This window comes from Linepithema humile, chromosome 6 (assembly GCF_040581485.1).
Source record: "Linepithema humile isolate Giens D197 chromosome 6, Lhum_UNIL_v1.0, whole genome shotgun sequence".
Taxonomy (NCBI): Eukaryota; Metazoa; Arthropoda; class Insecta; order Hymenoptera; family Formicidae; genus Linepithema; species Linepithema humile.
In genome coordinates this window covers 14,600,049-14,672,137 of record NC_090133.1, presented here as the reverse complement: position 1 = coordinate 14,672,137, position 72,089 = coordinate 14,600,049, and the positions used below count along the sequence as shown (strand labels likewise).

At 32.6% G+C, this 72,089-nt stretch overlaps 2 protein-coding genes and 1 pseudogene across 4 annotated transcripts; 2 read left to right on the top strand and 1 right to left on the bottom strand.

The window, feature by feature from the left end:
• Window positions 1-18,431: 18,431 nt before the first annotated feature.
• LOC105678742 (uncharacterized) lies at window positions 18,432-25,814 on the top strand. Its single transcript, XM_067358070.1, has 6 exons — window positions 18,432-18,814; window positions 19,041-19,229; window positions 20,279-20,644; window positions 23,293-23,608; window positions 23,792-23,918; window positions 23,993-25,814. Exons 1-6 carry the CDS (start codon window positions 18,668-18,670, stop codon window positions 24,000-24,002), a joined length of 1,155 nt encoding a protein of 384 aa, XP_067214171.1. The 5' UTR covers window positions 18,432-18,667; the 3' UTR covers window positions 24,003-25,814.
• A 21,085-nt stretch (window positions 25,815-46,899) lies between these two features.
• On the top strand, window positions 46,900-49,788 carry LOC137000880 (uncharacterized; annotated as a pseudogene).
• Window positions 49,789-50,331: 543 nt separating this feature from the next.
• On the bottom strand, window positions 50,332-60,011 carry LOC137000881 (uncharacterized). 3 transcript variants are annotated; one of them, XR_010891054.1, is made up of 4 exons: window positions 57,984-58,100; window positions 55,267-57,829; window positions 50,593-55,204; window positions 50,332-50,530 (listed from the first exon to the last, which is right to left on the bottom strand). XR_010891054.1 is itself a non-coding variant. In XM_067358464.1 (3 exons), exons 1-2 carry the CDS (start codon window positions 59,191-59,193, stop codon window positions 57,858-57,860), a joined length of 831 nt encoding a protein of 276 aa, XP_067214565.1. In that variant the 5' UTR covers window positions 59,194-60,011; the 3' UTR covers window positions 50,526-55,204; window positions 55,267-57,857. The 3 variants fall into 3 exon arrangements, 1 of the variants encoding a protein (XP_067214565.1); XR_010891053.1 differs by having other exon boundaries at window positions 50,526-55,204; XM_067358464.1 differs by adding an exon at window positions 59,056-60,011 and having other exon boundaries at window positions 50,526-55,204; window positions 55,267-58,550.
• Between the last annotated feature and the right edge of the window lie 12,078 nt (window positions 60,012-72,089).

The window sequence follows — 72,089 nt, the reverse complement described above, 5'->3', positions numbered from 1 at the left end:
GTTTTACAGGTATGTAAAATCTTTCGAGTCGATAGACATAAATGTCACAGCAAACATGGCTAAACGAATAAGGCGAGTGGCAAGAACATAGCATATGTTAAATTTACACTTTGTTACAATATTGCAAAATAACTTCATTTTTCTATTGACAATAGCAAATCTGAATTATTTCAAAAATTGTTAATTTTAACATATGCGAATATTATTAATAAATATAAACTATTATTTTTTAAGCAAAAAAAAGATTATTTGATAATTTACACTGTTAGAAACAAATGCGGAAAAAAGAAAAGAAAGTTACGAGAAGCAAGTCTCGAACACGGGATTTTTCATATTCCAGCCACTTGCCTTAGAAACACTTTTTTCTTAGCATTTATCGTCTGTTTCGTCGGCTCGGTGGAAGGGAGACGTGCGTTCTCTTCCATTGGTCGACCGGGTCGAGCTCACACGGATAGGGTGACGTCATCGGTTCTCGGTTGTATTGGTGTGATGCTGCCGCTCGTTTCTGGCAGCACTGATACTGGGTAGTGATACTGATGTACTGGGGTGGGGGATGGAGCTCGACACGTTGGGCTCTACCACGGTGTAAGAATATAAGGTGGTTTCACGACCATTGTATTCTATCAAAAAATCTGTGATCAAGATGTCATAGTTAAGGCATGTCACACAAGATGTCGCGTTGGTGCAAGATCCCAAGTAAAAAAGAATAGAAGATATGGATAGATGTGGATAGAAAAGGATAGATGATGAATCTCTAAAGCACATCTATATATAATTATAGTCCGAAATAATACAAATTTTTTTAAATAAAACTTTTAACATTGTGTATAAAATTATATATTACTGACAAAATATTTTTTTATTTTTTTATAACAAATTATTCTTAGTTAAATTTACAGAAAAAATAATTAATAATGTATTCCAGTCTTTATAGAAAATTAAGTTTTTTTAAGAAAATGAATATTTATAATTAAGTTCCGCAGGACAATAAAATTTTAATAAAATTTCTATATATGTATATATATATATATATATATTTCAAGTCCCTCAACACGTAGCCACCTAGCGGTTCAATGTGGAATAATGACAGGAAAATCACAAAAATTTGTTGCCGTGCAACCACCTTATATTCTTACACCGTGGGCTCTACACTCTACAGTCGTAACGCGGGAAAGAACGATTTTTCTGACAGATCGATAACAATGACTTTCAATAAAGACACGCGTGTGTAGCAATGGCAATTATTTTGTTATATTAGATATATCATATCATTGAAAATATTAATTTCAAATACATAATACATAAACCTAATATAATCATAAATTCATAGTTTTCTATAGCTATCAGAAAAGTCGTTAGTTCCCGCGTTGTGACTGTACGGACTGCATAGACCACAGTGCCCGCAGCGGCCAGTTGCTATATGTGCAAAGCTGATCAGCTGATCATGGTTGAACTGGCAGTGGCATGCAAGTATAGCGTACAGAGCAAAAGTATCAACTGAAAGATTCTTACTCAATTTTTTATTAAATATCCATACGCATAAAAAATGTCAAACGATATTCGTGATTATGATGAACCAGTGGCGAAAAAGAAATTATATCATTCTCACCCTTGGAAGATTGATGGAAACCTTTCGGTACGTATATACACAGTTTCATTTATAATGACATTCTCTTAATGCACTTATTGTAACTTTGGTCCTTTATATTTATTTTATATTAAAATATGTGAGTACGATTGGCAGGAAATTTTCATATATATATACCAAGTTCCAAAAAAGACACTCCAATATGTTTATATTTTAATAATAATCTAAATTTTTAATATATTACCAACATGAAAAGTAACTGATATATTGTTCAAGGTGCAAATTCAAAATAAACATACATAAAATATACATAAAATGTATAAATAAAACTGATCATAATTTGATTCTAGAAAGTAAGTGATATATTATTCTTAGTGCACATACAAAATTTTTAAAAATTTAATTAAAATAACAAAATATTTATTAAAAAATACAAAAACACTTGGCGCTGCCAACGGGCTTCACTCATCCCCCCCCCCTAGCGCAATCCCTTTACGCCATTTCCCCCTTCCCCCCCCCGTCAAGAGGCTCCACCACCCCTTCACCTCTTTACATCTTTACACCTATAGTATTATGAAACAACAAAAATGAGTAATAATGTAATAATAGCATAATTAATTGACATCATGTAATTAATTGACATTTTTTAAGTTAACATGTTGTTCGGTGTCGCAGCGCCAAGTGTTTTTGTATTTTTTAATAAATATTTTGTTATTTTAATTAAATTTTTAAAAATTTTGTATGTGCACTAAGAATAATATATCACTTACTTTCTAGAATCAAATTATAATCAGTTTTATTTATACATTTTATGTATATTTTATGTATGTTTATTTTGAATTTGCACCTTGAACAATATATCAGTTACTTATCATGTTGGTAATATATTAAAAATTTAGATTATTATTAAAATATAAACATATTGGAGTGTCTTTTTTGGAACTTGGCCTGATCTTATCATTTATGAATTTTTGTGCTATATCACCTACTTTTTTACATTTTGTGCACAGAATTCTATCCCAGATTTTTCTAATTGACCGCCTAGGGCAAGTCTGAATTCAACGCTATTGCAGCCGTAAACGCTATAATTGCGAAAATAATTTTTGTTTGGGGCCCAAAAATAATTTTTCTAATTTGGCACCTAGGACAAGTCTAAACTCAGCGCTATGGCAGCCGATGTTTTAGTTCAGCGCCTACGGCAGCTTTTATGAAGCGCCAGAGCAGTCGATTAATTGTTATAATTTTCCGGATCTAAAAAATTTACGTAAATTTACTACAAAGAAATTCCGACACTTACATTCGAGGAAAGTGTCATTAAATGCAGTTATTTCCAAAATCACTTAATCTGCTCCAAGAACAATATGTACGCCCCTTGTGCTCCTTTGGGCCAGTTTTTCTTAATGACTTTCATGTCATTAGAGCAATACCATTCTGATTTTTTTTCTGCTCTCAACATACACGTGTAGTGACCACGATTCATTTCTTCGCCTTCGTAAAATATAGCGCTTATTACCTTGTACTTTTTTTTATCTATCGTGATATTATTCGTCGGTACGGCGTTAATTCGATTGTTGATAATTTTTTTGCAAACACCGTTCACAAAAGTGTATAAATTGAGCTGTATCACTAAGATGGATAAAGTCGATTCGATTACGGTTTTCTTTTTCAGAACGGAACCTTTACATGCGTTACAACTGCCGTCTATCGTTTCCCATTTGGAAAATTCCGAATCAATCAAAGTTTGTAGCGTGACACCTCTTTTCCTTTTTAATGTCGATTGTATAGGTAATATTAGCAAACAACTTTTTTCCAACGTAGTTACCGTGTAATTACATTTGGCATTTGAGCAACATGTTACGTGCTTCAATTCGTGTTCCAATATATCATTGATTTCAGAATACGTCGACATTAGAGCCATGAAAAATTGCGAAGCATCTTGTTGTATTCGTTCTTCGAAGCATTCTCCGACAGATCTTCTAACCGCTTGAACGTTGCAATATTTACGTTCAGTATACGCGCATATAGCATTAGTTAATGCGTTCGATGCTTTATATTTTAGTATTTGTTGCCTGATACGCACGCAATGAAATACACACTGCAATATTACATTAGCGTAACACGAAACATTATCGTCTTTAAAAAGGCCGTATATTTTCCACGTAATTACACTTTTTGATTCCTCGCAATCATGATTCTGTACATTATCAATGATATTAGGTATGGTCCATCGACGATCGTAAACTTTTATAGCCTTTTTCTTGGATAAATCGATTTGTGGCAGCTGAGATTTGAACAAAGATCTTAGTCGATTATATTCCGAAATGGCACCTGAGTGTGCTTGAACTGATGCCGGATTGAAGTTTATCAAATGTAGGCCTTCCAATGTACTCACTCGAGACAAACCTACATAGGCTTGACCATCACTGAATACAGTCGTTTCCAGATCCATCATTGCATTTTTACACGTAACGCCTTGACTTTTGTGTATAGTTATTCCATAACTGAGGGACAATGGAAATTGTTTGCGATGTACCACTATTTTGTGAAATATCTCGAATTTAATGTCTACTCTCGTTATTGCGAATTCTTTGTTATCCAAAGTAACTAATGTGACGGAATAAATATTTCCATCAGCAGCACGATTAACCGCAACTACATTGCCTATTGTTCCGTTGACAAGTCCCAGAGTTACGTCAATGTTTCGTCGAATCATCACTTTAGCACCAATTTTAATCATTATTACTCTTTCAATGCCTGCCGTTTCTGAAACTTTGTCATCTTTATTTTCCAAGGTTTTTTGCACTTTTTTTCTCATTGCTGGAGCACAGTCGACATCATCTTCTGCTATTAGTAGAATTTCCTCGCCGTCGATTTTATTAAGCATTGCCGTGTTCAAAACCTTGCACAAATAACACGTAGGTAATAAACATATTGTATCGGTCGGTAATTGATTCATATAAGTGTAAAGTTCATTCAATCTTTCGTCGCAACTATTTTCTTTGAAAATGATTTTTCTTGATTCAAGTACATTGATGTCAGAATCCGTTATGAGACCTATTCGTATTCTAGAAAGTATATCGCGATATCTGTTGTCGCCTCTTTGTCGCATATTTATCAAGAGTTCGTCGTAATCAAACAATCTCCACAAGTCAAATCCACCCATGGTACCTAAATACTTCTGAACATCTGATCGAGACATTTTAACGAACGGAGGATGTCCTTTTACAGGAGGAAGCTGCAACAAGTCTCCAAACAAGAGAATGTGTTTTCTACCAAAGAAACCATTATTTGTATCTGTCGTATCAAAAATTTCACATAATCGTAGATTGATAAACATAAGTGTCACATTCGAAATCATGGATACTTCATCGATTATGAATAGTTCGACATTCTTCAATTTGTCTCTCAAAATTTTCAAGATTACGTCTGACAGTTGCACGTACTTAGGCGTAGATTCATGAGTGACGGGTAGCTGAAACATTCTATGGATTGTCAGGCCATCGATATTGAATGCTGCAATACCCGTGGGAGCAGATATCGCAGTCGTTTTTTTCAAATTTATTTTGATCCAATGTTTGATCGTTTCAATAAGAAAACTTTTTCCTGTACCACCCTCACCGCTTACGTACAATCGTAGAATATGATTTTTATTTTGTAAAACTCGGCATACCCTGTCGAAGACTCTTTTCTGATCTTTGTTCAATTGCGACATCATTTGCGATAAATTAATCGGGGCGTCAATCTTACCAAAATCTTCCAGATTTTTCATCGCGTCGTCAGCTTGTACTGGATTGCAATCCAGTTCATCGTCATCAGATTTGTCTCCGTCTGCTATTTTTAGATCATTTTCACGCTTCTTGATCAATTCAGTAACATCCTCAAAAGCTTTCTGTATTTCTTCGAGCCTTTCGTGATATTTCATTGCCTTCGTCAATCCAGTCTCTGAATTCTTAAAGGCATCCGTGTAAGTTTCGTACGCACCTTTGAGTTTACTCGAATCTCTCCATGGTTTGAACAGAAGAAGCAGCGAGTAAAAGTACTTTTCGGGTTCAGTTTTTACATTGAATCGGTAATGGTTTATTAAACTACACTTTTTTCGTTTCTTTACAAATAAACGCGATACCAGTTCGTAATATTCGACCTCGTCACTTTTTGGCATCTGTTTTACAATGTCCCAGAATCTAGTAAAATCGTACAAATTCAATGATTCTAGTTCTTTAGGTCTGTTTGGATAATGATCATCGATGAGCGACGGACAATAGATATTCGTAGAATTTTTATCGAGAGCTGTAATTTCATTGAATGTTTTAACTTTTCTGTTTCTCACTTCATTGACGTCGATCCATTTGATAATGGTATCACAATCCGTACCATACAAGGGATGCCCTAATAGTATATCCGCAGCTTCTAAAGCACCGCATTCTCTGTTATTCAAACGACGCATCGCAAAATTCCACAATTTCGATGCCAAAGGCTTATTGGAATCTATCATTTCAAAGTCTATGTTACATTTTTCTGACTTTGTCGTGTATTTTGTTAAATACGAGTTTAAAAACTCTGATTTTTCTCCAACAAATTGTATGTCCATATTTCCCTCCCAAGCCAATTTGATAGCCGGATTATAATCATTAATAAACCTCTCCGACTTCTTGCGAGGAAGATCGTACAACCTGCTTCTACTGCGTAAATTTTTTCTACCCACTATTGAAGTGACAACGTCTCTTAAAACAAAATTTGTCGTAACTGATCGCGGAAAATCAAACCGACACTTTCTGTAAATATTTGTTTCGGTTTTCTTTGTACGCATGCAATACGAGTTATGTTTATGATTCTGATCACTTGTAACCGTTTCGTACAACGTTGGCGAAACGTTTTTATCTGGAATTTCGCACGTCACGTATTTTTGAATAAACGAAACAACTTCTTCATCCGGCGATTTTCCTAGCACAGGAGCATCTCTTATCCAAATCAAGCAATGCATGTGCTGGATACCTCTAGTTTGATATTCTAATCGCCAGAAGTAGTGGATTACTTCCCCTATTGGGTTATCAACTGAACGAATAAAATCAATCATGGCTTTAAATTTTATGCACATGAATCTAGACGTGCTAACAGGGTCGTATGCGATTAATTCGTTAATGCTTAACTTCTCTTTATCGGGATTCATGTCTCGTAAATATTCACCCAAATCGGACCATTTCCATTCACTAGGACTCAAAGTCAAAAACCACGTTGCTGGGCCGTAATGCAGAGTCATGCATTTCACATTATTGGATGGTTGTCGCCAAAATTGATCCGTATTTCTCAGTTTTCCGAAAATACTCATTAAATTCGATTCCAATTGTTCGTCTTTCAATTCGTTCAAGTATCTATCAGCAGTATATCTCTCTCGTGCGTTAGCAACCATCATCGTATAATATATACCGTTTTTCAATTGTCGGTTGTTAGTATCATGAAGAAGGAAAAACAAGTACTGCGGATTCAATCTGAATCTTTTGTGTTTTGACATCAATCGCGTTCTGATGAATAAATATTCCGGTAATGCAAAATTTCTATCTTCTCGTTGTCCATTGATACCCTCTGGATATAAATCGGGGAAACACATGACATCCAGATATTTATAACGATTATCCATTGGAACATCTTCGATTTTTAACATTTGATAAAGTTTGAGTGCAGATTCGTTATCAATCCTTTTCACGCGCATTGGGTATATCGTATACTGATCATTAATACCCGAGTCTTTGGTAATTTGCGTCAGGAAAGCCTTACGTTTCAAAACGATTTGATCATTATCTTTAATCTGCAGTACGGTGTCCTCAACCACCTCATCTATTTCGTCATTATTGCTCTCCTCGCCCCCATCATCGACGATCTGATATTCTGTTTCTTGCAACTTCTCATTTAATAAATCATCAGATGACGCTGGAAGACGAATTTCCGAATAGTGCGGATTATTTTCTTTTAACCATTGCAAAGCCTTAAACACTTTATTAATATCCACCAAATTTTCCCAAACAACTTTTGATTTTTTAGGCATACCTCGAACGAGAATGTGCAACTCGTGTTTCAAATTTATAGGATTTTCCGGAGGACATATCTTATCCAATGTTTCTTGTAAAGGAAGTGGCAAATTAAATGTTCTACCTTTTACTTTACGGATCATTTGTCTGTGCGGCAAATGTTTGTTCGAAACAGCGCCCATTGTTTGCACTACTTGGAAGCTGCTCATTCTCTTGATTAACATTTTTTCGTAATCATTGAAATCCGACAAAACATCCGGTAATGGTTTTACGGCAAGATTATTCAAAACGCAAGTAGAAGGCAACATGCCTTTCCGAAATTTGCCCAAACAAAACTTACAAATTAATCCAGTATCGCTATTGTGTTCTGTTACGTAAGTCATCAAGTTTTTCCAAAAAGGTCCCTTTACTGGTTTTTTCAGCTTTTTTAGCTCAGAAACGTCACTATTCACACATAGTTTTTCGCAAGAGACACAAGGGAAACGTGGTGTATCCAACAATCTTTTTTTCATAACTGTAAACGCTTCGTAATTTTGCGACAAAATTTTTTCCTCGTCCAAACTAACGGTCAAATTGTTTTTGTAAAATCTTGCTTTAACCTTTGCATCATTGGAAATTTCCAGCAATTTATCCATATTGACAAATCTCAAAGCTGAAAACAAATGATAAAATTTTTTATAATTGCCTATCAATTTGTAGACATTTATTCGAATATTTCTCACGAGAGGAAAATGAGGCGATAAAGTGCTTATCGTTGCAATGTATGATTCGCAAATATTTGGATTCGCATAACAGTCCAGAGGATGTCCCAATCTGCTACTCATATGTGAAACAGAACAATTTTTGAGCCGCGCCATGAATTTAGCATTTATTATCTTCTTTATAGTAGCTCCTTCAAACTCTTCCAACAATTTCACATACTTTTCCAAGGAAATATCACTTATGCGGCATCGTTTCTCGTCACAGTGCCATATTTTTGACTTTTTATCATTGTTATCCATTAACGGTAAAACATTTATCACTCCATGAGAAGAGGATTGTCCTATTATAAGTGGTTGCTCAAACTTTTTCCTTTGCTCGTAAGCAGTTTCAAAAAAGTATGCTTCGGAAGACAAAGTATGTTTGGATGAGCCACAAAGAGCTCTAATTCGATCGCTTTTTGGATATTTCAAAGTCTTACATTCATTGAATCGCAATAGTGCGGTTTCAGCAGCATTTTTCAAATACAAAAACACTTTTCTTGCTGCATTGACGTACGATTTTTTTGCTATCATGCACCACTTGAATATATATTCGGCTTCCAATCGAGCACATATCGCCGGTTTATTAATTTTCCTCGATATCCGTCGAATATAGAACTCTGACCATTTTGGAAAGTTAAAACACTTTTGCCAAGATTGGACAGTACTGAATTTTTCTTTTACTCTCTCGATCGTCTTTGATCTTTGTACGATAGACTTGTTACCACGTTTTGCATAATACTTTTTGTTGTACAGTTTTTTTGAGTCAGAATGTTTGTGTTTAAATTTTCTTCGGCGATCTCTTTTACGTGCAGCATTTTTAAAATAATTTTTTCTTTTGATTTGCCGATTGTACAGCAATTGGTGTGAGTAATTATGGCGTTTTTGAGCTCGTTTATTTTCTAAATCTTTTTGGTACTCGTCGCGTTTTCTTTTACATTGTTCCTCAGGATTTTTTTTGTACTGATTACGCACTCTCTGACGTTGTGTTTCGGGATCTTGTATGTACTGATCACACATTATCTGGCGTTTCGGTTTGGGGTTTTTTTTTATATACCTCACACATTTTATAACATTTTATTTTAGGGTCCTGTTTATATTTATTGCGCTTTTGAGTGCATAAAAAATCAGCGTTTTTGGCATATTGTTGTTTGTGAGAAAAAGCATCTTTCTCGAGTCGTTTTGAACGCTGTTCTTCAGTTTCCTTGCTACGTGCAAGCCTTTTTCTCAGTGCATCCGCCTCTCGTATTTTCAATGTCTCCAACGGTAATAACATTAATGGAGCAGTTGAATTACAGAGGTACGGAAAATGAGTGATTGTTTGTCCTGCAAACATTGCAGACAAATGAGGTCTTAGCAAAGATCGATCGTACGTCACAGTACAAGGATTTATGCCAAACAGAATCGATGTAGCAAACGCAATCGCCATAGGACCACAATTACAACCGTCGACTTGCGACTGGACTGTAGGAAAGACTATCGGATTGTTTTGAAAATCATGAAAAGGAAATAATCTCTCCACAAAAATTCGAATTTCTTCATTCAAATTTTGCTTATTAGCATTACGACTGCCTTCATGAGAATCATATATAATAACAGACTTTGCGTCGTAATGACAAGTAACCCAATGTCCGCCCGCGAAATTACTGTGCAGTATTTGCAAATACTTCTTTTTTAGATTTTCGAGTGGAACAATCTGATCAGGAAATATCGTCAACCATACAGGTCGAGGTGCATATTCAGAATTTCTTTCGAGTAACGCATGGAAACTATCTATCATCGTTTCTGTCAACCATTCTTCGGAAATCAAAATGTCTTTTTCCTTATTGCCATAATAGAACTTGTGACACTGATGATGCATTTTGAGCTGGCGCTCGGGGCAGCCTTATACAGATATATGGCGCTTAGGGCAGTCTTTTAGTCATGCAAGTGTCACAATCATTTTAAACGAATAATTAAAGTTACAGAATTCTATATCAGATTTTTTAATTGGGCGCCTAGGACAAGCCAGCCAGGGCCAAAACTCAGCGCTATTGCAGCCGATATTTTAATTCAGCGCTTACGGCAGCCGTTATACAGCGCCAGAGCAGCCGATTATTTTTTCTAATTTTTTTCTGGATCTAAAAAATAAAAAAAGTGTATTAATACGTAAAACGAACAAGTTATAAATTTTAGATTAATAATTGTAAACTTTGTACAAGTTTTTTTGCAATAAGCAAGCGAACAGTTTAAAATAATTTTAATAAACATATGCAGAGATTTAAAATTATTATACTAAATAAAATATTGCAGAAAATTTGCTTATAAAGAAGTGAAGCTACATTTATCTTCTGTATAGTATTTCTGAATAGTTGAAAATCAAGTAATCACATTAACATTTAAAAATAGTATTTATTTATTATCACTAAATCATCAATGCAATCTCCTAAAAATTTTTGCTGTTTTCTATTCTATATAAATAAATCCTGTTTATAAACCTTGCTTATAAAAAAAAAATTATTCCATAAATTCTACACTTATATTAAATATCTCGAAAATAAAACATTTTATAGGAAAATGTGTTAGATAAAAGATGTTTGGTTCGAAAAAGGAGAAAAGATGGACATATTAATTTGGATGAAAGCGCTTCAGAGATTTGAAAGTCAATCTAGTTTTTTTAAATGGAACTCTATCTTAATTTTTTTATAAATCGATTCCTCGCAATATCCGGTGTTAAAAGTTATATAGGTAGAATGGCCACAAATTAAATAGTTTATGAGATATTTTATACGTTGACATAATTTTACTAAAACAATAAAATATCTCGTAAAATAGTCATTTTTCCATTACCTTATCTGCATACTTGTATGCACAAAATAATGAAAAGAATCAATTAGTGTAAAGAAATAAATAGTTTAAAAAAAAAATATGTACCTGCTTGTTGCAAATTCATGCTTTTTCTTAAAAACAACTATGTGTTTCCTTTACACCAATTTGTTCCTCTCATTATTTTGTGCTTATAAATATTCAGGTAGAAATATTATGTCAAATGAAAATAAACATGATAAACATATAATATATCTTGAAAACTATTCCATTTTTGACCATCCTACCCTTATAACTTTTAACAGCGTATATTGCAAGGAATCTATTTATATAAAAAAATTAGAGCACTTCCATTTAAAAAAACGAGGTTTACCTTCAAATCGTCGAAGCGCCTTCACTCATAGTCAAACTAATATCCTTTTCCTTGCTTCCTCTTCAAAGCGAACAAGTTTTTTCTAAAACATTTTCCTATAAATAAAAAAATGTTTTATTTTCGAGATATTTAACAGTTTTTGAACTTTTGGGACACACTGTATATACAACCTACAGGGTGCGGCATTTAAATTGAAACGTCTAAATGCCACCCTAATTTTTTTAAATAAATCGATTCCTCGCGATATTCGATGTAAAAAATTATAACGATAGAATCTCGTTAAATATTCATTTTTCGATTATCTTATCTCAATACTTTTATGCACAAAATGATGAAAGGAATCAATGTTTAAAAAAAAATATGTTACTGCTTGTTGCAAATTATCATACTTTTTCTTAAAAATAACTGTGTTTTTTATATACCAATTGATTCCTCTCATTATTTTGTGCAGAAGAGTATATAGATAAGATAATTGAAAAATGATTATATTACGAAATATTTCATACTTTATGTAAAATTATGTCAAATTAAAGTACAAAAATTCTCCTAAACTATTCAATTTTTGGCCATCCTACCATTACAACTTCTTACGTCGAATATGGTAAAGAATCGATTTATAAAAAAATTAGAAGAGTTCCATTTAAGAAAACTTGATTGATCTTCAAATCTTTGAAGCATCTCCACCCAAGGTGTAACTAATATCTCTATCTCTTTTTCTTTTATGAAGCAAACAACTTTTGTTTAAAACATTTCTTTTCATTTTTATTTTTTATACATGATTCTGAAAGGTTTCCTCAAACTTCAACAGCGTATTCTAGCGGTCCTGATGAAAACAATTCCTATAAACATATGTCCTGCAATGTTTCCTTTTCAAGATACAATCATTTTTTAATTTTTAATGAAATTTTTAATTTTATTGGAAAGTGCAGTATTAAATACAAAAAACAATCAAAGTAAATGTTCGAAATGTTCGCCAGCCGCAATTCAGCGCCCAAGAACAGTATTATCGAGAAAAAAAAGTATCTCGAAAAGAAAGCGTTGTAGGACACGTTCATAAGAACTTTTTTCATCCTTATGACCGCTAGAATACGCCTTTGAAGTTTGAGAAGACCTTTTAGAAACACCTTGTATATTTTGGAGTCTGAATTAAAATGCCGCACCTTATATATGTATATATATTAATAACAAATAAAATTTTATTAACTAAACAACTGCAATAATTGTTCAATAATAAATTCAACAAATCAATAATAGAAATATGTTCCAAGAAATATGTTCCAAGAAATATGTAAGAAAGCAGTAGACCGTTATATTACAACGATCTCGTTTGTCTAATGCAGTGCTCGAAATTGGTTGAACATTTGAGCCGATTTCCGCGGTAAACGCCTCCTTTCCTTTCCTTACCGCGCGCGCCGCAGCCGCTAGGACCAGCACCGCCGAGCGTTAGGAGCGGCACTATCTAATTATGAGTGGGTTTTTCTCCCTATTTATTAAAATTTTAAAAAATGTATTAAAATTTATTAAAAATAAATTTTTTATTTTTAAATTTAATAAGTGGAAATATTTCAATAGATTTCTACGTCACTCATGAGGTACTAATGCTGACGCGTTTTTTTTTAAGTGGTTTCTATCTACATTATTGCATCAATTGTTCATTCTCATAAAAGGCCAAGAAAATCTAATTAAGAAAATCTCTTTTATATATTTTTTTTAAATTAAGAATTTGTTATTTTTATCTTTAGTGGAATAAGCCTACGGGCGAAACCACTTAAAAAAAAAAAGCGTCAGCATTAGTACCTCATAGGTGACATGGAAATCTATTGAAATATTTCCACTTAATAAATTTAAAAATAAAAAATTAATTTTTAATAAATTTTAATACATTTTTTTTAATTTTAATAAATAGGGAGAAGAACCCACTCATAATCAGATAGTGCTGCTCCTAACGCTCGGCGGCGCTGGCCCTAGCGGCTGCGGCGCGCGCGGTAAGAAGAGGAAAGGAGGCGTATACCGCGGAAATCGGCTCAAATGTTCAACTAATTCCGAGCACTGGTCTAATGCATAATATATTACATGGTAACGTAAGCGCGAGAAAATCATATCTACTCAATAAATACCTGTGATAGCTAAGAAAGCATATGTATACAATAATTATACAAGATAATACATAAATAGAATAAATGGAAATGTTAATAATAGTAATTATTTCTTACCTGATTTTAAACTCCAGAAAGTATAGATAATATATAAGTAAGCTTCAGAAAGTCTGTACTATTACAGTATTTGCGTAAAAATCTTCAAAGTAAAATAAAGCCACAGATTTATTTTATTTTATAGCTCAGGCTTCTTCTATGTAACTCCCACAGAACAAATTCTAATGGATAGAAAAACAGAATATCAAAAATTGTTGCACATGTGTCTGTATATCTATAAGTAAATCTAACTTTATTTATTGGTCAAGCAACGGTTTGCTGAATTTTTAAAGAAATATGTTTTCATCAATGATAAATAAATCGCAGAACTAATTTATTTCCTAAGACAATTGAATTGACTCGACGAACTGTATTTATGTAAGAAGGCAATAGACCATTATATTACAACGATTTCGTTTGTCTAATGTATAATATTAAATGGAAACGTAAGCGCAAGAAAATCATATCGACAAATACCTGTAAAAGTTAGGAAAGCATATACAATAATTACAAGATAATACATAAAATAAATGGAAATGTAATGTAACAATAATAACTATGCATTACTTACTTATGTAGCCACTTCTTTATACCAAACACTACTTAAGCAGTTAACCTGGTACACTCTGTCGTCAATATTTACACTCACTGATCAATGAAGTACTGAACATTGATATCCCGAATTCATAGTCGCGACATATAGATCTACTTATATCGATAATCTCGATGATAACTAAATCCATAATGTACATTTACACGAACTTACTGCAGACTACATTACCGGCTGTCGAAGTGACGACAATATTATTGTGAAAGTTTTAAATCTGTACTAATTATTGATTCAATGATCTTCAATGATCTCTGCCCTGTGGGGACCTATGGCGGACCGCTTCGACATTTGTGAACGCATGAGGGTGGAGGACGATGTAAGTAACTCCTTTAATATTGTTAATATTTTATTAACATATAAAATTAATACAATAAAATTGCAGATACTAATGATGAACGAAGAATCTCTCCTCAACGGCGATGTCGACGTCGACGTCGATTTAATCGCCGCCCGTTCCGTCGCCGCCCGTTCCGTTGCCGCCCGTTCCGTTGCCGTCCGGGACGTGGCTGCTGATTCCGTCGCCGCCCGTTCCGTTGCCGTCCGAGACGTGGCCAGTGTTGGGAGATTTGTACACTTTGGCTTCCACGGTTCCCACCAACACAATCAAGAACTGCTTACGTCACGTGTCCGTGTGCGCTCGGCTTGTAGAGCGAGTGGACATAAGTCTTGCGTTTTCTTTCAAGTCTAGCAAACTGGTTTTGAGATAACGTCGCGACTTTTTTCTCCTGCTAAGATTTGGCAGCGTTGGCAGCATACGAATATGATTTTCATATTAATGTATAAAATAAAAATAAACTAATAAAAATTATATATTGTTAGTAAATTTTATTATTATAATAAAAAATTATATGTATCACAATATATTAACAAAATAAGTAACATTTTTACAATTTTAGTAAAAAAACATTTTTCCTGTTAAAACATTAACATGAGTTAATTGCGACAAAAATAAGCTTAGGAATATTTAATATTTTATATATGTTATTAATTTATTTATATATTCTAATTTTAAGTATGAGTATGAGGTTTACAACTACAATTACATATAATTAATATAAATACAATTAATATAAATGTTTGCTTGAGCATTTATCAACATTAATAAAATGAAGAAATAAATAAATGCAAATTATTATAAAAAAATTAAAAAATAAATAAATTAATTAAATAAAAATTAAAAAAAAAAGAAATAAATAAGTATATGTAAATTATCAAGAAATAAAAGATTAAAAACAATAAATTAAATATTAATAATTAAAAAAAAAACATAATATATTATCACTCAAAAAAATATTTCGCTGATGTAGTTAGATTTCTAGATATCGCAACAAGAATGTATCGCTATTTTTCGTATCTGTGAAAACATTGTTTGTCACATATAGAATTTATAACAGTAATGTTCTAGCAATAGCTTCTGAAAAATTTAGGTACCATTGCTAAATGTTATTCATTGCATGATCTAACACGTGATTGATCTTATATAGATAGGCGCTTTAGAGAAACTTTCTTTTTAAAGTTCACAAACAATACAGATATATATTCTGTTTCTGTCATCTAAACTGATTAAGTAATTACATATGCAATATCACAACAGTTGCTAATCATTTATCTGTTTTAGTTAATTTTTTACACCTAGAAAATTTTAGCTATTATTGCAAGATCATTTTTTTGAGTGATATTAATGTTGATGGCTCAACAATGTCAACATTTTCGTTTTCGTGTACTGTAAAAGTACTTGTCACCTTTTTAATACTATTTTTGTATAAATTGTCGGATTTCATCAAAGATAAATGCTGAGTATTTATCTTCATGTTAAAAATTTTTTCTTTTCTTGCTTTTAATGCGGTTTTTAATACGCAAAGGGCATTTACGCTTTCCAAAGACAGTTTATTTCGTTTTTTTGTTTTTATGTCCGATAGAAGAGAAAAAGTTCTTTCTGAATCCGCATTAGAATTAGGAAGTGATCTAACAGCATTCAAAAGAGATTTAAGATTTCTATATTTATTAATATTAATAGGATACTGACGTTGTAAAATTTGTTTTCACATATCATCAAAACTTAAATATGAAAGATTGTTCTTTTCTTGTATTGTGAAATCTAAATGTAATATGAACCATTCTTTTCTTAATGCATTTGTGTCAAAACCGCCGAGAGTTTGAGCAATAAAAGAAACATCGTGGAATGATGTTTCTCTGTCCGAGTCAAATAAAGCTGTTTTGCTTCGAAAACTTTCAATTTTAATAAAAATTTGTCATTGATTGGTAATCTTTTACAAATCTCTTCGGCAGTAATTACATAAAATTGCAAACAATTTTCGCGAATATTTTTAACTACGTCTGTATGTCCTTCCTTTACCAATTTGTTGAGATATTCTTCGCATTCATATCCCAAATTAATTTCAGCTAGAGATTTTTGATTCTCTTTTTGAGAAAATTGTATGTTGTCACATACTTTTTTTAATAATTCCGGTTTTAAAAAATGTTTACAGACTGTAGTTAAAAACTCTACTGATTTTGGTTGCAATAAATGTATCCTCGTTTCCATTCCTTGGAAATATGCATTAAAAGAATTAAAAAAATATAAAATATGATTTAAAAATAAACAATATGCTTTAAGATCATGATTTTGCATCATATATAATAAATCTTTTCCAGATTTCGACTTCTCGTTTAAAGCCATTTCTGTAAAAAAAAGCTTGATGGTATCCCAAGACTCAACAACTCTTTCAACACAAATGTGATAAGAAAACCATCGTGTATTACACAACTTTAAAATTTTGCGATTTGTTTCCTTCATACTTTCACTAAAATCATCATATATAGCAATCCGTTTTGGATTATTATTGATGTAATTAGTGGTTTTCTTTAAAAATTCTTCGCAATAACTCGGAATTTTGGCGCACGCAGCATGCAAAATTAGTGCTGCAGCATGGCATGGGCATACAAATGTTAATAAATTCTTGCATTTTTTTTCTAATTTTGTTTTAAAAGATTCATGCTTGCCTGTCATGACGGACGCATTGTCACATGACAAAGCTACAATATTTAAAAATGGAATTTGAAACCTATACATTTCTCTTTGAAATGCTTGAAATAATTCCTCTGCATTGCTGCTTTGTGCATTAATATTTATTAATTTTACCAATTGCGACCGAATTTCTAAAGAGTCAGGATCAACAAATCTAACAAAAAATGTTATCCACTTCTTATTGAAAATATCAGATGTTTCGTTAATAAAAATTGAAAATTTTGTATTTTGTATGCTGTTGACCACACGCTGTGTTTCGATAGGACATAATACATTCGTAATAATATTTGTACATTTCTTCCGACTCATACTCATGTTTTGTAATACGTTAGCATCTTTTCCTACTTGTTGAAAAAATGTGAGAAGTTCTTTTGCCGTTTCATGCGAAATGTTTCTTTCGGCGATAAACGCAGCATATCGTATTTCTGCTGCTTTCTTTCGTTCATCAAACGACAAAACTTCATCTTCTGTGATATTCGATTCGTTTCTTTCTGAATTATTATTTTCAGCTAATTTTTTGTGTGAATTGCATATTGCGTGACGATAAATTTGCGATAAACCACCAATAATAGTTTTTTTACAAAAGAAACATGAAAATGAATATACATCGTGTGACACTTCGCGTAGCCATGGCATACAAAAATCGATGTCTAACCATTGTTGTCGAAATTTTCTTTTTTTCGATTTATTTGGTTTCAACAACAATGGATCTTCTGTCTCTTTATGATATTTAGATTGTGCATGTCTTATAACATGCGACAAATAACATGTAAAATTCTTATTGCACACACGACAATGAAAAAGACTTTCGTCATTATCTACTTTGCTTATCCAATATTTAAATCGCTCATCGTTAAGCCAAGCTTCTAAAGCTGGGTATACACTTAGCGAACGAACACCGAACGAACAGCGAACGCGAACGTTCGTTATTATCATTCATCAGATGTATACGCCGAAACAAATGCGAACAGAACATTCGATTCGCATTCAGCTGGGTATACACTTAGCGAACGAACATCGAACGAACAGCGAACGCGAACGTTCGTTATTATCATTCATCAGATGTATACGCCGAAACAAATGCGAACAGAACATTCGATTCGCATTCGGATCCGTTCCCTCATGAGGCGGTACATCAAAGAAAATTCGTGCGCGATATGGACGCGCACGGGTGCTGTCGCTGCTGTTCACTACTGTTCGCTGTTCGTGTCGTTGTCGCTGTCATTCATAACCTTACTATCAATATCACATCATAACTGAGTAAGAATTATCAAGATTTTATTATTAGTTTTTATAATCGTCGTAACAATGGAATGGATTGAAGAAAAAATAATAAAATTAATTACAAGTTATAAAGATTTCGAACTCTTGTGGAATCCGAAACACAAATATTACCACAACAAATTAAAAAAGAATACAGCGTGGGAAGAAATAGCAAAAGAATTTAATTGTCAGGTAAATGGACTTTACAATAGTACGCGCACGCGTGTGTGTGTGTATGTGTGTGTGTGTGTGTGTGTGCGTGTGTGTGTGTGTGTCAGAGAGAGAGAGAGAGAGTGTGTGTGAATCTTATGAAATCTTAGGAAAAAATATTAATTATTTTTATTTTAATTTATTAAATCTATGTGTAATCTATAATCAAAACTTTTTATTCTAATACATCGTACATATTATTTGATAGGTACCAGAAATAAAGAAAAAAATAGATTCCTTACTATCTTCCTTCAGAAGAGAAAGAATGAAGTGTATAACAAAATCTGGATGTGGTAGAGATGAAGTTTATAAATCTACATGGTTTGCTTTCAACCATATGACATTTCTTTTAGATAAATTCCAACCACGGACAACATATAATACAAATACTTTTTCTGTAAGTACATATATATGTATATATATAAAATATTAAAGATTAAGTAGTAATGACATAAAATATTAATTTTTAACTTAACTTAGTTTTACACACGCTAATTTATATTTGAAACATAAACTTAAACTTATAAATTTTTTTCCCAAGTTAAATTTACTTTCATAAAAGAAGAAAATTGTAATTTCAATGTACTTAGATTTAATTATATTTATCTTGCCATGGAACACTTCCTATATCTGTTTTAAAATAATTTGCAAATTCTTCTCTAATTGTATGACAATTTTGTGGAGATCTTCTAGCTATTCTAGATAATGGAAGAAATGATGATAGTTCTTTATCATTTCTCCATGTTCCTTCTGTTACTTGCCCTTGTACAATAGTATCAAATGCTCCAGGTGGCGTATAAATATTTCGAGAAGATTTACTTTTGCGAAGGAAATTATGTAAATAGATGCAACACAATACTACAACAGTTGCTTTTTCTGGTTCTATGAGCATAGGTTTGCGAAGAACTCTAAATATAGCTGACATTATGCCAAATGTGTTTTCAATAATACGTCGTGTTCTGCATAATCTATAATTAAAGATTCTCTCTTTGCTTCCTGTTTTTTGTATACCAGGGAAAGGCTTCATAATATTATTTGTTAGAGGGAATGCATCGTCAGCTACAAAAATATAAGGTACTTTCATAGTTCTTCCAGGAAGTGATTCTTCGGCAGGAATTTGCATCTTATTTTGTTGTAATTTTTTACAAAAAGAAGTGTTTCTGAAAACACCTCCATCTGAAATCCTTCCCTGACAGCCAACATCAGCGTATACAAAACAATAATCAGCATCTGCAACTCCCATTAAAACGATACTAAAAGTAGATTTGTAATTATAATAATCACTTCCACTATTTATTGGAGCTTGCAAAACACAATGTTTTCCGTCGATTGTTCCTAAGCAATGTGGAAAATTCCAATTTTCTTCGAATTTTTGTGCAATACCTAACCATTGTTCCGCTGTAGTAGGCATCTGAAAAAAATATAATTTGGAATTATTTGTTATAGGAAAATGAATCATCAGTAAATGAATTAATAGAAACTCAGAGTGATGAGAGTAACACAGAATCTGGAGAGATATTAATTTCTGAAGACATATCAAATGAGAACAATAAAAATGTTGCAAATAAAACTATTTCCTCTAATATATCACGATCAAGAAAAAGATCTTTTTCTCTTGAAGAAACACGGGTATCTGAAGCATATAACATTTTAAAAAGTACTGTAGAAACAAACAGGCAAAAGGATAATAGTGACATTTTTGGTGATTACATTGCAAGAAAACATCGTAAATACAACGTTAAAACACAAAGTTATGTGGAACATCAAATCAGTAATATTTTATTTCAAGCCGATATGGAAACATACAAACCTGTACATTTAAAAACACAATCTACTACAATTTCTCATGATAATATATTAACATCTTCCTCTTCATCTTCGTTGTCACCATCACCACAAATGTTATCAGAAATGCAATCATCAATTGCCTTGCCTATCAACACTTTTAACAATAATGAAACGTATGTTATTAGTGACGTAACTAATATTCAAGATATTCTAAAAAATTAATAACTAAATAATTAATTGTGTTATTATTACTAATTGTAAGTAAGTAATATTACTAAGTAATAGTTATCACTATCACACACATACAAACGCGTGCACGCACGCGTTTAGTTGTCAGAAATGTTTTTTGACTGTCAAAAATTTTGTCAACTATTCAGTTCATTTTCAGATTACATGAATCCGTATATATTTTTAATAACTTAGTAATAATAACATAATATATAAATATAAAATATTAAGTATTAATGTTCAAGATTTTCTTCTACTGTGGTATAAAATTTACGAATTAATGTTACATAAGAAACTTTAAGTTCATTAATTTTATACGTGTTCTATATTTTCAACTATAATACAAAGTGGAAATGTTAATGTTGATAATGAAAAACTTTATTTTTAATTTTAAGTTTATTCATTTTATGATTGTGTTCTATTTTCTACTGTGATATAAAAAGTAGAAATGTAAGTGTTGATAACGAAAAACTTTATTTTTAATTTTAAGTTTATTCATTTTATGATTGTGTTCTATTTTCTACTGTGATATAAAAAGTAGAAATGTAAGTGTTGATAACGAAAAACTTTATTTTTAATTTTAAGTTTATTCATTCTATGATTGTGTTCTATTTTCTACTGTGATATAAAAAGTAGAAATATATTGACAATGGAAAACTTTATTTTTACTTTTAAGTTTATTCATTTTGTGATTCTGTTTTCTGTTTTCTACTGTGAATAAAATAACTATATATATATTACAATTATATTAAAGTAATGAATATATTTTATTCTTACCTGAATCATTTCTTGTAACGCTTCTATTAAAGCAACACATACTTCAGGCACAATTCTTGAAATTAATTGCTTAGATATTTTGAAAAGATACATCAAACTTGTATAAGAATCTCCTGTTGCAAGAAAACGAAGAGTAATAGCTAATCTTTCTTGGGTAGGAATTGATGGACGGAACACTGTATCTTGTTTAGAAATTTTAGGTCCAATTTTATTTAATAATAGTTCAAAATCTTCTGCAGACATTCTGCAGAAATTTTGAAATTGTCCCATATAGTTTACTTTTAAATCGCTTAGTAAGTTGCTTCCTCTATATTGTAAACGACTGTGATATAATTGTGTCATCCACCACCTTCTTTTCTTTTTTTTTTTAAGTCTTTCCAAATTATGTGCCATTATGATATAACATGCACTTGCTATAATTGCGTCGTCAGACATTGATTTGAAATGACAAGGATTATATTATTTGAATAACCTATACTGACAATAATTAGGTTACAAAATCTCTCATTACCATATAGCGAACACCTAATTTGGCCGAACACTGACATTTGTTGCGAATGAGAAAAAGGACGAATGACTTCAGAACACGAACGCGAATGTCCGAACATTCGCGTTCGCTGTTCGTTCGGCGTTCGTTCGCTAAGTGTATACCCAGCTTAAGAAACTTTGTTTTGGTTTCTTTCTTAATGGTTCACACATTTCCTGCGCAATGAAAAATAGACAAAAACGAAAAATTAAAGAAGAGAAAGAAGATAAAGAATAAAAGAAATGCAAATAGAAAATTTATAGAAATCGAAACACTTACTTGGATATTTTCAATACAGCGACTAGAACTAGAGATAATGACAGTAACAGTGAATGAATTGTCAATAAGAACTCAGAGCATTGTGCTGTGATAATATATGGATTATTATTGATATGTTGACCGCAGAGTGCGAGAGAGTGCGAGTAAGTAAACGTTACCCGTGAGATAGACGAAGAAGGAAGAAATGTGTTAACAGAGTTTTTCGGCAGACGGCTAAGAATTAAAAAAATTTGACAAACAATAGACATGAATAATAAATGTTAAATTTTGCGGCGATCACGAACGAAACACAACTGAAATTGATACGGCGATCTTATTTTATTATTTTAACTTTAAACTATTAATAAATTTGTATATTTAATTGTAATTATAATTTGTTTCTATATTCTATTAACTGATTAATTAATTTATTACTTGATTTATTTCTTCATTTTATTAATGTTAACAAATGCTCAAGCAAACATTTATATTAATTGTATTTATATTAATTATATGTAATTGTAGTTGTAAACCTCATACTCATACTTAAAATTAGAATATATAAATAAATTAATAACATATATAAAATATTAAATATTTCTAAGCTTATTTTTGTCGCAATTAACTCATGTTAATGTTTTAACAGGAAAAATGTTTTTTTACTAAAATTGTAAAAATGTTACTTATTTTGTTAATATATTGTGATACATATAATTTTTTATTATAATAATAAAATTTATTAACAATATATAATTTTTATTAGTTTATTTTTATTTTATACATTAATATGAAAATCATATTCGTATGCTGCCAACGCTGCCAAATCTTAGCAGGAGAAAAAAGTCGCAACGTTATCTCAAAACCAGTTTGCTAGACTTGAAAGAAAACGCAAGACTTATGTCCACTCGCTCTACAAGCCGAGCGCACACGGACACGTGACGTAAGCAGTTCTTGGTTGTGTTGGTGGGAACCGTGGAAGCCAAAGTGTACAAATCTCCCAACACTGGACGTGGCTGCTGGTTCCGTCGCCGCCGGTCCCGTCGCCGCCGGTCCTGTCGCCGCCCGTTCCGTTGCCGTTCGGGACGTGGCCGCCGGTTTCGTGGCCGCCGGTTTCGTCGCCGCCGGTCCCGTTGCCGCTGATTCTGTCGCCGCTGGTTCCGTCGCCGCTGGTTCAATATCATCGAAACAAAACAGACAAGGTAACATAATTTTAATCCATTAAAGATTGTACCATATATTAGTACTTACATAGTGTATAATTATTAGTACTTACGTACTGCATATTTTCCTACACACTATTTTTTAGTACTTACGTAGAATATATTTTTCTTTGTACTATTATAAAAACACATATGTAATTAAATTAATTTTAATAATTACAGATTATAGACCGAGAGGTAGAGCCGCAGGAGCTCGCCGACAGCAGGAAAGATTTATGCAATTTTTATATCAGCTATCCATGGCACCACATCACTGGGACAGACACAGGGGAAGAGGCAGAGGAAGAAGGTAAGAAAGCATTAAAAAATTTCTAAAAATTACAAGTTATAGTTACATGTATAGTTATTACATTTATTTTACAGAAACAATTAGGTATTATTAAATCATGGTGTTCAAGCGGCTCGTCGCATCGCTCAAGAAAAAGTTTTTTTTAGTTATTTTCTAATATTACCAATAAAACATCTGTTTCACAGAATGTAAGTGTGATGTGACAAAATACTTGTGTTAGAATGCGAAATAATTTAGTTACTATGTAATTAGGTTAATATTAATGCACAAAATTAATTATGTGACAAAATTGAGATTATTTTTCAATTATTTTTGCACATTTTGGATGTAACATTTATATTAAGTCAGTTGTATATTAACTAAATTATCTTACATTCCAACACAAGTATTTTGTATCACACTTACATTCTGTGAAACAGATGTTTTTATTTCGAATATTTAAACTAAACTATTTTTGGTTGTAACATGTCTTCGGTTTGACTGCCCCATTGATATAAAGCCGTGGATAGCTGATATAAAATATCTTTGGTTTGATATTACAGTTTTGTTAAAATTTTTACAAAATATACGAAATAAAACTATAATATCAAATCAAAGACATGTTAAACATAAAATAATTTAGTTAAAACATTCGAAACGACACTTATTATGTTTCATTTAGCGTAATTGTGATATCAAACGCAATACTTATGTTTTATTTCAAATATTCAAATTAAACTATTTTTAGTTGTAACATGTCTTTGATTTAATTGCCCCATTCATATGAAGTTATGGATAGCTGATATAAAATATCTTTGGCTTCATATCACGGTTATGTTAAAATTTTTACAAAATATGCGAAAAAAACTATGATATGATATCAAAAACATGTTAAACATAAAATAATATAGTTAGAACATTCAAATGACACTAATTATGTTTCATCTAGCGTAATTGTGATATCAAACGCAATACTTATGTTATTAGTTATTTTTTAATATTATCAATGAAACATCTGTTTCACATGACTTAAATGCTATATAAAACACAAGACGTGTTATAATGTAAAATAGTTTAGTTAATATGTAATTAAGTTAATATAAAAATGTACAGAAATGTACAAAATTAATTATGTGACAAAATTTAAATTATTTTTCTACATTTTGAATGTAACATTTATATTAACTTAATAACATATTAATTAAATTATTTAAATTATAAGTTTTGCGACTGGATCGATGTCAACGTCAATGAGATGTTCTTCGTTCATTAATACTAATAAAATTCTATTATATGGCAGTTTATTTGTTAATAAAATATTAACAAGATTAAAGGATATAATTTTTTTTTTCATACTTTTTAGAAGTTTTTTTTAATACTTTTCGAGTTATTTTATATCTTAATCTGACATATTTTGATATAAAATTTAAATTAAAATATTTCTAAAAATATTAAGTTCTGGATAATCTTACCGTAATACTTTTATGATTAGAATAATGAGAATCAAGTGGTATAAAGAAAACGCATAATTGTTAAAAAAGTACATTGTAAATTGCATACTTTTTCTTCAAATAATGGGTTTTTTACACGTATTGATTTGTTTTATTATTCTGTGCATAAAAATATTACGGTAAAATTATCGATAACTAAATATTTTAAAAGATTTTAGATTTTATATCAAAATATGTCATATTTCTCTCTCTCTTTCTCTCTTTCGTGTTTGCGAAATTTTCGTAGTGCAACTTGGGGAAGTCAAATTTGTCGAACCTTGACACCTGGTGCAAGGAATTCCCGTAGCGCAACTCGGGGAAGTCGAATTCGTCGACTCTTTGCACCTAGTGCGAAAAATTCCTGTAGCGCAACTCACAAAAGTCAAATTCGTCGACCCTTGATACCTGGTGCGAGGAATTTTCGTAGCGCAACTCGGGGAAATTGAATTCGACGACCTTTGGCACCAAGTGCGAAAAATTCTCGTAGCGCAACTCGCAAAAGTCGAATTCGTCGAACCTTGACACCTGGTGCAAGGAATTCCCGTAGCGCAACTCGGGGAAGTCGAATTCGTCGACCCTTTGCACCTAGTGCGAAAAATTTCTGTAGCGCAACTCGTGAAAGTCGAATTCGTCGACCCTTGACACCTGGTGCAAGGAATTCCCGTAGCGCAACTCGGGGAAATCGAAATCGTCGACTCTTGGCACCTGGTGCGAGAAATTCCCGTAAATTTTAATGATAATGATAATACTCTGGGCCCCGTAAATTCTTCATCCGCCCCTGCGGACAGAGGAGAAGAATAAGGAGACGACGTTTCTTAATTTTTGCATTACCAACATCACTTTTTGACTGCTTGTATCTCTGAAACGGCTGGACCAATTTAAATTTTTTTTGCTCAAATTAGTCGTGGCAATGCCGCCTTTAAGGATATACTATGTGTTTTTATAAAATTTTTTATATTTTAGTTGCTACAAACCCCCGAAAAGTCGACTTTGTGCGCGCAGGATAAGAGACTTAGTAGTGTCATTTTCTGAACTTTGCCAGAGATTCTTTTCCTGACTTAGTAGTGTCGTTTTTTGAACTTGGCCGGAGACACTACCGCGTCTCCTGATATATGGGGCATTCTTTCTCAACTTTACACCCATGCTGCCCATTTTCTATTTGATCTAAAAATTTTTTTAAAAATCTTAAAATTTACAGAAAAATGTAAGCTTTCCAATGGCGCGTGGCAAAATTATCAAATTCAATTGGATTATACTTAAAATTTCAGAAAACCGAAAAAAAATAATAAAAACGGTAATTATTCAAGTGTAGCGATTATTCATTCGACGTTTTTCTCTTCCAATTAACACTTTCGAGTACTCTGTTTATTTGTGCATTGTCACATGAGTCTAAACTAAAATGGCGGATCCAATATGGCCGCCAAAAATTTAAAAAATTTAAGAAATTAACTGATTTTTATAAAACTTGGTATCAAGGGGTTTTTCGGGTTACTGTATACGAGTCTAAAGTTATCTTTCAAAAATACAAAATGGCGGATCCAATATGGCCACCAAAACATTTTGAAAATTTTTAGAAATTAACGAATTTTTATAATACTTGGTATCAGGGACTTTTTCGGGTTGCTAATAACAAATCTGAAGTCGCATTTTAAAAATTCAAAATGGCGGATCTAATATGGCAACTAAGAATTTGAAAAATTTTTAAAAGTAAGGGAGTTTTATAAAATTTGAACAGAGAGTTTTACGGCCAGCTAAATACAAATCTTAAGTCGGATTTCGAAAACTGAAAATGTCAGATCTAATACGAAGATCAAAAATATTGAAAATTTAGGAAATTGACAGATTTTTATAAAACTTGATACTAGAAATACCTCTGATTCTGATGTCGCCTGAGTTCTTACCCCCTACTTTTTGAAATCTTGATATGAAAAAGTCGAACTATTATCAGCATTGAAATATCTCTTAATCACCATTTCTTTGTTGATTGGGACGAAACAGCATGGGTGTAAAGTTGAGAAAGAATGCCCCATTAGTATACTGTCATATAATGACAAAGAGCACCAAAAGACAAAAAAATTTTTGAAAAAACGATTTGATGTAGCTCCACCAGTTCCAGAGATTCTGAGAAATCACTGTTTCGTCCCAATCAACAAGAAAATAGTGATTAAGAGATATTCCAATGCTGGTAACAGTTCGACTTTTTCATATCAAGATTTCAAAAAGTAGGGGGTAAGAACTCAGGCGACATCAGAATCAGAGGTATCTCTAGTATCAAGTTTTATAAAAATCTGTCAATTTTCTAAATTTTCAATATTTTTGGTCTTCATATTAGATCTGACATTTTCAGTTTTCAAAATCCGACTTAAGATTTGTATTTAGCTGGCCGTAAAACTCTGTGTTCAAATTTTATAAAACTCCCTTACTTTTAAAAATTTTTCAAATTTTTAGTTGCCATATTAGATCCGCCATTTTAAATTTTCGAAATACGACTTCAGATTCGTTATTAGCAACCCGAAAAAGTCCCTGATACCAAGTATTATAAAAATTCGTTAATTTCTAAAAATTTTTAAAATGTTTTGGTGGCCATATTGGATCCGCCATTTTGTATTTTCAAAAGATAACTTTAGACTCGTATACAGTAACCCGAAAAACCCCTTGATACCAAGTTTTATAAAAATCAGTTAATTTCTTAAATTTTTTAAATTTTTGGCGGCCATATTGAATCCGCCATTTTAGTTTAGACTCATGTGACAGTGCACAAATAAACAGAGTACTCGAAAGTGTTAATTGGAAGAGAAAAACGTCGAATGAATAATCGCTACACTTGAATAATTACCGTTTTTATTATTTTTTTTCGGTTTTCTGAAATTTTAAGTATGATCCAATTGAATTTGATAATTTTGCCACGCGCCATTGGAAAGCTTACATTTTTCTGTAAAATTTAAAATTTTTAAAAAAATTTTTAGATCAAATAGAAAATGGGCATGGGTGTAAAGTTGAGAAAGAATGCCCCATATATATATATATATATATATATATATATATAATTGTGCTATAAATATATACATAGCACAAAAATTAATATAAAATATATAAATAAAAATTGTAGTAGTGGAGTTCTACTAGCCAACATCTCTCAAACATAACCTTATTTATGGTATATAATATATAGTGATGCGATATCTACTACCGGGCTCGCGGCTCTCGAGCCCCAACACAAGTAAGAAGCGCTTACGTCACGCGTCTGTGTGCGCTCGGCCGTTCGGCTATAGAGAGAGAGCGGACGTCTCTGTCTTGCTACCATCGAGCCGACGTAAACACATTGCGGACGGCAAATGCTCAGAAACAAGCGCTTTTAATCGAGTAAGGCGAGTGCCTAGCGGATTCGAAGTCCCGTATTCGAGACTTGATTTTCGCAACTTTTTTTTCTTTTTTCCACATTTGTTTCTAACAGTGTAAGTTAGTTAATAATGTTTTTTTGGCTAAAAAATATTATTTCGTATATTAATAATATATTTGCATATGTTAAACTAATAACTAATTATTTTAAAAAGAATACTAATTTGCTATTATAAATAGAAAAATGAAGTCATTTTACAACATACATATTGCAACAAAGTGCAATTTAACATGTGCAATTATTGTTAATAAATATAAAATAATATTTTTTAGCCAAAAGCATTATCTAATGATTCACTTGATGGTACAGTGCTAGAAACAAATATCGAAAAAGAAAAAAATGTTACAAAAGCAGTTTTCAAATACAAGATTTTCAATATTCCTGCCACTCGCCTTAATCGATTAGCCACGCTTGCTTCTTAACATTTATCTCTATCGAAAGATTACACACCTGGAAAATGTTTAACTATTTATTTTAAATTACTGCATATTAGCAAAAGTTACTGTACTGTGGAGATTAGTGGAGAAACGGTAACATACAATGCAGTCAAATACATCTTACAAATGCAGTCAAATAGATCGAAGATTTTCTGCACTCTTGTTAGCATGTTAAAGTATGTGTAGCGTATTATTAGTTCATTAGTAATTTTAAGTGTTATTAATAGTGGTCTTCCACACCACCTTTGAGGTTCCACTAACTAGGCGCGTTCGATTTTTTTTAAGTGGACCGTCGCCTGGAGCCCTATCGTACCACTTTTTTAAAATTGAAATTCAAGATAAAAGTAATTATTATTGTTTTGATGTTGATGGACCATCATCTGCAATATGTAACGTTATATTTTTTTTTATTTTCCCAGGACTACTGGCGTACAGTGTCTTTGCCGACATCAAAGACAAATGCCTCTCATTAATGTCCATATTTAGCACTGTTTCCTTACGCGATTTTAATGCTGATTTTAAAACACAAAGAGCGTTAACATTGGTGACCGAAAGTTTGTTGCGTTTTTTGGTTTTTAAATCAGATAAAACTGAAAACATCCTTTCAGGATCTGCATTAGAATTAGGCAGTGTTTGAATAGCATTCACCAAAGATTTCATATTAGGATATTTTATAGTGTTGTTACTTCGTAAAATTTTTTTCCACATATCATCAAAATTTAAATTAGAAAAATTTATTTTGTCTGTCTCAGTAAAATCTTCATGTAATTTCAACCATTCTTCCCGCAAACCGTTTTCGTCAAATCCGCCTATAGTTTTGGCAATAAAAGAAACATCGTTAAATGATATTTCTCTATCATTATCTGATAAAGCTACATTTGCTTCTAAAACTGTCAATGTGGACAAAAATTTGTCATTAATTGGTAATCTTTTACTAATTTCTTCAGCAGCGGTGACGTAAAATTGTAAACAATTTTCTCGTACATTTGTAATTATGTTACATTTGTAATCGTACATCGTGTCTGTAGATCCTTCTTTTATTAATTCATCGAGATATTCCTCGGATTCGGATCCCAAATTTATTTCTTGTAAAGATTTTTGATTCTCTTTTTCAGAAAATTTAATATTAGTACATACGGTTTTCAATAATTCTGGCTTCAAAAAGTATTTGCATATTGTTGTTAAAAATTTTACTGACTTTGGTTGCAATAAATAAATTCTTGTTTCTGTTGCTTGGAAAAATGCATTAAATGAATTAAAATAATCTAAAATATGCTCTAAAAATAAAAAATATGCTTTTACATCATAACTTCCCATGACAGACATTAAATCTTTTGCAGACTTTGATTTGTCTGCCAACGCCATATCAGTGAGAAAAAGCTTGATAGCATCCCAAGATTCAAGAATTCTTTCAATACATGAATGGCGAGAAAGCCATCGCGTATGAGACAATTTTAAAATGTTGTGACTTGTTTCCAAAAAGCAATCACTAAAGTCTCTATAAATAGCTGAACGCTTAGGACTACTATTAATATAATTTGAAATTTTTTTCAAAAATTCTTCGCAATACTCTGGTATTTTTGCACATGCAGAATGTGCAATCAATGCAGCAGAATGGCATGGACACGCAAATGTTAGTAAATGTTTACAAGCTTCTTCTAATTTTCTTTTAAATGACGTATATTTTCCTACCATAACAGGCGCATTGTCACATGATAAAGCAATAATATTTGTAAATGGAATCTGTAATCTCCACATCTCATTTTGAAATGCATGAAATATTTTGTCCGCACTGCTACTTTTCGCGTCGATATTAATTAATTTTACTAATTGCGTGCGAATATCTAATGTTTCAGAATCAACAAATCGAACAAGAAACGTCATCCACTTTTCATTAGAAATATCAGACGTTTCGTCTATAAAAATAGAAAATTTGGTATTTCGAATGCTTTCAACCACACGATCTGTTTCTATTGGGCATAGTACATTTGAAATAATGTTTGTACATTTCTTTCGGCTCATACTCATTTTTTGTAATACGTCCGAATCCTTTCCTATCTCTTGGAAAAAATTGAGAATATCTTTCGCAGTTTGGAAAGGAATATTTCTATCTGCGATCAACGCTGCATATCGAATTTCTGCCAATTTCCTTCGCTCTTTAAGTGAAATCGATTCCTCTATCATATCGACATCTTCGTCTGTTTCTTGTTGTTTGTTTTGTTCCACGTGTTTTTTAGAAAATGCGTGACGATATACGTTAGATAAATCTCCAATAAATGATTTGTTGCAAAATGTGCAAAAAAATGCACGCTTGTCATTTGACACTTCGCGTAACTATGGCTTAAATAATGCTATATCCAACCATTCTTTTTGAAATTTAATGTCATATTTTGAAATTTTGGTTCTTGGACTTATATCGTCATCTGATATATTTTGTTTTATCTTGTCCTTATGACTCGCAGAATTTGCATGTCTTGCAACATGCGATGAATAGCAAGACATTTCTTTATTGCATATAATACAATAAAAAAGACTTTCGTCCGATGATACTTTACGAATCCAAGGTTTGAAACAATCATCTTGAAGCCAAGATTCCGAAAAACTTCGTTTACGTGTATTTTTTGCCTTGTCACTCATTTTTATAGTAAAAAATAGAAGTTAGAGAATAATATAGAATAATTTGAAATGCACGATCGCAGTCGGAATCCCTGCAATACGAGTTAACTGTCTGAACACGAAAATATTACAAATGCATATAAAATATAAAATATAAATAAAATATTTACTTGCAAGTATAAAGTAACAGGACTTTAAGACTCCAGTTTCGTTTGCCAATGCGCCAATAATTAAAAAACTATATAATAATAAAACATTTAAAAAAATATAATAAAAGAAAAAAGAAATATAATTTATATCTCACTAGTTACGGCTATAGTATCTTCTTCAAACAGCAACACGCAGCGAAACAATGTCTCGTAAAATATTAAATTATAATTATTATAATAATTATAGCACTGGGAAAATAAATATACGTATTCAACAAAGATTTTCAAAGATTTTTACTGGACTGTAACCGACGGTAACAACCAAGAAAGTGAGCATTGTGTTTTGATATTAGGAATTATATTTTATAGATGTATACAGAATTGACCGTGAGACGTGCGAGGGAATAAACGCAAAATCTTGAAACAGACGAAGACGGAAGAAGTGTGTTAAGATAGCTGTTTTCGTATTCAGCTGTTGTTGTATTCAGCTGTTTTAATAGAAAAATAAAATATATACAGAAATTGTTGAAAATTAAATTACATATAACACTAAACTTTCATACATTTATTTTCAATAATTTCTTTATACATTTTATTTCTCTATATGTACTTTATACTACTTTATAACAATCTTCAAACCATAAAAGAATTTTTTAATAGACGGTCAAGAATTTAGAGAAATTTACTTTTATTTTAACTTTAATTATTTATTTTATTTTTATATTTATTTCTTTTATTTTTGCACAAGATATGGTCCATCAACATCAAGACAATAAAAATTACTTTTACCTTAAATTATAATTTTAAAAAAGTGGTACGATAGGGCTCCAGGCAACGATTCACTTAAAAAAAATCGAACGCGCCTAGTTAGTGGAACCTCAAAGGTGGTGTGGAAGACCACTATTAATAACACTTAAAATTACTAATGAACTAATAATACGCTACACATACTTTAACATGCTAACAAGAGTGCAGAAAATCTTCGATCTATTTGACTGCATTTGTAAGATGTATTTGACTGCATTGTATGTTGCCGTTTCTCCACTAATCTCCACAGTACAGTAACTTTTGCTAATATGCAGTAATTTAAAATAAATAGTTAAACATTTTCCAGGTGTGTAATCTTTCGATAGAGATAAATGTTAAGAAGCAAGCGTGGCTAATCGATTAAGGCGAGTGGCAGGAATATTGAAAATCTTGTATTTGAAAACTGCTTTTGTAACATTTTTTTCTTTTTCGATATTTGTTTCTAGCACTGTACCATCAAGTGAATCATTAGATAATGCTTTTGGCTAAAAAATATTATTTTATATTTATTAACAATAATTGCACATGTTAAATTGCACTTTGTTGCAATATGTATGTTGTAAAATGACTTCATTTTTCTATTTATAATAGCAAATTAGTATTCTTTTTAAAATAATTAGTTATTAGTTTAACATATGCAAATATATTATTAATATACGAAATAATATTTTTTAGCCAAAAAAACATTATTAACTAACTTACACTGTTAGAAACAAATGTGGAAAAAAGAAAAAAAAATTGCGAAAATCAAGTCTCGAATACGGGACTTCGAATCCGCTAGGCACTCGCCTTACTCGATTAAAAGCGCTTGTTTCTGAGCATTTGCCGTCCGCAATGTGTTTACGTCGGCTCGATGGTAGCAAGACAGAGACGTCCGCTCTCTCTCTATAGCCGAACGGCCGAGCGCTGTTACGTGCCGCAACTTATAGTTTCTTATATTACTCTTTTTATTCGAACCTTTGAACCTTTTTTATCTTTACTCCTTCTTGATCCTAAACACATGACCCTTCGATGACTGCAATAAACATAAACGCTGTCCCTATGCCTAACGCATATTTTCCTTTTGACAAAACCGCTTCCTTCCAATAAACATTCCGCCGCTACGATTTTCCTACAGCACCTTAAACGAAGATCATTCTCGCCAGTTCAGTTCTCGATCAAAGCTCAAACCAGCAACACCGAATAAAGACTTTTTCCACAAACGTGTCCCGACTTATTCTAAATAATCTATTACGTAGCTATACGCTCGTAACAAATTGGTGGCAGCGGTGGGATTGTTTGTGTGTAAAAGTGCGGAAATTTTTACTATAATTGAGCTGATTGCTGTTAATTAATATTAAGTGAAAGAAAGTTAGAGACCCGGAATTCGAGAAAACTTCGTAGCCAAGCAAGACTATCAAGTAGAAGAACCGAGGTCAATCATAACTTGGTGCTATCCTGACGAAATTAACGGGAGCACATTTCGATCAACCTGCTGAGATCCTGTCTGTTAGCCGATAAAACCACGACATGTAGTTTACAACCTACCCCGAGGAAAAAGGCATCAGGACGCTCCTGGACGAGCACAGCAGCTAACGAAGGAAAAGGACAGCAACAACGAGACTCCGTGGACGGCCAGCACGAAAAAAGGTCAACCCTCATCATCATCTCATCTACGTCATCATCATCAATTCATCTATATCTACCAGCGGCGTGAAACCATCTCGTCATAGATATGCTGCGCATCGTACTTCTGTAAGTCTATGAATTTTGTAAACTTTAGAGACACTAAAGCGCATTATAATACAGACAGTTCGGAAAGTAGTTCGTCGATTAGTTATATTAGCGATAATAATTCTAAACATAATCACGTAATCTCAAATCTAGAAACAATCAATATGAACGATCGAACAGAAACGGTAGAGTCAGCGCAAGGCGTAGATCATTTTGGCACAAATCTAGAAAGTCGAAGATCCTCGACGAGTAACAGTAGCTATTTTCCCGTCCGTAATAGTTTATCGCTCATACCTGTTTTTAATGGGAAAAATATTCCAGTGACGCAATTTACAGCAGATTGTAAAGGAGTTAATGACTTAGTCGAGCCAGACGATAGGTTATTTTTCTTTAGATCGGTCTTACAAGTTAAATTAACGGGAGATGCCGCGTTAGTGAGAACAATCTATACAATAAATAATCTCGATGATTTATGCAAAGCATTAGAAAAGGAATTTGGAAATTCCAAAAGTTTTGACCATTGGGAAGTGGAAATTAATAAACTTCAGCAAAAAAGAAATGAATCCATTAAAGATTATGCTACTAGAACCAGAAAATTAAACTCTGAAATGATCCTTGCAATTTCTAATTACCCTGATCCAACAGCAAGAGCAGGACTAAGAATCTTTGCAATGAATAAATTAATTACTCATTTCTTAGGCGGATTACACAATCAAACGGCACAACTTCTTTTATCACAAAAATTTAACACGTTAGAAGACGCAATAGAAAGTGCAACTAGGTACATTACAACATCTAATTATCATTCAGAAAGATTTAGACAAAATAGATTCAACGATACATCGAGAATAACTTGTAATTACTGCAGGAAAATAGGACACACAGAAAACAAATGTAGGAAAAAACGTTACGATTCACAAAATGCCTCTCGTGAAAATCAAAATTCTTGGCAAAATAACCAATATAATAACGTCAGACGCGAGCAAAATTTTTCGCGGAATAATAACCCAAACGGAAGCAGATTTAACAGTAACCAAAATTTTTCTAACACTAACTATCAATCCAACCGGTTTAACCAACTCAATCAATATAATCAAGCGAATTATCAACATAATAATAATTTATCTAACAACCTACCTAATAATTCAACTAATAATTCACATTTAAACTACCATGGCCAAGCGAAAAGCGCGCAACGTCAAGGCCAAATATCGAGTCGCGCACATCCGATTCAATCACTAGAACAAGAGCAAGAACATATACAATCAGAACAACCTCAAGAAATCTTATATCAATCCCATTCGAAGAGCTTAGAAATTCAGGAGACAGATTCTTGTTAGATACAGGCGCTGATATTAACATCATTAAAGCTAACGCATTAGAGCGCGATACACTTGTGTATGTCGATGAAAAAGTAGAAATTCAAGGCATAACCGAAGAAAAGCAACAAACTCTCGGAACTGCATACTTACATTCAAATACGGGAGTTCACGAATTTCATGTAGTGTCCAGTAAATTCCCTTTGAAGGAACAAGGAATTATAGGTTCTACATATCTGCGTCAAGAAAACGCGAAAATTGACTTCAAAACGCGAACGGTAACAATTAGTAATAATCAAAGATACCCATTAGAATTTAGTAATCGAATAACGTTACCGAGTAGAAGTATTTGCCCTGTGATGTTACAAACGAAACATTATAACATTGATAATGCATTCATAGATCACAAAGAGTTAGAACGTGGTGTTTTTCTAATGAATAGCATAGTAAAAGTGAATCACGCGGGAGAAACGTATACATACGTGACAAACACGACTGAAAAAGAAGTAGAACTAGAGTTACCTGAGATCGATGTAGAGCCAGTGGATATTACCACGAGCCCGAGGGACAGCCCTACATATAAGATAGACTCGGTAATCTCAAATAATGTAACAAAAAGATTAAAATTATTAAAACAGAATTTAAGATTAGATCATTTAAATGAAGAAGAAAAACAGTCAATACAACCTATAATCGAAAATTTTAATGATATGTTCTATTTACCGGGAGATCAATTAAAAGGTACTAATAGAATTACACACTCTATAAATACGACAGATAACATCCCTATAAACGTAAAACAATATAGATATCCACCGATCCATAAAAACGAAATTAAAAATCAGGTAAATAAATTATTAGATCAGGATATTATTCAACCGTCTGTTTCACCGTATAACTTACCGTTATGGGTAGTGCCGAAAAAACCCGACGTCGATGGCAACAAACGATGGCGGTTAGTAATAGATTTCCGTAAACTAAATGAAAAAACAATCGGAGATGCATACCCTTTACCTAACATATCAGATATCTTAGATCAATTAGGCAAAGCCAGGTATTTTTCGTGTTTCGATTTAGCCTCAGGCTTTCATCAAATTCCCATGGATCCGCAAGACACCGTAAAAACAGCTTTTAACATGCCTAATGGTCATTTCGAGTATAAAAAAATGCCATTCGGTTTAAAGAACGCCCCCGCGACGTTTCAACGCCTGATGGATAACGTTTTAACCGGACTACAAGGAAATGTTTGCTTTGTTTATTTAGACGATATCGTTATATACGCACAAACTTTAGAAGAACATAAACAAAAATTACACCAAATTTTCGAACGAATCAAAGAAGCTGGTCTTAGCTTACAGCCAGACAAGTGTGAATTTTTCAAGCGCGAATTAACATATTTAGGCCATATAATATCAGATAAGGGAGTTAAACCTAACCCAGAAAAAATAAAAGCAATCGAGCAATATCCAGTTCCTAAAAATCATAAATAAGTAAAACAATTTTTAGGACTTGTAGGGTACTATCGTAGGTTTATTAAAAATTTCAGCAAAATTACAGAACCATTTACTTCGCTCCTCAGAAAAAATGTACCATTTAAATGGGAAATGAGGCAACAAATTAATTATGAAAAACTAAAACAGTTACTATCGAGAGAACCTATTTTACAATATCCAGATTTTGATAAAGAATTTTTATTAACTACTGATGCAAGCGATGAAGGAATCGGTGCAATCTTATCACAAGGTGAAATAGGCAGCGATCTTCTCATTGGTTACGCTTCACGAATATTAAATAAAGCAGAAAAAAATTACGACACAACGGAAAAAGAACTTTTAGCTATTGTCTGGGCAGTGAAACATTTTCGACCTTACTTGTACGGTAAACCATTTAAAATTATCACGGATCACAAGCCGTTAACTTGGCTCTTTAATGTTAAAGATCCATCATCCCGACTAATGCGCTGGCGATTAAAATTAGAAGAATATAATTATAAAGTCGTATACAAAGAAGGAAAACTAAATACAAATGCAGATGCACTCTCTAGAAATCCGCAAATAATGACCTTTCAGATACAAGCTTCAGGTAGTAGCGATGCGAATTTGAGCTATAGCTTATTTTTACAACACGCACTAAATGATTCATTGTGGGAAACAGATAATATAATCCCTCAAATTTCAGGTAGCATAAAAGGTCTTTTAGTGAAAGAAATAAACTCTTCTCCTAAAATTAAAATTTCTCTTTCTAAAAACGGTAATAAAGCAGAAGACATAACGCTCGCACCGGGAAATATTAAAATTAAGAAAAAGAAGCATCTAACTGAAATAAATCTCGTTACACGCGAAAATAAAAATACCCCAATAAATATGGAAGATATTTTTAATTGCTTAATTAAATTAAAAGAATATGTAATTGCACATAACCAAACGATAATTTCGATAGCACCTATAGGAGACGCTAACAATAAAATAAAAATAACTCAAATGATAAAATATATATTTAAAGATACACCAATTAAAGTATATCTATTAGAATCGTTAACACAAGAAATTGTTGATCCAATAATAAAACAAAATATTTTAAAAGAACTACATAATTCAGCGATCGGAGGTCACAAAGGCGTAACAAAAACTTTAAAACGAATACAACAATACTTCTCATGGGATGGTATGAAACAAGACGTAAAAAATTATATAAAAGCTTGCCATGATTGTCAAAAACGAAAATTAGTTAGAGTAAAAACAAGAGCACCCATGTTAATTACTGACACTCCAAGTGAGGCATTTGAAAAGGTAGCGATCGACATTGTGGGTCCCTTGCCGGAAACAGAGGAAGGACATAAATACATCTTAACCACACAGGATCAATTAACGAAATTCTGCACGGCTTATCCATTGCTAGACACAAACAGTACGACTATAGCTGATAAAATCGTCAATAAATATATTTATACCTATGGTTCACCTAAAGAATTGTTGTCCGATCAAGGTAGTAACATTTCAGGAGAGTTAATGAAAGGAATTGCAAAGATCTTTAAAATCAAACAGGTAAAAACAAGCGTTTACCACCCTCAGTCAAATGGAGCATTAGAGCGCTCACATCACGTATTAGCTGAATACCTTAAACCATATATTAATCAAAATCAAAATAATTGGGATTCATTTCTAGATGCCGCTATGTTCTCTTATAATACCGCTTATCACGAAGGAACAAAAATATCTCCGTACGAACTAGTATTTGGACGAAAACCGCGACTTCCTTCCGTACTTGTAGAACCGAGACAAGGAATCACTCACGAGGAATTTCTCGCAGATTTAACGAATAGATTGAATTACTTAAGAAAAAACGCTAAGAATAATTTACAAAAGGCTAAAGAGTCAGCAAAAGAATATTACGATAAGAAAATGAAACCATTAGTTTTAGATCCGGGAGAATACGTTTATGTATTACACGAAACGGTCAGAACAGGCAGTAAAAAAAAAAAAAAAAAATTGTCTGATCAATACAACGGACCTATTGTACCAGATTTCGACCGTCTATACTTGCGAATCGGAACTACTGAAATCCGCTAGATTAGAAAACATATTGAAAGAATGCGATATCCGTGTAATGAAAATTCATAATACTGTCTGGTATCAATTACAATCTGCGAACTCGTGGCTTTATACTGCGCCGCGGGAGGAGACCCTTTACATTTTATGTAAAGACGACAAGCTGCGTCAAACACAACTACTTTTAACTGGTTTAGTTAAACTATCCCCGGAATGTGATGCCATTTCGGATAATGTATTATTACATACCCAAACTATAAGCATAATCGATACCATTGACAAAGATTTTATTCCTAACGTTAATCTTAGTACAAACAAATTATGTGAAGATATCAAAGAAAGTAATGTTAATATTTCAGAGCTTCAATTGTTAAACATTGGTAAAACACCTCACTTAGATATTAATTTGTTAAAAACAGCTAGTTCTAGTTTGGACGAATTATATAAAGAAGCAAATGAGATAGGCAAACATCACCGAACTAAAACCTTATATGAAAAGACCTTGAGTTGGTTTTATTATATATTATATACTACGATAGGATTAGTTATTATCTATATAACGGTAAAATGTTCATTGATTAGTAAGTTCGTTCATATTTTTAAATTATGTTGTATACCTAAGGAAGGCTGCGTTCAGTATTTTAACAACTGTTTTAATAATAATATAACCACTCGTAGTGCTCATCCGACAGCTACGCAACGCGAAGTTACCTTTATATCGGTACCGACCGACAGCGAAGAATCCCTTCGTATCGAAAGAGAGGGACATGGAACAAATAACGAGATCCGACGTTCTCGCTCTCGTAATAATCGATTGTCAAGACTTGAACGCGTGTAAGACAAAACACAACTATTGTATCGTCTTAAGGAAATTTAACATTGCGAATTAATGACATAGTATAAGAACCTATATATGTGTATGTTAGAGTATAAGACTACGTTATACCTCATTGTTAGAACATCGTTGAATATTAATTTTTCTGATTATTGTAATACTAGATTAAGTTACTGCGTTAATTTAGAAATAAGATCTTAAATGTATTTTTCTACTTCGAGAAAGATCTTCATTCCTAAGGGGGGAGATGTTACGTGCCGCAACTTATAGTTTTTTATATTACTCTTTTTATTCGAACCTTTGAACCTTTTTTATCTTTACTCCTTCTTGATCCTAAACACATGACCCTTCGATGACTGCAATAAACATAAACGCTGTCCCTATGCCTAACGCATATTTTCCTTTTGACAAAACCGCTTCCTTCCAATAAACATTCCGCCGCTACGATTTTCCTACAGCACCTTAAACGAAGATCATTCTCGCCAGTTCAGTTCTCGATCAAAGCTCAAACCAGCAACACCGAATAAAGACTTTTTCCACAAACATGTCCCGACTTATTCTAAATAATCTATTACGTAGCTATACGCTCGTAACAGCGCACACAGACGCGTGACGTAAGCGCTTCTTACTTGTGTTGGGGCTCGAGAGCCGCGAGCCCGGTAGTAGATATCGCATCACTGCGTTCGAGAAGCCAGTATATACAGTGATGGAAGAAAGTTCCGTAATGGTCAAATATCTTGGAAAATATTGATTATGGAAGAAAATGTTCAATACAAAAGTTTTAGTATATCAAATGGTCTATTATATGGTTATATTGAAATGATCTTCATGTGACCTTGAAAGACACCGCAAAGGTCAACTTTGAAATCTTAAATAGAATCTCCTATTTTCTATTACATATTCTTAAAGCTGGTGTTAAGACGTTTCCGAAACAATATAATAAAATTATTTTTTATTAAGTACTTTTCGAGTTATGAGGCTTGAAGGTTACAGCATTTTGACATAAAATACAAAATATCTTGTAAAACATTCAATTTTCAGAAATCTTTCAGAAGAAAAAATATGTAATTTGCAACATGCAGCTGCATATTTTTTTTTAAAAGCAACAATGTGTTTTCTTTATATCAATTGATTCGTCTCATTATTTTATGCATAAAAGTATTAAGGTAAGATTCCTGAAAATTGAATGTTTTACAAGATATTTTGTATTTTATGTCAAAATGCTGTAACTTTCAAGCCTCATAACTCGAAAAGTATTTAATAAAAAATAACTTCATTATAGTGTTTCGGAAACGTCTTGACACCAGCTTTAAGAATATGTAATAGAAAATAGGAGTTTCCATTTAAGATTTCAAAGTTGACCTTTGCGGTGTCCTTCAAGGTCACATGAAGGTCATTTCAATATAACCATATAATAGACCACTTAATATATTAAAACTTTTGTATTAAACATTTTCTTCCATAATCATTAATTTCCAAGATATTTGACCGTTACGGAACTTTCTCCCATCACTGTATAAGATTACCGCTTTTTGATTACCTAACCTTTCTCGAATCGACAACTCGAATCAAATTCTAGTGTTGTAGATCGGTGAACATTGAGATTAACGCAGACAGTGAAGTGTGAGTTTTGTGCTATGATTCTCCCTTAAAAAACGGAAAAAGGCGCATAAGCGATAATATAAGGCGTCAGGAACTATTAAATTGACAGATAATTATTAAAATCTAAAATTATTATATCATATGCAGGTCATCTTTCTATATATATCATAAATAAGGTTATGTTTGAGAGATGTTGGTTAGTAGAACACCGCTACTACAATTTTTATTTATATATTTTATATTAATTTTTGTGCTATATATATATTTATAGCACAATTATATATATATATATATATATATATATATACATATATATATATATATGTATATAATTTTTACAAATAAGTTAGTTTTACGTATGTAATATTATGTATATGTATAGTATAGTGAAAATAGGATTCAATATTATTGTTTTAAATTATATTGCAGGAAGAGTTTGCTTATTTACAGTAAAAAAAAGACTATAGATACTAATATTTAAGTCATCATTAATTATTGCGTAAACAAGGTAACATAATATTCTTAACTTATGGCATAAACAAGGTAACATAATACATGCATCTTTAAGAATAACTAGTTCTTTGAAAAATGACAAGAATTATGTATATGTAGGAAATATTAATGTTTGTTTTGTTAATAAATTTAGTGAATGTAAGTTTAGTGAATATATACTACGTATATATATATATATATATATATATATATATATATACCCACACATACAAATACATAAACAAACACTTAAACACATAGATATTTACAATAATAAATCTATACATAATGCATATACATATAATACATACATTAGATTTAGTTATTAAATTATAAAAATTAGATTAACTTTCCATCTAATTCATTAAACATCTGGTTTAAAAAAATTAAAAATATATTGAGAGGTATATGTTTATATTTATGTTATATAAATGTTTATACGTATTTGTAGGTACAGTTCAATTAAAATACCCGCAAGCTACTGAGCACGAAATTTCGGAACCAATTAAATCATGACTTCGTCATGCAATTAAAAAAATAAAAAAACTGAATGCTGCACAATAAAATATTTAATACTTTTTTTTATATTTTGTTCATGTGTATAAATTATACATAATATTAGCAATTTTATGTATAAAATATTATGTATGTAATATTATTCATATTAAGTTATAATATTTAGTAATATCAAGTTTATTAATTTATATCTAACACTGTGACTAGTGCAATTTTGAAATGTACAAGACGTATCTTTAGTTTTCGTTTTTATATATACAAATTTTATTTTTATTGTGACTATTTTTACATTATATAATAAATAAAAAATTTAAAAAAAAATTACATATTTTATAATAAAATGTGCTTCAAATGTACTATTATTTATATTACTTATACGTACTTTACCTTTTTTGAAATGTGTCTATTCTTAAAATAATGTAATATATTAGAAGCTTTTATTTTTAGAAATTTTGCTAATAATCTTTCCTTTATGCTCATAAAGATACTTACATGTCAAATGTCTATATAAAATATTTGAAAAAAATATGTATTTTGAAAAAATGTTTCAAAAATTCTTTAGTTTTAAAGGAGTAATAAAAAATAGTAATAAAACAATATCTTGATAGTGGTGTCATTAAAGCGAGATTGTCGTAAATTTTTAAAATATAAATAATAATTAATATGAAACTTTTCGAGAGAGAAAGAGAGTGACGTTACTTATTAAGATTACTGTTTTATTGTTTCCTTAACTTAAAACTAAACAATTTCTGTTTAAATCTTTAAAAAAATATATTTTTTAAAGGCATTTTAAATAAACATTTAAAATAGATATTTTTCTGGGTGGTATTTATAGTCCAATTTTATATTTAGAATTGTCTTATGATTTCATTCAACTAATGAAATAATGTTGCGCAACCATTTTGTTGATTGAATGAGGTTTTAAAATGATTTCGAATATAAGATCGGATTATTAACACCATCCTATATTCAATAATTTTATTTGGATTTTATCTGGATAAAAAAAAATATCCAGGGGACATTGTTGGGATCTAATTTAATCATATGTAGGATATCCCAGGGATATCCCAGGGATTTATTTTTGGATGTCCTACGGATATCTGAAAAGCGGACATTCGGATATCCCACGGATGCCCTACGGATATCCTATGGCTTTGTACAGACATCCCAGGGATATCTGAAAATCCTTTACATTACATCCCACGGACATCCGTAGGATGAAATTTTGCTATGTGGGTCTAGTATCGTCATATAATAGAAATAAATATTTTCTCTATATATATAATACTTGTACTTGGATCTTAACAAATAGACGGATTAAAATTATATTTGTATGTTATATGTGTGTCTACGCATGCACACAAAATTAAATTTGTTCTCTGTTCAAATTAAGCAAAAAAAATGTCTTACTAAAAAATATTTATGTAAGAAATCTTTTGCTAAATTTGAAAAAAACAGCAATTTTAATGTACGTATATTTTTTGTACTAGAAATATATTCAGGAAAACCTACGAATAACTATTTATTATCGATCTGTATCGTTTGGATCATTTTGATCAAAATGGGATGTCCTGCGGAGATCGTTGATAAGATATCCACAGGACATGCTACACGGGATATCCTCAGGTAATCCTACGGATAACGTTTTACTCTGGATCAAACTGGGATCATTTCGATCAAATTGGGATATCCTGGGGAGATCTTTGCTATGTGGGTATACTTGCGGCTATATACTTATAACGTTGCGTCTTGTTATATCCGATGAAATTCCGTTAGAATAAGTTAAATATTAACATTCTATAAACAATAATTAATTTAAGACACGGAAAACAGAACTTTTCCGAGATCAAACTTATACACCGTTGTAGATCTGAAAACGAGCAATGTTAATATCCGAACAAAACAATGTGAATAATTATTTGTAAGCGAGGAAATACGTTATAAAATAATGAATCGGAACATGAAATAGATTGACGAATGCATCGACAAACACAAATGTGATGACTCACCAACACCTGCAAGATCAAGCATCCGAGATGAGACGAAGGAAATTTCCACTCTGAGCTGAAGGTCTAGCGATGTTCTATGAAATCACGTATATGGCTCAACACAGAAAAGAGCCAACTGATGCAACTCGCCGACAAAGGAAAATCATCGCCGATCACGTATCGAACTGCGAAAAACAAAGAAGAACCTTGACACGCGCCACATCATCTTTAGCCCCGCCTATTTCGCCTATAAAAAGGGCACCGGACAGCTCCAAAGCGCAGTGCGTCAAATTAAATTCAGCAAGAAGCAGTGCGCCAAATCAAATTCAGGAAGAACAACGTCCAGTGTCGGGGTAAGTCAAGAAGCCATATTTGCCAAATAAGAACATAGAAAATTTCGCGAGCAATGCGAAATAAGAACGGTTTGAGAACATAGAAAAATAACGCAGCAATGCGTCAAGGAAAATTCAACAGGAAGTCAGCAGTACGTGAAATAAAAATTCGAGAAGAAATACAACATCAAGCGTCGCAGCGCGAGAAATCAAGAAGCCACATTCAAACTGAATTTTAAATTTGATTTAACCTCATCTTGCCACAACGAACTATACCAACCGATCGCTACCTCAGAAATTAATACGAAATTTACGGAAATCTGAATTCCCTATGCCTACGTTGAGAGATTGGCAGAAAAGAATATCACATTGCATCAGTCAACAATTCACGAGACCGTCACGGAAATTTGAAGACACAACGCAACTTGAAGGAAACACGTCAGAGCGGGAACCTCTCCTTTCAACCAACGGCTCATCATCGGAAGCAATGAGTCAACCGACGACCGATCAACGAGAACATCGCACTCCAGAAAAGCGAGCGAATCCAACGGAAATAAACCGAAAATCTGTAAGTCCGAAATTTATTATTGTAAATCAGAACATTAATGAATAAATGCAAATTAATTGAAACATAACTGAGAAAAATGGTTTTATTATATTAACAAAATTCTTCTGGTTGACCATATTTTAGTCAAACGAAACAGAATTTCTGGTTATCGTCACAAAATTTTACACCTTATATCAACACCGTTTGGTTAACTTTACTATAAGGATTTGAATAAGTGTTTTCTTGTTGGATCTACAAAACTTCTTGTTATATTTACATAAATCGCAGCGCTCTGCAACAGTTTCGTCATCACTCACTAAACGGTTGATCAACTGTTCGCCGCATTCATTTGTTACACTGCTACTGCGCCCTCGCTACTCGCGGCGTGAATCGCGCGCATTAGATCTTTCGCGAAGCAATGGCGCTAAGCAGTCGGAACAGTCTCAACTGAGCTCGCTAAAGTTTTACGTCGCGTCGTGGAATCCATTACGGAATATTAGTTAGGCCGATGGCAGAGAACGAGAAGTAAGCACTTATGTCTGTCGTAGACGTCTGTCATGGACGTATGATAAGGCAGAGAAAACAGGGCTGATCAACTCCCGTGTATTTTGTATTAACCGTGTTTGCAGCGTCGCCTATCTTACCACAGAACCTACAAGGAACTAAAAATTAATATGGCGCCCAACCCGTCCGATTCAAAATTCACATACAGGCATATGTACACCGTCTGTCCGGAAAGTTCCGGGACTATCGTTTAAAAAAATAGAAAAAATAGAGTTTTTATTTTTTATTACTTTAAATGTTCTACATAATTTCCTCCAATATCAATACAACGTTTAGAACGTTCGTACAACCATTGGAAACTGTTCGAAAATGCTTTTTTTGAAATTTTCCTCAATTTACGCGTCGCATTGGCCTGAATATCCTCAATATTATCATAGCATTTTCCTTTCATGTGCAACTTGAGTTGTGGAAAGAGGAAAAAGTCGCACGGAGCTAGATCAGGTGAATATGGAGGATGCTGGAGTACGGGAACTTGTTTTTGTGTCAAAAACTGAGTTACAATTCCAGCCGTGTAGGCGGGCGCGTTGTCGTGCAGCAGGAAAAAATTTTTGTCGGTCTATCGTTCTGATCGAACTCGTCGGATCCTATTGCAAAGCCGTTCCAGTACACCCAAGTAGAAACGGGAAGTCACAGTGATGCCCGGGGAAACAAATTCCTTGTGAATAATGCCTTGAGCGTCGAAAAATATGATGAGCATGATTTTTGTCTTCGATTTTGTCATTCGCACTTTCGTCGATCTCGACTCACCAACGCTCAACCATTCAGCACTTTGCCGTTTCGTAGTAGGCTCATATTGAAAGCACCATGACTAGTCACCTGTGATTATTTTTTGGAGAAAAGAATTGTCTTCATCTGTCATTTCAATCAAGTTGCGATCACACGCTATTCTTTTTGTTCAGGAGTCAAACTGTGCGGAACGAATTTTGCGCACACCTTTCTCTTTATTAAGAGGATACTCTACTCTAAAAATTTCAAAAAATCGAAAAAAAAATTTTTTTTTTCTCAAAGTATATGTTATGAAAAATATGTCTGTAAAGGGATTTGCTTAAATTCATAAAATTGACGAAGTTGTAGCGGTTTAAAGGGAGCGGCTTACAGCGCGCAGTGCCGAGCGCAGCGGGAGACGAGCAATAGCTTTCTCGACAGGTCTCGTAGGATTTTAGTTTGAAAGAGGGGCCTGACGGTTTCTTCCTGATCTTTCTGAGAAAACATCTGCTCTCTCGGATCAATATTCAGAGAGTTTAGTATAGCTTTGATCGTTGAGTAGAGCGGACACAAGGACGCAACAAAAATATTTAGTGTGAGGTTAGAATTATTTGTTACTATTCTCTAACTCTTTACAATATAGTTGTCGTTAAAAATTACAGAATAGGCCTATTAATGCGAAAATGGATAAAAAAGGAAGCAGAATAAAACGTGTTCATGCGGAGCGTCACACAAAACGACAGTTTAAAGGAAATAGATACACCGTTGAGCAGGATACGAGTTTTACTTCTACGTCGGCTGAGAAACTTTAAAATAGAAGAGATATGGACGTTGCTATTTCGAAAGAATTTGGCTACTGCATTTTGAATTTCTTCTCAGTTTTCTCTGCAATTGCTTCCAGTGTAATTTGCAAAATTTGCAAAAAAGATATAAAGTTTTATCAGACCGCTAATCGTGGCTTAGGATTCAAAATTGTAATGCAGTGCAAGTGCGGTGAACAATTAATTAATTCGTGTCCACTTATTGACAAGGCATTCGAAATCAATCGTCGAATTGTATTTATTATGCGACTCTTGGGAATTGGCAGAGAAGGAATAAATTTATTTTGTGGTTTGATGGACTTTAGTCAGGGGCTGGCTCTCAAAACGTACTATGCCTGTCTTGAAAATATACATCTTGCGGTTTCGTCAGTTTACGATTCTATAATAAAAAGTGCAGTTGAAGAGGAAAAAACAAAAAATGCCAAAGCCGGAAATCCTGAAAACAATTTAACCGTTTCAGGAGATGGAACGTGGAAGAAAAGAGGATTTTCTTCTTTGTTCGGTGTCATTACGCTTATAGGAAAATATAGCAAGAAAGTGCTTGATACTGTTGTAAAATCTAGTTTTTGCCAAGCTTGTAATATGTGGAAGAACAAAAAGAATGATGCAATTCATGAATTTGATAAATGGTACAAAAGTCATGAAGAAAACTGCACCATAAATCACATCGGTAGTGCAGGTAAAATGGAGATCGACGCTGTTACGGAAATGTTTTTAAGGTCTACGGAGAAGCACGGTGTTAAATATGCCACGTATATTGGAGAAGGGGATAGTAAAACCTTCAAAGGTATTTTAGATGTTAATCCATATGGTGAAGAACTTATCGTCAGAAAAAAAGAGTGCGTCGGTCATGTTGAAAAAAGGATGGGCACAAGACTTCGGAACATAAAAAAAGCGAACAAAGGTATTGGCGGAAAGGGCGCTGGAAAATTAACTGACAAAGTTATCGGCGAGCTTACGAAATACTATGGTTTAGCCATTCGTAGACACCCTCACTCTGTTGCTGAAATGAAGAAGGCAATATAGGCTACATATTATCATAAAAGCTCGACGGATGAAAAGCCGCAACATATGTACTGTCCTTCTGGTTCAGACAGTTGGTGTAAGTGGCGTAAAGCCGAAGCCAATAACACACTTCAAAACTTCAGTCATGATCAAGCATCTCTTAATGATACAGTTTTAAAAGTAATTAAACCTATTTACGAAACTTTATCATCTGATGATTTATTAGAAAGATGTTTAGGAGCAGCAACACAAAACAGTAATGAATCACTAAATTCATTGATTTGGACTTTTGCTCCAAAACACATCCACTCAGGACCAAAAACCGTCGAAATCGCCACTTTTTTAGCAGTCATCATTTTTAACGAAGGATTTCTTTCTATTTTGAAAACTCTGTCTGTAATGGGAGTGACTGTTGGGCAACAGGCACAGATATACGCAAATTCCCGAGATGAAAGCCGAATTGACCGTTCGGAGAAACGATCGACAGATGCTGCAAAGAAAGCCAGAATTGCTACTAGGGAGGAGAAATCAGCTGAGCAGGACTTCTTTGAGCATGAGGAAGGTCCCCTGTATGGTCCTGGATTGGCAGATTAATCTTCGTAAGTAAAGATCCTTCATAAACGGCGCAAAACTTTAAACGCGTTTTTCTCAAAACCATGTTTTTTGAACTGGTGCCCAAGATATCTCAAGATCTATTTGACCGATTAAGTCCGGCTTTTGTGTACATCCTCAGCAGATGTGCCGCTATAGCCGGAACTAGAATTAAGTAAAAAAAAAATTTTTTACGATTTTGACAACCTTCGAAAGATAAGAAAATTCATACTAAATTTTCAAAGTGCTGCCATTTTTTTAATTTTCTATTTTTTTATTCCATTCTAGTTCCTGCTATAGCCAAATTTATACTAATTAAGAATTTTTTTGAATTTTTTGTTTCAGATAACCAGAATGGACGCAATCATGGGCACCGTTTTTTTTTTACCATGTATTTGATAGGGTTTAATTAATATTTATATTCATTAATTTAGCTTTAAAAAATATTTTTTATGTTCTCTAAACATAATAAAATATATACATAAAAAGCTGATATTAACAATTTTTACTAGTTTCTTGTAAAAAAATCCCGAAAAAAGCGTGTTTTAGAGTGGAGTACCCCCTTAAAACATTCCGGATAATTTCATGAACAATTATTTTGGCCATGTTGACCTCTTCTGAGATCATTCTGTACGTGAGATGACGGTCAGTGAGCAGGAGATCACGAATCTTTGCAATGTTTGCGTCTGTCGAACTCGTGGTGGGGCGCCCCGTCCTCGCATCATCCTTAAGCGACTCTCGGCCTTCTTTAAATCGTTTGTACCATTCAAATACTTTTGAACGTGATAAACAGTCATCACCGTAAGCGATTTTCATAGACTCGTACGTTTCCATAGCCGTTTTACCGAATTTAAAATTAAATTTGATGACTGCTCTCTGCTCCATCACGATTTTTTTGACAGGCCAAAAAAACGAAATTAATTCATAAGCTTTTAGTATTAAGCAGAGTAATTGAGGCCGTTTAACCAAACGTATGTTTATGGTTAATTGTTGCTACTAAAAGGTTCTTTAGTTGTCCAACGAGAGGCGCTACTTATTGGCCGGGAAAAAAATCAGTCCCAGAACTTTCCGGACAGACGGTGTATATATATATATATATAAGACAATTATCCTCTCTTAGGTCGTTCACGGATAATAATCGACACAATATGTTTCTCTGTAAACAAAGTTTAAAATTTATTCACTATTCACAACTATTTACAATGTTCACACTCTTACCTGTAAACAAAGAAACGACAATTAAAGCCTATTATTATCCTTTTATTTACACTAACTTGGTCTCTAGTCTTTCACAATATCTTTTAACTACTTTATCTTTCTCTCCTAATTCTTCCTTGCATACGTGTGCTCGTTTCTCTTTGTCTATCTTTTCCTCTCGTCTCTGTCTCCCTGTCTGTCGATAATCAGTCGATGTATTTCTCGTATTGCTCGTTCCATCTAGCGGGGTCAGTTTGCATGGTGCGCCGAGTCCGAGGAGCGCGGCTCGTTTAAATTGAAGAAAATACTTTTTCTTTACATCTCCCCCCCTAGGATGAGAATCGTCGCAGCGCATTCTCACCTTAGGTTTTCCGGTTTAATCCTCTTCATCTGTGTCCTCATCCATTCCCGATATTGGGATCAGTTTTGTTATGTGGAACAAGCTTGTCTCTGATTTTTTTCTATTAGTCTTAATTTTGTATATCGAGTTCGATATTTTTTTCGTTATCTTAAATGGTCCAATTCTCAAATCGTCTAGCTTTTTCCTGTTTAATCTATTACCATTTTCTATATATACCATGCCACCTGTATTAAACTCGTGATGTTTCCTATTTTTATTAAATAATTTTTTATTATAATCATGTGACTTAATGGTTCTTTCTAGGGCTAATTTCTTATCTTTCATCCAGTCCTCCTGGTGTTGTCCTCTTCTTAATTCTTTAGGTAAAATACTTGTGTCCGTGCCATCCAGCAGATACTTTGGTGCAAAACCAGTGACCGTATGTTCTGTCTCATTGTATCTTTCTACACATTCCCTAGCAACCGTTGTCCAAGCTTTTTCCTTTTTACCTTCTTTTATTTTACATCTTATTTTATTGACTAGCGTCTGGTTTAATCTTTCGTTTAAGCCATTTGAAAATGGTGCATTTACAGCAGTGAAAATCAGTCTAACATCGTTTTCTTCTAGGTATTCTTTAAATTCCCTCGAATTGATGCCTGGGTATTGGTCTGTGAGTATTGTTTCAATCTTGTCTGTTTCTAGTACGTTTTTTACTAGCTTGATAAAATCAGTAGCATTTTGTGTCTTCGAAGTTGTAATAACTGCGTATCTGGTAAAATGATCAACCAATAGGTGAAGGTATTTTTTTGTCGATCTTAGTCCTCCAAAGCCTCCAATAGTGTCTATTGACATTATTTCAAACGGTCTGGTTGCTGGTCCTAACTGTGACATCAGACCATATTTTTCTTGGCCTCTAGACTTATTTTTGGTACATATTTCACATTCTTGCATATTTTTTTTATATTTTCTGTTAGAATTCTGGCTGTATAATATGGACATATCTTATTTATTGTTTGTCTAATCCCTATGTGGCACCATTCATAATGTATTTCTTTTATTATCTCTATACTTGATTCTTCGGATAAAATTATCTTCTCTTTATTTCTGATTTTTCTATAGAATATTCCATCTTTTTAAATTAATTTTGCTTCCCTTTTCTTTATCCATTTATTTTCATTTTGGTCTATCTTTATTTCCTCTATCTTCATTAAATTTACTAATTTCAGTACTTCTTCCGTATTCTCGCTTGGTTCTAATACTGGATTTCGGCTTAGGCAATCCGCTTCGGCGTTATCTTTTCCTGGGACATATTTTATTTGAAAGTCGTATTGTGATAAATAATGATTTATGTCACCTAGTTCTTCATCCGTTCTAGCTTTGATGTTCATGTTCTCTAGCGGTTTATGGTCTGAATACACTTCAAATCTTCTACCGATCAACCAGTGTTGCCAATATTTTACCGCTTCTTTGACAGCCAGGCTTTCCAAATATATCGCTTTTTTTCTTTTTTGGGATTCGTTTAATTTCTTTGAGAAGTACGCTACTGGCTTCTCTATTTCGTTGTGCTGTACCTGTTTTAATACTGCGCCTATACCTTCAAGTGATGCGTCTGTGTAAATCCGTATAGGCAAATCTTTGTCGAATATCTCTAGCACTGGTTGAGAGCATAGCAATTTTTTTATTTCTGTAAAAGACCTTTCACAATCTTCTGCCCATATAAATTTTTCATTTTTCCTCAATAATCTATGTAGTGGGTCTAACAATATCGAGCTTTTCGGTATGTACTCATGATAAAAATTGACTTTTCCTAAGAATTGTCTGATATTTTTTTGTGTTTTAGGGGTTGGAAAATTTTGAATTGAAATTAAATTATCTTTCACTGGTCTCACTGTATTGTTTTCTATTATGTGTCCGAGATATTTCACTGATTTTGCTGCAAATGTACATTTTTTTAGTTTTAACCTGAAACCTTCATTTATTATCGCATCCAGTACTCTTTTTATATGTTCTACATGTTCTTGAAATGATTCTGAAAAAATTAATATGTCGTCTATATAGTTTTCTGTGAATTCTTTAAGATTATGTTTTCTTAATATGTTGGATAAAATTCTTTGGAAAATTGCTGGTGACGTCTTTAATCCGAATGGTAGGCATGTCCATTGAAAGTGTCCATCCTGTGTTACGAATCCTGTTTTCTTTCTATCTTCAATGCGTAGTGGGATCGACCAAAAAGCAGAATTTATATCTAGTGTAGTATAGTATTTGCAGTTTCTTGTTTTTATTATCAGGTCGTCTATTAGTGGAAATGGTTGGGCCTGTGGTATAATAATCTTATTTAAGTCTCTGAAGTCTATACATAATCTAGATTTCTTTCCTTCATCTCTTTTATAGGCTAATGTCACTGGCGCAGCGAAAGGGCTGTAGGATTCTTCAATTATTCCTTTCTCTAGTAACTTCCCCACTTGCTCTTCAATTTCTTTTTTATCCTCTATTGTACATCTGTATGGTCTTTTACTACAGTATTTATCCACAATTAGATCTATTCTAGCCTCATAGTCTGTTACCGAACCGATGTCATATTTGTCTTTTGCAAATATGGGGTTATATTCTTCTATTAGTTTTTTTATCCTGGTTTTCTTTATATTATCTAAATGGTCTAGAATAACTTTAAATTCATCTTCTTTGATGTGTTCGTTAAAATTTACGAAGTATTGTTTATTTTTATTGTAATTATCTGTTTTTATTTTTAAATCTGGTTCTTTCTTCTGTGAAATTTGTAAATCTTCGTTCTGTATTAATTTAAAGTTTTTTATCATATCTAGCCCAATGATGAAGTCCTGAAAGTTTTCTTCTTCAACTATGTACACGTCCATTTTTTTTTCAGTATCAAATATTTTTATCTTAATTGTAATTAATCCTTTTGTTGTTCCCACACCATTAACCGTTTTCAAGTATATTTTATTTACATCGTTTTTTTTTCTTTTATTTTAATCAGTCTTGAATTTATAAGTGATACCTGAGATCCTGGATCATATGTTCCTTGAATTTCTAGCTTATCTTCTATTAATAGCTTGACCCTGATTAATGGTGTGTTTATTCGTTTTTTTTCTCGGTGTTTAACTTTACATCAATAACTGAGTTGTTACCTACTAAATTTGTTGTGTTGGTATATTTTCCTTCGTCTTTTGTTTTGAACCAACATTTTTCTGCAGGGTGATATCTAATGCCTTTATTCAAACTTTCGCATGTTCTGCACGGTTTTTTTTCTTCACCTTTCTTTTTATATCCAAACTCATTTTTGTGTAGATAAGCTTTTTTATATATTAGATTTTCATATTTCCTGACTTCGTTAAATAAAGCGGTTGAATCTTGGCATTGTTCTCTGTCTATTTTGTTTATAATAAATTCTGGCAATCCAATTGCTATTAGGGTTGTCAGTGTTTTTGAATCTATATCTTTATTCATGTCTAACAAAAGTCTTTCTTTCTTTATTGCATAATCCGTAAGTGATCCTTCTTTATATCTAAATGATAAAGCATATTTCACAGTGCTCCATCCTTTATCCGCAAAGGTCTCTAAAAATCTATCTTTCCATTCATCCCATCTGGCCTCAACAGTTAACTTTGTTAATGTTGCACAACCAGTCTGAACAGGATCTGTCTAAAAACAATCTTAGTATTTCTATCTTTGTTTCATCTTCTATAATGTCGAATCTTGTACACTCTTTCTCGAATGTTTCTATCCATTGTTTCGCGTTTGAATGTTTGCTGGTAAATTTTTCAATCATAAACTTTTCCGAAATTTGTTTTAAATTCTTCCCTTCTTCCTTTCTTTTTGATGACTCCACAAGTTTTTCCAATATTTTTGTTAAGTTGTCATTTTGTGTTTTATCTTCTGATTTTTCCTCGTCTATTTCTTTTAGATATTGGTTCTCAAATTGCAAATTCTGGTCTTCATCTATGTAAATATTTTTTAACTTTTTTGTCATTTTTATCCACACTTTTCTTTTTTGGTGTCTTGTTTTCAGAGTGTTTTTTAATTTACTATAATTTTCTGTTTTTGTTAATTCCTTGTGATAACCTATATGTCTAAACTCTGCAGGTAGGACATACCTTTTCCCTTCCTCTGTATTAATTGAGGTTATACTAATTATATTTGTTTTGTCATCCTTGTTTGATGCTACTACTGTAAACTCAAATTGTAGTTTTTCCATATTGACTGAAATTGTCGTTTTATAAGACAATTATCCTCTCTTAGGTCGTTCACGGATAATAATCGACACAATATGTTTCTCTGTAAACAAAGTTTAAAATTTATTCACTATTCACAACTATTTACAATGTTCACACTCTTACCTGTAAACAAAGAAACGACAATTAAAGCCTATTATTATCCTTTTATTTACACTAACTTGGTCTCTAGTCTTTCACAATATCTTTTAACTACTTTATCTTTCTCTCCTAATTCTTCCTTGCATACGTGCGCTCGTTTCTCTTTGTCTATTTTTTCCTCTCGTCTCTGTTTCCCTGTCTGTCGATAATCAGTCGATGCATTTCTCGTATTGCTCGTTCCATCTAGCGGGGTCAGTTTGCATAGTGCGCCGAGTCCGAGGAGCGCGGCTCGTTTAAATTGAAGAAAATACTTTTTCTTTACATATATATATATATATATTAAATTAGTTTTTCACAATTTTTTTACACTTATATTTAAATTTTAGGAAAAATAAATGAATAATAATATTGTTTAAGTTTTATTATTATTTTTATTAGTAATATATATAAGAAAAATTACGTACAATATTAATAAATACAGATATTTCAGATATTACAGATATTTCTGTCAAATCAAATTCTGGATTTTGAATCTTGGAATCCTTGATAATCGCTGTAACATCAATATTGAAAAATTATTACACTCAACAAATTGTTCTGAATTAATTTTGATGACAGACTGTGTAACAAAAATTTATGTCAAATATTGATAAACAGATACTTACAACTTAAACATACTATATTTTGGAGTTTGAAGTACGTTTGTACCAAATTCTTAATACAAGAAAAAACATTCAATGTTTTTTAATAAAGTGAAATCAATTCCATGTTACAGTGCATACCCATTCAATGTTTCTTAATACAAGAAAAGAAAACAAATATCATAAAGGTAAATCAATTTCCGCTACAACTTCTGCAACAAAAATGTAATACATTAATTTTAATAATTTAAAATAAAATGTAAAAAAAATTGCAATGAAAAGTGTACAATTATGCTAATTATTCTTACTTTTTTTCTTCTTCTGATATCGCATGGCACATCTTTCTGCTTGATGAATAATAAAATTTTTTTCCACTTCCTCAATGGTTCCATTTAATATTTTATTTATGAAGTTACACCATTGTATTAAATATGTTTGTGTCGTCATATCTAAAATGGTGTTCAAAACGAGAGTACAATGCGTTGCAACCAAGTCTTTCTTTAAAATATTCATTAATTTTTCTTTGATTTTTATTTCGTAGCACAAGTCTGGCATCCGTTCTTCGATAGATGTAATATTACTTTGTAATTTTTGTAAAAAATCGTTACTGTTTAATTCTTCTGTACACTTCGCACATTGAATTTTCTTCTGTACTTTATTTATAATTTTTTGTGTGTCAATAAAAATGTTTTGTTTCTTTTCATTAAGTATAATACCTTCTGTACATTCCACTTTTTCAGAATTATTTTTATTTGATATTATTTCGCTTGCGCGAAACATATTTATTAATGACATGGATTTACTGTTGTGAATTTCTTTACAATTTGCTGACGGAGAATGTTTTAATGTGATGTTGGCAATTAAAAGACTCTTAAAAGCAGTAGAAAACTGATATGGCGACGGATTATTGTTGCAATGTCCAATATATCTGACTTGACCAAAAAAATTTTCCAATAAATCTTGATTTAATAATCTTAAATTAAAAGTAGAAAAATTACATTTTTGAAGTTCTTTCCATAAAAGTAATGCACCTTTGATGGTCCAAATCCAATTTTTAATACATTTTGGTGCATTTTTTCTGATAGGTTTATGAGTTTTTTTGTCCACAAATTCCATCTTGCAAAGCATGCGTATAGCCTTTTGCCAAAACACCACGTGGTTACTTTGTTTGCTTATTATACTACTCAGACCTTGCCCTTTCCTTCCATTAAATGAGTCAAATAAATTATCAAAAAAGAAAATAACATCTGCTGTTGCAAGAGTACACTCAGGCAATTTAATAGCGCCTTTAGTTGTCTCAAACACATCTACAATATAATTAATATTTTCATATAAAGTTTTTCATTTCAAAAAAATAGTTATAATCTTTTATCAAATAATGTTATTTATTATCCTGTTTAAAAACATAAAATTTTTTTGAAACTTAATATAAATTATTATTTATTTTTATTTATTATCATTTATAACTTTTATTTATTTATATTATTTTTATTTATTATTATTATATATTATTATTTATTATTTTGCTTACCTTGTTTTAAAAGTCCACAAAATTCAAGAACAGTTGCAATCGTGTGACTTAAAACTTGTACCGCATATTTTACCTTCATTTTAGGAATTAGAGCTGGATAGATGTGTTTATCTACTAATTTTTCCAACAGCCTTCTAGGTTGCCTCCGTGGAGAAAATTTATCTATTTCGTATGCAGCTTGTATTGCCTCCCATGAGGCATACTTTGTCTGTGCACTCAGGCAATTATTGTTATTATTATTGTTTATTTCGTTTTTATCAATAAATGATATATCTTTAAACATAAAATTATATATTACGAATTCCTTTTTGTAAATGCACATAATCAAACAATGGTATAATATTCTGCCCTTTTATCGAAAAAATATTACTTGTTGTTTGTCTGTCATTGTGCGATTTTCTTATTGCCTGATTTTCTAGAAAATAATAATTACAATATTACAATCAATCAATATCAAAAATTATGTATATGAAATGTATATATATATATATATATATATATATATAAATGCAAATATAATTGTACACATACTTATTTGTCAAAGATAAGCACGTACGTGAATTACTTACTTTTATGCCACATAGTTGTGTATCTTTAATTAAAGAATTGATTGCTGCAATATTCGTGCCACCTTGATCGCAAACTGTTGCAACTGGCTTGAAACCACACTGAATTAATATTGTCAACCATTCTTTTATATATTTTGATAATTGCATTGAATATGTTGATGCTCTGCAGTATCCATAGCCAATTGGCATGTGGTTGCCTGATGCTAAACATCTCATGTAAAAAACAATACAGTGATCGGCAAATTTTCGAGTTCTTCTATTACCCCAATCTTCGAAGTCTATGATTTTGTCAGTTTTTTTGTCGTAGTGCATAGCAGGTTGAATAGATATTTCATCCCATATAAGTATACATGTTAGATCTTGAGGATCAATTTCAGTTGCAAGTAATTTTAAATATTGTATGATAATTTTATTGCACCCAGTATCAAAAGGAATTTGTTGTAATTGTTTATTTAATATGGAAGAGGACGGGCAAAACAAATATTTGGACAAAAACTTATATGTAGAAGGTGACCTTTTATAAATTGAAATGCAAAACATTTTGTCTTCTAATGTGTATCTTCTAGCCTAAAATATGTTAATATAAATACAAAATATTATTATAATATGAACATAATTTATAAATAAAAAAGTGTAAATATTATATTATAAAAATGAATATAGTATCAAAAATTATAAATTGTAAATCTATTTTATCCGATTTTTACTGAAAGTTTATATAATAAATTTTATTTACTTTATGTAATAAACTTTATATAATCAAAATTTATTCTACATATAAATCGATAGTGTATATAAATCAATTGTATTATATATGTAATTAATATTTCTTATTGTATTTTTACATTTCAATTTACCATTCATTAATTCTTTATATATATACAATTCTTTATATATATATTAATATGTACATTATTCATGAATATTAATGTATTTATTAATTCATTATTGGATTTTAATATGTACAATATCTAGTATAAATATATATATTATATCAATCTCTCAAAACAAATAATTGAGGAATTAGTTTATGAAAGGATTTTTATATGTAAGAAACAGATTGAATTTTTACCTGTGGTGCAACTCTGTCATTTCTTATTATCATGTCCATAAATCTTTGTCGTACAACAGCAGTTTTATCCTTTTTGCCTTTATTATTTGTTGTATTTAATTTAACTGTTTTCAATTTTATATCATTTTTCAAACCCATAACTATTTTCTTCAATCGTCTGGTTCTTTTTGCAATTTTATAGTGCTGTTATAAAATTTTCTAGCAATAAGGGGTGAGTTTTGTTTTCTTGTTATTCTTAAAAGATTAGGTCTTCTTTTTCTTGTATTTTGTTCACGTTCTTTCATTATTTCTTTTAACACTTCTTGGTTTGCAGTCTCTTGTGTTTGTAATTGTTCTTTTATCATTTCTATATCCTGTCTAATAAATTGAATGCTTTGATCATGTTGAATTAATCTTTCATGATCTGTTATATTTTCTACTTGTGTAGTTGCTGGCTCCTGATGATGATTTTCTTCTGGATGTATGTCTATTTCCTGTTGGAATATTTCTGTTTCTTGCTGGGATGTTTCTATTTGATCCTCACATATATTAATTGACGGAATAGCTGTGTCCACTAAACGTCTCCTATTTATGGAATAACTGTAGTCACTATCTTTAAAATGTTCGTGACACACGCGTAATTTATTAATAATGTCTTCATTTTGTTCCGTCAATCTTAAACGTTGTAACCAGTTCATGCGACGACTTGCTTTTTTTGGAAACTGATGCGATAGCACTTTTCCAGTGGACTTGCATCCAGAGACGCAACAAGCTCGCATTTTTGTTCACTGCTGTTCACTGTACCCAAAAACTGCACGAAAACTTTTGCACAAACGCAAAACCACGTGCACTTGCAATGTATTGCAATGTATATGAATAAATTGCAAATGGCGGACATTTTAGTTCACCGATCTCCCCTGTGGTAAGATAGACGGCGCTGCAAACACAGTCAACGTAGAGTACCTCAAAGTAAGGCCGGTATTCATTGGCCGGTATTCATAGTCCGTTCTTATATTTAAGATTGTCTTAAGCACGGACTTATATTCGCTCTCTTCGTCACACATAGATTGTGTCTGACGAAGAGAGCGAATATAAGTTCGTGCTTAAGACGATCTTGAATATAAGAACGGACTATGAATACCGCCCATAGTCCGTTCTTATATTCAAGATCGTCTTAAGCACGAACTTATATTCGCTCTCTTCGTCAGACACAATCTATGTGTGACGAAGAGAGCGAATATAAGTCCGTGCTTAAGACAATTTTGAATATAAGAACGGACTATGAATAACGCCCTAATAGCGTTTTCGATTATACAGGATTTGAACGACCCAAGATTGGTTAATGACGTCATTGCAACCTCTCCACCAATGAAAGACTTGCATTTATAGTAAAATAGTGATTGATCAACCCTAGATCGTTCAAACCCCGTTTATTCGAAAACGCTATAAGAGTACGGACAACAGAGCGCAAATAAGGCAAAACCGGAAACGCGTCGAAAAGCGCGCGCATTTTCAAATATGCTCTGAAGTGTAAAACTGAAATTATATGTACATATAACAATGATTTTATACTGTATAAATTAAAGGAGGGAGACATGACAGAGTATAAATAGAATGAAAGTGAATCGTTTAATTAAAAATAGCATTGTAACTTGACAACTCTAATGTATCAACAAACAACTAGGTTATGTTATAACATTAATGACACAAGAAATTAATTTTTTATTCCATTAAAAGAATATATAATTCCAATGCAATCCTTCTCCACTTATCTTTTCTCATTTATATTTTATTCTTAAATTCAAATTTAATAATAAAATTTTCGTACAAGGTAACCAATCACACACAGATAAAACTTGCTCAAAACAGGGTAAACACAGATGGTACACACGGGCATACAACTTCCGCTTTTGCCTCAATTTGGCGGACCGATCACCGATCGTTACCCTGTTCTCCGTACTCTTACTTGAGGTACTCTAAGTCAACGTAGAGACCCTAAAGTAAGAGTCTGGCCCAAGATCTATAGAGAGAAGGTTACCTCATGCGCAAAGAGGGACGAGCGGCAAGAGGGGCAATGATAATCTCATCGGCAAACAGAAGACTATCTCAGACAGCTACTGTTTGTCGATAAGATCATCATGCTCTTCCCTTCCTTCATCGCCCCTCGCCATCAAGCTGTTTCTAGCTCCCCCCTTCCTTCATCGCTCCTCGCCATCAAGCTGTTTCTAGCTCCCCCCTTACTTCATCGTCCCTCGCCCTCAACCGATTTTACTGAGGTAACCTTTTCTCTATAGATCTTGAGTCTGGCCACCGTCCGTGTTCGCGCGTATTGGTGGAGCCAAACTTTGTAATAAAATGGCAGAACTAATTAGAAGTTACTATAAGGCTACGCATAATACGCATAGAAGCGATGCACAGACGTTGTGAAATTAGCCTAACTAAACTAACTTTTCTAACTTTCAACAATTATAGCTAATTGTTGGTCATTTATTGGTTATTGTTGGTATTTATGACGTTTGTTGATTGTTAATTTGTTATTAAAATAAATATTAATGTAAAGTTAGCGTATGTAATAAGAATTTTTAATTTTTTTCAATTTTTACGCGTCACAAAGCAATTTAAACGGTACAATTAAAATCAACAATCAATTTGACAATATTTTTTAATTATAAGATTATGAGATTAAGATTGTAGGATTAATTATAAAGTATAAAATGAAATCAACAGAAACAACCCAGATAGCACAGAGATGAATAGAAGTTCATAAAGAATTCATTTTAAAGAAGTCATACAGAATTAGAAAAATGAATACCTGAAGAATTCTAAAAGAATTAACTGCAATTAGTTGTCTTGAAATATTCCCCAAGAATTCCTTATAATGAATACTTTGCGATTCAGTATTTTGAATACTTCGAGAATTCATGAGGAAGTATATTATTTATTTTGATTTCGACCAGATGGAGCTATTAGATCATTCGTTACTGTGCGACCTCCGCGAGTACAAGCGAGAAACGTTTCTTACATTTTACATGTGTAAAGCGCAAAATGCTTCTTCCGATTCATTTCGTATAGTGTGGTATAGTGTGTTCTACCGAGCAGTCACGTTTGTATGTTCTGTGCCACTGCAATATATAAAAACGGACAATTTATATTGAATGTAAGTACGGTTGAATTATTATACTATATAACCTTAAAATAATTGCGTGCAGTAAGATTTTTTATTTTCATTGTTTTATTACATATGTACACGTCGTCGAAATACATTAATTTTATAAAACTTTTTTTTGTTAACAAATAAAAAGGAAAGAAAGCTGAATAAGCCCGAGCTAATATAATTCTCAATTGCTCATATAATTATTAATTGTTGAATTTTACAAAACAAACGTTTCGGCTCGTCTTTACGACCATTCTCAGTGTTTATACAAATAAAAGTTACATGAAAAATAATGCAAGCTTTCGAAAATTTGTTACATGTCGTGAAACGTCAAAGCCTTGAAAATATGTTCATATTTTTGAGATTGACCAACATAATTTGAAAGCTCCGACGTTTCACGACATGTAACGAATTTCCAAACAAGCTCGCATTATTTTTTATATAATTTCATTTTATTTGAAAGATCAGGTCATCTGTAGTGGCTTCCTATTAACAATAATAAATAATCTATAATGAACAATAAATTTAATAATCTATATATAATTCTATGATTTATTGAATTTCGTATTCCTTTCTTTCTCTATGTCTCGATTATAATGTTATATAATTTCATATATATTATTTTTTACAGATTTATCAAACTCTCTTAAATTAAAAACAAAGCAATATCATAGAGTACAAAAAAAAGAGTACAAAAAATAGAGGTAAGTACTTCTATTATTGTACATATTTTTGCAAATAAAAATGAAACGTCGAGTGAAACCATTCACTGAATTATCGAGATGGCAACGAAATAGACGTTTACGTCAAAGTATCGACGAATTAACTAGTTGTAAAAATTATAACTTTGAAAAAGAAATTAATATGGATAAAATCTCAAATGAAAAACGAACCATTGAAAAGTGTCCAATGGAAAATCCTTTTATTCATTATAAATAATAAATACATATTACAATTTATATGTATTATATTATAAATAGATAATTATGTTTATATTATTTTTATACGTATATGTGTGTTTATCATTATATGTTTGTTTTTTAAACAACATGCATATTACTTATATGTATTTTTTTTTTAAGTATATAAATAAAGTAATTTTTTTAAAGCAATAATCTTATATTTACTTTTCCCTATCTACAATTTTTTCAAAAAAGTAATCCTTTTTCAATTCTAAAACTATTTCTTTTGAATTCATAAAGTAATCCTTTATCTATTCTAAAACTGTTCTTTTTGAATTCATAAAGCATAAATCTGTTGGTATAGAAGAATACTATATGAATACTCTAAGAAATTTTCAAGAATTCCAATCATGGTGCATGTAACTTCTTAAACCATTCTTATAGTATTCTTCTATGAATTCCTAAAGAATTACAATTCAGAAAAGAAGAAAACTTGAAGAATACTTTGCGAATTCACTGTGCTATCTGGGAATAATAACACAATAATTTTAATTGTAGCTTTTTAATTCTCTTATATAAATAACATTTTAATCTATCATAATAATATTTTATAAAAATAAATTTTCACACATAAACACACACACACACACACACACGCGCGCGCACGCGCGCGCACATACATTACTACATTAAAAATTATTTAACTACAGAATGCATGGCCATCGTTTTACTATTATGCGCTATATTATTCAGGCGACCTTTTCGGCATGAAATTTTCATTCAATATTGAATAAAACGCTTCTTCATTTTATAAGACAATCGATGACAATTTTTTATCGTTTCACAATGAATAGTTTGCATTTTTTCCAAAAAAAAATCAATAAAATTACATTTACTATTTTTTAAATATGGAAGATAGCGGCGAATAATAATCTCCATCTCCAAAAAGTATTCAAATACTTGTTCAGTAACAAAAAATAACGTGTTTTTTCTAAAACATTTTAATTGCACTAATTTAGAATATTTCACACCCGTATAATTTATACATCTTACAGAAACTAAACACTGTTCGCATGTTGCAGTATTACATTTAACAATAGAGGAAACAATATAGCCAGCAGTACTGTATAGAACGTTCATTTGGAGATTACAAAGACGGATATTTGTCTTAGGTTCAACAGGAATGTTTGGAAATGGTTCAAACTGTTTAATTTTCTTTGACTTATTAAAAAAATTACCAATAAACTCTCTATCGTCTTCTTCATAACTAGAATTTTTAGCTGGTTTTATATATCGAGATATACAGAGTTCTTTTAAATCTTGCTTGAATTGCAATGCATTTGGAATTTGATGCTTTGATCTAATTCCTGAAAACAAATTTTCAATACAATCCTGCGTAAAACGACTTGTCAAAACATATTGATAATTTCTTTTAGTTATCAAATATTTGGTTAATTCAATGATAGATTGTATGGTAATCATAACACCACATTGAATAGGTTTAAAATGTCGTTCTCGACCTATTTAAATATTTCTGAATAATTCTATGACTGAGTATAAAAATTGTATGCTGTCATTGTATTTTTTTTCTTTAATTTCATTTCCTGATATTTTTCCTAATGCTAATCGTTGAGATCGTGACGTAATTAATGCAAACCATTTGGAAATTATTTCTATAAATGCTGCTGTTGTGCTGTATTCCTTTCTGTTTTTTTCTTCAGCCAGAAAATTCAGGGCACTACTAACATTTCTACTCAATACATGTTTTGCCTTGTTGACCTTCATCTTGTTATATTTTCCAATAATAATATTGTTGCGCCTGTGCTTTTCGCCGCTGATGCTGTGTGTTACAGCTGACGGACCGATCGATAATATCGATCGGTCACTATAAGTTGAAGCCATATGGCATTTGTAAATAACAAGAGTTTTTATTATATTTGTTGTCAAGACGATATCGATTAGCAGTTTAAAGGGTCTCTATGACAGTTTGTAAACAAGCTGTCATATGTCAGATTTTCGATAGCTGTCTGCTCGGGCGGACGTATACGACAGTTCCGATCTTTCAATCTTATTTTTGGTTATTTATTGTATGAGTTACTGTTGAGTTACTGTTCTTATTAAAGTGTTCTCTGTTTTGTTGAAGCGTTGTGTTGTGTTCTTTAATTTCGCGAGTTTTGTTGACGCGTGTGATATTCCGTTCTGCGGGCGCAACATTTGGGGGCTCGTCCGGGATCGGAGCGATTATTCAGTGGTACAGTGCAGTGCGGAACAGTAGTTTCATCATGTCAACGGTCCACTCGCCGAGAAAAACACGTTTCCAGACTCCATCAACGTCGGCTGAGTCGGAGACGCTGCGTGCAATTCTGCAGGAGCTCGGACAGTTTCGGGAGGAGCGAAGACAGGAGCGGGAGCAAATTCAAGCAGAATTGAGGCAGCGGGACGAGGCGCTGAGCAGATTAAAGCAGCAGATTAACCAGATAAGTCGTTCCAATAATAATACTCAGAATGGCGATCAGGGCGAGAGTTCTGCGACGGGAAATATTTCGTGCGCGCTCGTAAATTCAGTGTCGGTGAATTTAGGGTATAAATTGAAACCAGATATGTATGACGGGACGGGATCTTTAAGGGAATTCTTTTCTCAATTTAATTTAATCGCGAGTGCAAATAATTGGACAGAGAATGCAAAAACTATTGCGTTAGCATCCTGTCTTAGGGGTAAGGCAAGAACGGTATTAGATTGTGTTTCGGAGATCGAAAATTTAAGTTTCGCAGAATTAAAATCAAAATTAGAGTTACGATTTGGTGAGGGTCAACTCTCCGGGACGTATTACACGCAATTTACAAATAGACGACAAAAATTTGGTGAGGAAATATCGAATTTAGGCGCTGATATAGAAAGATTGTCAAGGTTAGCCTATTCAGAATGTTTGGCGGAAATCCGAGAAAAGATAGCGTGTGCGCAATTTATTAATGCGCTAAATGATCAATTTTTAAAACAAACATTACAATTAGAAGGAATAACCTCTTTAAAATTAGCAATAAAAAGAGCTAAAACGATAAAAGAAATTCATGAAAATAGTTTTTCGGAATCTTTTAATGAAATTGAAACATCCGTAAATTCAAATTAAAAAAAAAATGGAGATATAATTTCTTTATGTGTTAAGAAATAAATTTTGTTCATTTGATTCTGCTTATTTTCTTTCTGTTTAGAGTTTTCTGAAAAGAAAAGAGGAAGGGTTTGAAGAAAGGAAGTGGAGAAAGGATATTTGAAGAAAAGAGTTTGAAGGTTTGAAGAAAGGAAGTAGAGGGTGGAAGAAAAGAAGTGGAAAGAATATTTGAAGAAAAAGAAGTGGAAAGGATATTTGAAGAAAGGAAGGAAAGGAAATTTTGGAAGAAGGAATAAGGACAAAGTTAGAAAGAAAAATGGAAAAGAGAAAATAATTTTAAAGCTTTCAACAAGGACTGCCTCGCCCACGGTTTTTGACCGTGGTTTTCCCGTGGGCCGAAGAGCAAATGCTGAGGCAGGGACTTGAGAAGTCCTTTTTAGGGCGCTGGGTCCACGGCAGATATCCCTCTCTTGTCCGAAGAATTGTGAAGAGCGGCGGCATAGGAATTGAAGATGGCGAGAGGAAGTTAATCGATTGGGACCTGGATTGATGCTCGGTAACTTGTTGCAACAGCACAAGGTAGAGCAAGGAAACCAAGAGGGTACCCTGGAGTCGACGGTTTTCTCGAATTTAAAGGTGTTCGATTGGGATCAAGATAACGGCGCTCGGTAACTTGATGCAGCAGCACAAGGTAGAGCAGAAAGTCGTTGAAATGCCCTGGAGTCGACACTAGAAGTTCGAAGACAACAATTAACTTTCCTGGATTGATTTCAAGAAAAATTGTCGGGACGACAATCTTGAAGAAGGGGGGCAGTGTTACGCTTGTGTTTTTCGCCGCTGATGCTGTGTGTTACAGCTGACAGACCGATCGATAATATCGATTAGCAGTTTAAAGGGTCTCTATGACAGTTTGTAAACAAGCTGTCATATGTCAGATTTTCGAGAGCTGTCTGCTCGGGCGGACGTATACGACAGTTCCGATCTTTCAATCTTATTTTCGGCTATTTATTGTATGAGTTACTGTTGAGTTACTGTTCTTATTAAAGTGTTCTCTGTTTTGTTGAAGCGTTGTGTTGTGTTCTTTAATTTCACGAGTTTCGTTAACGCGTGTGATATTCCGTTCTGCGGGCGCAACAATATCATTACTTTCAAGTTGTAACATGGGTTTAACCCATGTTACTACTCGCGCGATCGGCCGCAACGATCATCCGCGCATCGAGCCGCCGGCCGCAACACGTCATCGGAATGCGGCCGCCGAGTGGGGCGAGCGGGTATATAAGGCCGTCGCTCCGGCCAGTAGAGACCTTACCCGGTCTGCAGTGAGCACGCTGCAGACCTTCCGAGCCATCAGGGCGCACTTTGACTCGGCTCTTCCTTTCCTCCAGGAGCAGGGAGCACTCTGTCTCCGCCGGGCGCACTCAGCATCCGTATACTTTTCCGTTCCTTTAGGAGCAGGGAGCACTCTGTCTCCGCCGGGCGCACTCGACATCCGTATACCGTTCCTTTCCGTCAGGAGCAGGGAACACTCTGTCTCCGTCGGGAGCACTCGACGTCCCGTATACACCGTCCGTTCCTCCGTAGGATTAAGTAGTATTTAGTTCGCGCTTCCTAGTTTAGATTTTCTGGTTTGTATTCTTTTAGTTTATCCTTTTCTAGCTTATTTCCGCTAGCATGTATTCTTTTGGTTATAGTAAATAGCTTATCCTTTTCTAGCTTGTATTCACTAGTTTATATTCTTTCGCGGTAGATACCGGTCTCACTCTTGCGTTACCAGCGTTACCTCTACACGCTTTCCTCGCGCTCTCGCTTGCACGCCGCACTCGCTTGCACGCCGCACTCGCTGGCTTGAATGGCTACCGCTTGCTCTTTATAATTATTGCTTTGTAAAATGTATCACCAACTCTTTAGTTAAGAATATATTTATTTTTACCTCCAAATTGGTCTAAGTTAATTGGAGTCTTTCCGTCTGACCGCTTATCCCGAATCCTGGCACCGGTGAGCTATTCCGCGCTTAGAAATAAAATCGCGAGATAAATTCGCACCGTTACAAAGTTGTGGTGTTAATTTTAACTCTAAATTTTCTTGTATTTCAATTAATTCTACTAAATGTTGGCATTTGACAGTAAAAGATGATAGATTGTGAGTATGAGCAAATGTTTTTGGCAATTCAATTACTTTGTTATTTTGAAGACAATTTCTGATATTTTTTAAAAGATGTGGTCCATCAGCAAGAAAGAATAATTTTCGGTTGTTATCAACTGGATGAGGCATAGAATTTCTTATTGTCGAATATTTACTTGCAGAAATATTTCCAAATGCTTTCCACATTGCTTGATTAACGGATCCCATGTCAGAAGTAACACTGTGTATCTTAAGACCAATAGATTCTGCTTTTGAAATGACTCTTTCTAAGATAGGTTTTAAACGAGCACCAGCAAATCCATTAGAAGTATAGTAATATGCAATAACTTGTTTCCATCGTGAAAAAACACCAGCAACCATTATAACTAAGGCATGCGTAGCTTTTTGTATTTTACCTGTAATTAGATGTAGAAGCAGAAATAAGCATATCAACACACTATCAGGCTCTACCAAAATCAAATAAAAACGTTAGAAATAAAATAAATTATAAGATTTAAATTTAAAGAGTGATGGCAAATTTAGCCCATTTTTTGGACCTCGAATTTCGAATTTTTTTTCATGCCAAATAGTACTATTAGATAAAACATTAATCTCAGTAAAATTTCAAGATGAGCATAGGCACGATTCCGGAGATACAAGAGGGTGAAAGTGATGATTTCCAGTCAGGGTATATCGCATAAGGAAAAATACGTGGCTGAAGTTCATGTAATATTGAGGATATATTCTATCGAATGCATTCATTGTTTAGAGAATGAACGATCTACTATTCACCGCTATTTCATTTATGGAGGAGAGGGGGGGGGGAGGCGTGCTTTATAAAGCACCCTGAAATATAGAGTCTCACTACATGACGCATTGACAAGTTCTCTCGCAGTTGAAATACTGTACTATCACATGAAGTATATTCCAAGAATCTATCTACATACTATTCTAATGTATTCTATTCTATTCTTGCTTGTTTGTTTTCCATTTTTTTGTTTGTACGATATTTTAACTTGTGTCATATAAGCGCTCGGTCTATTTTTATATATATATCTATGGTTTCTCGCTACTTTTCTCTTGTTTCATCTTAATTTTTTCTACATTCTCTTGTCTCTTCAGGTATATTTTTTCATATCTTGACGATCGTTGATTCTTCAATAAGACAATGCCTTTCACTAAATGTTTAGGCTGTAATGACCAAAAAAGATCGAAAAATGATAAGTTTTTTCCTATCGAAGACACATCAAATTTGTTGATGATGGTTAACAATTTGCGAAAAAATATTCCAAAGAAACGGAAATTAGAAGAATTGAATCACATTTCATTACAGAGCAAAATATGTAAAAACTGTTACGAATTTAGTAATCAGTCAAAAATTATCTTAAGATCCCAGATGGATGATGATCCAGATATACCTGATCTTTCGATTTATCGTCAAGGTATTAATTCTCATTCGCGATGCACTTTTGGCTGCAAAAACCCCTCGAAGTTGATCGCAATTCCCCGAATTATCCGTTGTAAACTACTCATGGATTATAAATTCTTGACCAAATATAATGCTCGTATGTGTAGCAATCATGTCGATAATTCTACATTTTGGTCACTTGTGAAGCAAATTACAAAAGAAGTGAGTGCTGAAGAACAAAAAACAGTCAGTGATCTTATGTTTATTTACTATCAAGAGCTGAAAGGAAAAAATGAAAAGATATTCGATGTGGATAATATCGACTCCATTGATAATACGACCTTCAAAAATTGGTTTGCTCTCGATAAAGAACAATTTCAAACTGTATGCAGTTTTTCTGTAACATGTCAACTTAAGCATGTTGCTGTTTTACTTTGTAAAATGCGAACTCCTCTTTCTGATGAACAACTTTTATTCTTATTCGGTGTTTGTCGGAGGACTATTGAAAATCATATGAATTCAGCAAGAGATTTTCATAAAAACTTTGTTCCACAATTCATCAATTGGAATGGTCGCTCAATATTCCTTGCTCATACGACACCAATGTCAAAAATACTATTCGACATTCCCGACGATAAAGCCTGCATAGTATTCGATGCCACCTATTGCCTAGCACAAAAACCTGCGAATTATGCAGAAAAAAATGCCGCTGGTCAAACCTATGGTAGGTTGCTCTTCAGATGGTTTCATTCTATACGTTTTTGGACCATTTGACGCAACGCATAATGATGCGACAATATTACGGGATTGTTTCCAGAGATACGCGAACGACTTGCATACTATTCATGAGGGTTGTTACGTATGGCGACTCCACCTAAGGTCACCATACTCTACTCTCTACATTTCTTCCATCCCGTATACACGGTAAAATTTAAAACTTTAATATTTATAACAATCTTAAACAATAATCCACTTAAAACTAGTATATAACGATATAATTAATAAATAAGTATCTCTATTATAAAATGATCATAAAGTTATATTAAATACGTTACAATTAACAAATAAGTATCTCTATTACAAAGTAATCATAAAATTATACTAAATACGTTACAATGTTCAATAATTTATACAAAAAGATTAACAAATGTTATTAACTAATAAGCCATAATCATAAAACAACTAATTGTTATACCTAAATTATAAAATCAAGCGATAGAAAGTGAAACTCGAAATAATCATAAAGTTATACTAAATACGTTACAATGTTTAATAATTTATACAAAAAGATTAACAAATGTTATTAACTAATAAGCCATAATTATAAAACAACGAAATGTTATACCTAAATTATAAAATAAAGCGATAGAAAGCGAAACTCGAAATAATCATAAAGTTATACTAAATACGTTACAATGTTTAATAATTTATACAAAAAGATTAACAAATATTATTAACTAATAAGCCATAATTATAAAACAACGAAATGTTATACCTAAATTATAAAATAAAGCGATAGAAAGCGAAACTCGAAATAACATGTAGTACGTAATCACTGTAACACTAGTCTATGGTCGATCACTAGTGACAACGGAAAGTAACTAGGACAGAATACTTTTAGCCGCACCTGTAACCTAACCTAAATTTTCACATCAGACTGTACGAATGTAAATACAGGTGCGACTCAATGATCTCATCCGAAAGGAATGTACAGATCACGCGATCGATCATACGATGTCTTATGCGCAGGTCAAGAGAGTAGGGATAGTCCCTATATAAGCGGCCGTCCTCGTCAAGAGCAGCCACTTAACTCTTCAGAAAGTACGCTCAACTGTTGTCACTTCGCTAGTCCGGGACCTAACCTAGAAATTATTCACCACGTGCGAGTCGGCCTTCCGCCTTTCAATTGTTAATCTAGCGTTAAATTATTGTATAAGTAGTTAAATAAAAGTGTGAGTCTTAGTTATTATAGATAAAATAGTGTCTCAGTGTTAAATAACTTTAATTAACAACCACGAGCCAACACCATTCCAATAGGACAATAATCAACCTACTACATTCAACAAGAGATTGTTAATAACAAAATAAGGTCCTTGTATCAGTAAACCCATTTACTGCACCAAAGGTAAGTGAATAAATTATTAACATGCTAATAAACTACCATTTCACTAACGCTTCTTAATTGCTTTTAATAATAAACTTTATACGTGCTTAACTAACTGCTTTTCAACATTTATAATTATAAACAAATAGTGCAAAGTGATTTGAACATTAAACAGTGAGCTTATTGTTACTAACATCAATCTATAAACTATTATGAACACATCTAAATGTGAATACATTTATATTAATGGAGTACTTCT

What these genes read in the sequence shown, in the direction of transcription:
- LOC105678742 (XM_067358070.1), top strand. Translation starts at nt 18,668, where the DNA reads ATGGAATGGATTGAAGAAAAAATAATAAAATTAATTACAAGTTATAAA. An exon ending in ATAATACAAATACTTTTTCT is followed by an intron (nt 19,230 to 20,278) that starts GTAAGTACATAT and finishes TATTTGTTATAG; the next exon opens with GAAAATGAATCATCAGTAAA. An exon ending in ATATGGAAACATACAAACCT is followed by an intron (nt 20,645 to 23,292) that starts GTACATTTAAAA and finishes TAGACTTGAAAG; the next exon opens with AAAACGCAAGACTTATGTCC.
- LOC137000881 (XM_067358464.1), bottom strand. Translation starts at nt 59,193, where the DNA reads ATGGGTTTGAAAAATGATATAAAATTGAAAACAGTTAAATTAAATACA. An exon ending in ATGACAGAGTTGCACCACAG is followed by an intron (nt 58,551 to 59,055) that starts GTAAAAATTCAA and finishes AACATATTTTAG; the next exon opens with GCTAGAAGATACACATTAGA.